Genomic DNA, 70,416 nt, shown 5'->3' with positions numbered 1-70,416 from the left:
CAAGTGCATCATATGAATCAAAATACTGATGGCGCACACCTTAAGCAACCACAAGTGCACACCATGGGGGACAGCATTCTCGTGTGCACCCAGAGCCCGCTACAGGAGATAGCATATGAACATAAACTTAATAAGGGTGACACTCTTGCATCAATAAGGGAGAGGGATATATAAACACAATTTAACAAAGGAAAAAAACAATTGAGTGACAAAGACAAGGACATAACGGCCAAGTGGCCAAATCTGGCTATCAAGCCAGCTGGTGGGACACAGACTCCGATATCCGCGATTGTAACACACGCGGACATACGGGACTGCATAGGTACATGACGTGCTCGTTTACCAAACTATGCCTGCCCTGATTTAAACCTCCCGCTTGCTCCTGTGGTTATCTCTCTCTCTCGTGAATGCACAGACGTGAGTTTGTATACCTGTCTGTAGTTGTGTGTATCTACCTGAGCATGGGAGTTAATTCACTTACCCGCTCCGTAGCTACCGCTTCACGGCCCGGTACGACCCGACGCGACCAGCTTCGGCGAGGCCGTAGCTCAGGGCGTTCCCGTCGCTACACGGCCACAGCAGCTCCACCGCCGGCCAGCTCGCTCGACTCGGCACTTGGTTCTCAGTTCATTTAATGTGTGACTCCGGTGCGGTGTGTGGGTGTGTGTCGCCAGTCTGGTCTCTCCTCGTGGAGACCTCTTCGTCTCCAATCCCCGGAAGTTCCCCCCAACCTCCGCCTCCAGACCAGGTAATATAGGTTTTCCCAGCTCCACCCACTCACGGGGTTAAGTCAGCTACTTCCCATCTCGTCATGTGTTTCTGTGTTGTGTACGTGAATCAGTCTACCTTGACCTCACCTGGCCCTTACGCTTCACCTGCTTCACATCTACCAGGGGAGTTCATAACATCCCTCCCCCCATAAAAGACAAACTAAACCATGTGAAATCATAAAGCACCTAATGTTTTCTATGTGTTTCGTTTTTACCAATTTTTATCTTTTTATAGAAGGAGTTTTATTCAATTTTATATTTTTATAGAGGTTTTCTGATCTTTACACCCCTTCCCCAACATCCATACTATTTACATGAAATCATTAACATCTAACAGGACAAAAGGACAATCAGTGACTCTCCTTCAATGAGGCAACAGAGTCCCACTGAACCAATCCACCTCCTGTTCCTACGAGACATAAGCTCCAAAATCTCTGGACAGACTACGATCACTCGCCGAATACACAGCAAATCACGTTGGATCGATGGGCATGCGAGACAGAGTATCCGCCAGGATGTTGTCTTTTCCTGCCACGTGCCTCACCACTAGACTATAAGGCTGCAAGGCTAAAGCCCACCTGAACACCCTTGGGTTAGCTGTCTGGAAACGGGCAAGAAATACCAGTGGGTTGTGGTCTGTATAGACCTCAACCTCCCGTCCAGAATGGGACACATACACCTCAAAGTGCTTTACCGCAAGGACTAGACCCAATGCCTCCTTCTCTATCGTAGAGTACGCTCTCAGATGTACATTGAGTTTCCTAGAGAAATAGGCCACTGGTCTATCCCATCCTGCCTCATCACACTGCAAAAGTACAGCACCCACACCAATGTCACACGCATCTACAGCCAACTTAAAAGGGATGTCAAAGTTCGGTGCAAGCAAAACCGGTTCACAGGCCAAAATTGTCTTGACCCCCCCAAACGCTTTTTCACACACATCAGTCCACACAAACTTCACTGTCTTCTTCAACAAATCAGTTAAAGGCGCCGCGACAGCCGCAAAGTTCGGCACAAATCTACGGTAAAACCCGCACATTCCCAGTATCCTCAACACCTCCCGCCGGTTCTTGGGCTGAGGAAGACCCAAAATGGCCTCCACCTTGGCTCTGCGTGGCCTAACCTTCCCCTGCCCTACCTGGTGTCCTAGGTAAGTCACCTCCCCTTTACCGAATTCACACTTTGGTAGGTTGACGACTAAGCCTGCCCCTTTCAGCCTCTCAAACAACTGTCGCAAATGGTCAAGGTGCTCCTCCCACGAACTACTAAACACAACCACGTCATCAATGTAGGTGACTACAAAACTCATACCATCAGTCACTCCATTCATGAGCCGCTGAAACGTGGCTGGTGCGTTCTTCATTCCAAATGGAAGCACATTACACAAATACAATCCTTCAGACGTCACAAAAGCCGAGATCTCCTTGGCTCGGGGCGTTAATGGCACCTGCCAATACCCTTTTAGCAGATCTAACTTTGAGACAACAGTCGCTCTACCAATACGGTCTATACAGTCTTCCAACCGTGGGATGGGAAATGCATCTGCTCGAGTCACCTGATTCACTTTACGATAGTCTATACATGGTCTAACAGTCTGGTCAGGCTTAGGAACAAGCACCACCGGGGAGCTCCATTCGCTCTGCCCCCTTTCAATGGCACCTATCTCCAACATATATGACAACTCCTCCTTTAACACTTGCAGCTTAGAGGGTGGCAGCCTGTAGGGGTGCTGCTTTATAGGGGAGGAACCACCAACATCTACGTCATGAACTGCCAAAGTGGTTCGCCCTGGAACATCCTTAAAAAGTGGTAAGAACTCTACTAACAACATCTTGATGGCAGACTGCCACTCAGCAGATATATGAGCTAGATGGGAATCTAATGCCTGGAGGGCCTCAAGGTTTCTCAACCGTAAACCAACTGTCTCACGATCATCCCCACTGCCCTCCTCAGGCACCTGACTCATAACCATACAAACCACTGCCGGAGCTGGAGATCGATTTACATATCCTTTTAACAGATTAACATGACATAGACGGTCTTTTCGCCTCCCATTTGGGGTACTAATGATATAGTTCCGATCACCCACTTTCTTGAGCACCGAGTATGGACCAGAAAAGGATGAACCCAGGCTCGAGGTCCGCTGTGGGATCAAGGCCAGAACCTGGTCACCGACATCAAAGCAGCGGTCCACAGCTCTCTTGTCGGACTGCACTTTCATACGCGCTTGAGCTCCCTTCAGGTGTTCCCTTGCCACACGGCCAGCAACCCACAACCGATCTTGAAATTTTGAAACATATTGCAACATATTCTCATTTGTCTGTGGCTGTGTCAACTGTTCTTTCAACAATTTGAGCGGGCCCCTCACTTCATGGCCAAAAACAAGCTCAAATGGGGAAAACCCGGTTGATTCATTTATAGCATCTCTGTACGCAAACATCACAAAGGGAACTGCCGTATCCCAGTCTGCAGGGAACTGAACACAATATGTCTTTAGCATTGTTTTTAGGGTCTGGTGAGCACGCTCCAGAGCCCCTTGAGACTCTGGATGGTACGCCAAGGACACCGCTTGTGTGATGCCCAAACCAGCCATGACTTCCTGAAAGACTCCGGAGACAAAATTAGTCCCTCTGTCATGCTGTATCTGCTTAGGAAGACCAAACCTCGAAAAGAAACCAACCAAGGCCTCTATGATAGTGCACGCCTTAATGTTTCTCAGGGGAACAGCCTCTGGAAACCGAGTGCTACTATCCATGATGGTAAGCAAAAACTCATTTCCCTTCCGGGTCTTAGGCAACGGGCCGACACAGTCAATAATTACTCTAGCAAAAGGCTCCTCCATAACTGGGATGGGATTCAAAGGAGCTTTTGGCACTTTTTGATTAGGCTTCCCGACAACCTGACACTCATGACAAGGCCGACAAAAATTCACCACGTCCTTACGAAGCTGAGGCCAATAGAAATGACGTCTAATCCTAGCTAGCGTTTTCCTGACACCAACATGACCAGCTAAGGGAGACTCATGGGCCATCCTGAGAACTTCTCCTTGATAACATCGGGGCAACACTATTTGCTCACATACACTCCACTCCTCAGTGGCCGGCCTGTCTGGAAGCCACCATTTCCTCATGAGCACATCTCCCCGAAGAAAAAACCCTTCAGCCATCTCCTGACTTTCCTCTTCGGATGCTGCCGTTTCTCTCAGGAGACCTAAGGTAGGGTCCCGTAACTGCTCCTTCACTAAATTCCCCTGGTTCAACTCTGGCACTTTCTCCAAACCACACCACTTTGCAAAAATGGTATCTGCTAATTCAACCGGTGGGGCGTCCTCCTCAGTTACAGGAGGGTTCACATTTGCTCTTGCTCGAGACCGAGTCACCACACACACCGGGAATGCTGCTGGAAATTCTTGTTCCAAAGCCACGGTTTCCGCTACCTCACAGGGGGTGGGGGACAGATGGGGGGTTACCAAGGGAGCTACGGCTGTTTCATCAGTTGCCAAATCATTAGCCAACAGTAGGTGCACCCCAGCAACCGGCAAATCTGGCGCCACTCCTACCTCAGCGTATCCTGTGTAATGCTTAGTTCTTACAAACACTCGATACAAAGGCACGGCCAGGTAATCGGTGCCACCAAAACCCTTAGCTGGGACATACCTCCCTATCGCAGCTGTGTCTGGTAGATCAATGGTACCGGCTAACAAGATGGAGATGCCACTAGCTGTGTCCCTCAAAACTGTCACCGAAGCCTCAGCTGTTCCTTCTGCCACAGCAACTGCTCCCTCTGACACATATTTCCCAAACTGCTTGAGCCCAACACTTGTCACATCTGACACTGGCTGCATGGCAGGCGTGAGTCCCAAACACACAAGCTCACGGCCTCCTTCCGCCCCTGAAAGTTCTCTCTGTGCCCCCACACAAGATACTTCACGACCATCTACCCCAACTGTTGCCCCTCTCTTTTGCAGCACCGGACAACGCGATTTAAGATGGCCTGGTTTGTTACAATAGTGACATATGATCTCTCTGGGAAAGGGGGAAGATTTATCATATGGCCGGTCATTTCGAAATCTTAAAGGAGGGCGACCGCCATCCCCTCTCCTGTCACCTCCATGCACTGGTGGGTGCCAGTTACCACTTACTTTATCATTTCCAGGCCTTTCAACAAGGGGCCGTGAACTGCCAATGCCATATTTCTCATATGGGCGCTTCTCTGTGCCCCCTGTCCACTTACTCTGCCCTGGCCTCTCACGCCACTCACTTTTATCAGACCTGATGTCCTTATGAATGAGAGCATAACGATCTGCAGCCTCAGCAGCTTTAGTCACTGAAGAAAGATCTAACTCACTCAAATATGTCTGAATGGCCTTTGGTAGACTTAGTTTAAACTGCTCGAGGAGCATGAGTTCTTTCAATCCCTCATAGCTATAGGCTTCACTGGCTTTGAGCCACCTTTCGAACACCAGCGCCTGCTGCCTGGCAAACTCTGCATATGACTGCCCCGTCTGAATTCGGTCAGACCTGAAACACTGCCTATAAGCTTCAGGGACAAGAGCATACTGTTTCAAAACAGCGTCCCGAACACACTCATAATTCTCACTGTCCTCTATGCCAAGCATAATAAAGGCTTCTTGAGCTTTCCCTGTAAGTGAGCTTTGTATCAGAGCAACCCAGTGCTCCTCATCCCAACCCCGTTGCCTAGCAATCTTTTCGAACATTTCAAAGAACGTTTCTACCTTCTCTGGTGAAAATTTTGGCACTAATCGAATATTATCAGCAAAATTGAAGTCTTTCTTCTCCTTGCGACCCTGTTCGTGACATCGGAGGCGCAGCTTTTCAACTTCCAACTTTTCTCGCAACATCCTCTCTTCTCGTTCCTGCTTGTTTCGCACCATCCTCTCTTCACGTTCCTGTTTCTCTTGCTCCTTTTGCTGCTCACGTTCCAACTTTTCTCTCTCCTTTCGCTGTTCGGGGTTAAAGAGCAACAAAATGGCCTCCATCATTTGGACCTTCGTACTATTTTCTGGCAACTCAAGGTCTAGTATATTCACTACTTCCCATACTTGGGCTTTTTTAAGCTTTATCAATGTCTTATGACGCACTGCTTCTGTCTCTTCAACAAACTTGTCTAAGTCAAAGTAATCTGCCATCTTGGTCAGTCTCAACTGTAGGAAAGGACAACAGGGGAAAACTCAACGTGTACACTTATCACTGATTTCCAGAAAACTGGGTTACTTCCTTACCTTATTAATTTACCCCAGTTTACTACTCAACAACAGCATGTAAATATTTTTAGCAACAATTTAAACTTGCCATCATCACAACCTGTGAATGATGCTAAAGCTACTTGCTAACCTGCCAATACTACACCTGTCACAAAACAAACGCCATCACACGGCTAATTATACACAGGGCAAAAATGTTACCATCAACGATGGACACACGCATCACACTCGACCTGACAGCATCGGACCAGAGACCCGCGTCCATTAACCAGACCACACACAGGCGCGACCAATAAAGCTACATTAAACGCTGCCAGCTCGGCTTTGAACGCCGCTACTCCTTCAGTGACTAACTGAAAGCTAACAAAAGCCAGCTAACATAAACACAATTCCTCAATAAGACAACCGTATCACACATTAACCAACCACTGCCTATCGAAATTCTGCCTCCCGGACAAGCCCCAACTGTAACACACGCGGACATACGGGACTGCATAGGTACATGACGTGCTCGTTTACCAAACTATGCCTGCCCTGATTTAAACCTCCCGCTTGCTCCTGTGGTTATCTCTCTCTCTCGTGAATGCACAGACGTGAGTTTGTATACCTGTCTGTAGGTGTGTGTATCTACCTGAGCATGGGAGTTAATTCACTTACCCACTCCGTAGCTACCGCTTCAAGGCCCGGTACAACCCGACGCGACCAGCTTCGGCGAGGCCGTAGCTCAGGGCGTCCCCGTCGCTACACGGCCACAGCAGCTCCACCGCCGGCCAGACTCGGCACTTGGTTCTCAGTTCATTTAATGTGTGACTCCGGTGCGGTGTGTGGGTGTGTGTCGCCAGTCTGGTCTCTCCTCGTGGAGACCTCTTCGTCTCCAATCCCCGGAAGTTCCCCCCAACCTCCGCCTCCAGACCAGGTAATATAGGTTTTCCCAGCTCCACCCACTCACGGGGTTAAGTCAGCTACCTCCCATCTCGTCGTGTGTTTCTGTGTTGTGTACGTGAATCAGTCTACCTTGACCTCACCTGGCCCTTACGCTTCACCTGCTTCACATCTACCAGGGGAGTTCATAACAGCGATGCTGCGGCGAAAACACAACTAGGGCCCGGCTTCCCTTTTCATATGCTTACAATACAACTAAAATTCATATTCAATGCCCCTACATTATGAAAAAGTTTGTTTCTTTAAATAATTATAATAGTAATTAACTCCCTGAGTTAGACTGGGTCATAACGACTGTCATAATCTATTTTAGCGATCATGGGGAATACATAAGAAAACTAAGTGAGAGGGGAGAAATTATCATAGTCCCGCCAGTGGGTCATAAGCAACAGTTATTTTCAGGATCCAACCTGTATCTGTATATTAGAAGCTCCATCGTCGTGGGCACGCCTTCCCCGGTCAGAAGAACTCTGGAAGATGCTTTTTCAGCTCCTTTTTTGCATCCTTGGGCGAGTTGTAGGTGAACTTTTGCCCGTTCATGGTGACAATGAGGGACCCCAGGTAGACGAGGCCAAAGCGCACCCCAGCCTTGTGAAGCCGCTTTTTCACATCATTATATTGGGCACGTCGTCTCGACTCCTCTGCAGAAAAGTCCTGATAGACTGAGAAACGCCAACCGCTCCAGATCTGATGATGTCTTGCTTGTCTCTCCAGCGCAGCAGGCATAGAATGATGGGACGCGGTGGCTGGTCAGGATTTGGCATCGGCCTTAGCGCGCGGTGTGCACGGTCTATCTCCGGGGCCTGCTGGCCGCTCGGTCGGTTCAATATGTAGCACAGGATATTGTCAAGCACCGCGTAGATGTTGTCTACCTCAATCCCTTCTTTGAGCCCCACCAGCCTCAAGTTGTTGCGGCGACTTCTATTCTCCATATCATCCACTTTGCGATGTAGCGTCTGAATCTCCTCGGTGGCTCGGGATAAATCAGTGGTGGAGCTTTCCACTTTGTCCTCCAGCTCACCGATACGGCGTTCTGCATTGCTTAGTCTGTTGAGCACGGCTCTAGTGTCTTTGTTAAGGTTGGCAATGGACTCAGGCATGCTGTCCATTTTTGTGTCGAAATCCTCTCTGAGTTGTTTGAGCAGAGAGGCAATACTTCTGGCCCATTTAGGTGTATCCGTCAGCTCGTCCTCACTGCACACCTGTTGCTGCTCAGGGGCCAGCTGCCATCTCTCCAGTCAAACTGAGCAAATGGATTGTCTTTCTCCTTGTTGCTTCTGGTATTTCATTTGGTTCTATTCATAACCAAGCATTTTTTCAGTACATTACCAAGAACCGGCAGTTATATTTGTTATCACTTGGTAAAACTAAGAGAAATCATGAATTAAGGGGAGGCAATCTGGCGTCTAGCGTGCCATCTTCACCTGTCAGCTCACGTGACTTCAGCCTGAACACACTTTTTCTGACGGCCGTCATCCTGCTCCACTCCCCACCTCCAGCGATCATGGGCTGGATCAGGTGGTTGCTCACGGCCGTAAGAGGAGCTTACTCAGGGCCGGCTCGCCTCCCCTCCGGCTCTCCAATGGCTTTGAGGCTCTGTCACAGCTTGGTGAGGACCCGGGCGATGGTCAACGCTGGAGCTCGGACCAGGCTCCAGTGGCTGCTGCGGCTCCCTCTGTGCCACTGATCTGTGCGGTCCCTGCACCTCCCCGCTCCGGTGACCTGTCTCCCATGGGCTCCATGGCTCCCTCTACACCACCGGACGGCGAGGCGGCTGCGGCTCTCCACTCAGCCACTGCTTCCTGGTGGTGCGCGGAGTCGTTCCGCCGGAGCCCTGGATCAACAGCTGTCGTCCCGGACCACGACTTCTGTCTCGCGTCGGAGGCTTCTGAAGGAGGCAGTGCTGAGGCGCTCCGGGGGTCTCCTCGGCGGCCGGGCTCATGACCCTCCTCTCGGGGACAAGGGCGCTCCTGACTCCGGCGCTCCACACCGCCCGTAGCATTCGGGGTCCCATTCCCTCTCCCCCAGCTCAGCCGTTCCTATGCACCCGCAGGGATCGTCTCCCCTGACGCACACCGTGGAGGGTGTGTGTGTGTGGACTCCCACGGCCCTCGTGAGCCACGGTAGACAGAGACCACTTTTTCCACCCTCCACTGCAATTATAGGAGACTCGTACACCCGAGATATGCACTTCATAAACGCCATCACCCACTGCCTCCCTGGTGCTACTGTCCCAGTCATTCTGGACAAATTCCCCGGACTGCTGCGCTCACTCCCATCCTTCATCACATGGGTGTTGATCAACGTAGGATCAAATGACACGGCCCGTCACCAGTCCGAAATGACTATAAAGGACTTCAACAGCCTTTTTAGTTCAGCCTTTAGGGCCTTCTTCATTAGCGGGCCCTCCCGGCGCGTATCCATGGATCCGAGCGCTTCAGCAGAGTCCTTGCCCTCAGTACCTGGCTTCAGTCCGCATGCAGGATCCACAACTTTGGTTTTATTGACAATTTTTATTTGTTTAGGAAACGCTCGACCCTTTTTAACAGGGATGGAGTCCACCCGAGCTCCTTAGGTAACCAGATGCTTGCAGCTAATATTCAGCACGCCGTCCAAACAACTACACGTGCGTGACTGTTTACCTGCCAAACCCCCTCATCACCTTCCTGTCCCCATCATCCTTCTTCTACGGTTCCCTCCCCCTGTACTCCCTCCCATAACAGCCCCCCCTACAGGCACCAGCAGCACACTTCCCACCACAGACCTCCACACTGCTGCATCTTCTGTTTGCCATCCGCCATGTAACTATTTCCCCATTCCCCCCATCATCTCCAATAGACTCCATCAGTACCGGACTGGGGGTGCGAACAGTAAAAATCTGGTTCATATCAAACCATAGACATCCATCACACCATCATCCAAGGACCCCAAGCCAGCACAGACCATTAACATGGCACTTCTGAATGTGCGCTCTCTTTTAAACAAGAATTTTATTATTAACGACCTAATAATAGACAATAAGATTAACTGTCTATTTTTAACAGAAACTTGGCTGGGCACTGACGCACCGGTTTTTCTCACTGAGGCCTCTCCTCCTAATTTAATTTTTTTATTTTCTACTAGGATGGGCAAAAAAGGTTGTGGTACTGCCTCAATTATTTCAAATCAAATCAAATCAAATTTTATTTGTATAGCCCAAATTCACAAATCACAATTTGCCTCAGAGGGCTTTACAATCTGTACAGAGACGACACCCTCTGTCCTTCGACCCTCGATTCGAGTGAGGAAAAACTTGCCCCAAAGAAAGCCCTTTTAACAGGGAAAAAAATGCGGAAGAAACCTCAGGAAGAGCCACAGAGGAGGGATCCCTCTCCCAGGACGGACAGACGTGCAATAGATGTTGCATGTACAGAGCAGATCAACGAGATCACAATGTATACAATTATAGTAGATGGTTGACAGGAACGAAAGTACATAAAGAGGTATTACAGCAATAATAATGAAATGCACATAATGGAAATGTGACTACTAGTAATAACAGTAGTAGTGGTTAACGGTAAGGATAGTATGTAGTAATGCATTACAATAATAGTAGTGAAACGTATGTAACAGAGATATGACTAATATTAGCAACAGTAGTGGTGGGTGTCAGGCAGGGCCATGGCAGTAGGCGCATCCACGATCCACGACCCAGGCGCGGCAAGGGTCCATGAGAGCCTGTAGGACTAGAAAGCACAAGGACTCCGGGGAAGAAGTGAAGTCAGTGACATGCAGAGATGGGGCATGTATACAGGCATAATGTATACAGATGGAGAGGAGAGGAGGAGAGAGAAGCTCAGTGTATCATTTGTCCCCCGGACTGGGCCTATAGCAGCATAACTAAGAGCTGGTCCAAGACAGGCCTGGGCCAGCCTTAACTATAAGCTATATCAAAAAGGAAGGTCTTAAGTCTACTCTTAAAGGTAGAGAGGGTGTCCGCCTCCCGGACCAAAACAGGAAGATGGTTCCACAGAAGAGGAGCTTGATAACTGAAGGCTCTGGCTCCCATTCTGCTTTTGGAGACTTTGGGAACTACAAGTAATCCTGCGTTCTGGGAGCGTAATGCTCTAGTTGGGTAATAGGGTAGTATGAGCTCCTGGAGATATGATGGTGCCTGACCATTAACAGCTTTGTAGGTGAGGAGAAGGATTTTAAACTCTATTCTTGATTTTACAGGGAGCCAGTGCAGAGAGGCCAATACAGGAGTAACATGATCTCTTTTCTTAGTTCCTGTCAGTACACGTGCTGCAGCATTCTGGACCAGCTGGAGACTCTTTAGAGACTTCTTTAGGGCAGCCTGATAATAGAGAATTACAATAGTCCAGCCTGGAAGTAACAAACGCATGGACTAGTTTTTCTGCATCTTTTTGGGACAGGATGGGCCTGATTTTTGCAATGTTACGTAGATGAAAAAATGCAGACCTTGAAATTTGTTTTATGTGGGAGTTGAAGGACATATCTTGATCAAAGATAACTCCCAGATTCCTGACGGTGGTGCTGGAGGCCAAGTTAATGCCATCCAAACTAGCTATATCATTAGATAATGCATCTCTAAGGTGTTTAGGACCAAGTACTATAACTTCGGTTTTATCTGAATTTAACAGCAGAAAATTGCAGGTCATCCAGGTCTTAATGTCATTGAGACATGCATGGAGTTTAGTTAGCTGATTAGTTTCATCTGGCTTTATTGATAAGTATAACTGGGTATCATCTGCGTAACAATTAAAGTTTATGGAGTGTTTCCGAATCATATTTTCTAGAGGGAGCATATATAAGGTGAATAGTATGCATCACTAAGATATAGCAAGACCAGGACAGAGACAAGTCCTTTGTCAGAAGCGATTAGGAGGTCATTTGTAACTTTCACCAGTGCCGTCTCTGTGCTATGATGTGCTCTAAAACCTGATTGAAAATCCTCATATAAACTATTGTTATGAAGAAAGTCACATAGCTGGTTGGCGACTGCTTTCTCAAGGATCTTGGAGAGGAAAGGGAGGTTGGATATAGGTCTATAGTTGGCTAAAGCTTCTGGATCAAGATTAGACTTTTTAAGAAGCGGTCTAATTACAGCTAGTTTAAAGGACTGTGGTATGTATCCTGCTAATAGAGACAGGTTGATCATTTCTAGTAGAGATGAGCTAATTAAAGGTAAAGTTTCTTTCAGCAACCTAGTTGGGATGGGGTCTAGGAGACAAGTTGTTGGTCTAGATGAAGAAATCATCGAAGTTAGTTGGTGGAGGTCAATGGGAGAGAAGCAGTCTAAATATAAGTCAGAATCTGAGGTTCCTGTGTTTAAAGATACAATAGTGCCAGTTGAGGGCAAGCAATGATGGATTTTGTCTCTAATAGTTAAAATTTTATCATTAAAGAAGCTCATGAAGTCATTACTACTGAGCGTTGTAGGAATACATGGTTCAATAGAGCTGTGACTTTCTGTCAGCCTGGCTACAGTGCTGAAAAGAAACCTGGTGTTGTTTTTATTTTCCTCTATTAATGACGAGTAATAGCTTGCTCTGGCATTGCGGAGGGCCTATATATTTTAAGGCTATCTTTCCAGGCTAAGCGAGATTCTTCCAAATTGGTGGAACGCCATTTCCTTTCAAATTTCCGTGATGTTTGCTTCAATTTGCGGGTATCAGAGTTATACCAAGGTGCTAACCTCCTGTGTTTTATAGGTTTCTTTTTCAGAGGGGCAATAGAGTCCAGTGTTGTTCGCAATGAGCCTGCAGTGCTATCAACAAGATGATCAATTTGTGAGGAACTGAGGTTAGCGGAGGAGTCCTTTATTATATTAAGACATGGCATTGAATTAAGTGCCAGCGGTATAATTTCCTTAAATTTAGCTACAGCACTATCAGATAGACATCTAGTGAAGGAGTTTTTGCCTAATGGTGTGTAGTCCAGTAATAGAACTTCAAAAGTTATTAAGTGATGGTCTGATAAAAGAGGATTCTGTGGAGAAACTGTTAGAAACAATAAAATCCAAGGAAATTTCGCTACACCACTACACCACCTTTGTACCACGCCTGTGTTTTTAGCAGCCCTCCTATTTTATGTCTCACGATTTATAGGCCACCCAAGCATTCCACTGGTTTTATCAGCGAATTATCTGACCTACTATCACTTGTGCACCCTACATACAGCAGAATCATTTTAACTGGTGATTTTAACTTGCATATTGATGACAAGTCGGACTCCATCTCAAATGATTTTTTAAACCTTCTTTACTGCTTGGATTTTAAACAACATGTTTCACAGCCCACTCACAACAGAGGACACACCTTGGACCTGGTCATAACACATGGTCTGTCCACCAATGTGTCCTCTGTTGTTGACTTGGCTGTATCCGACCACTATTGCATCTTTTTTAATATCACCAGTTTTAGCCATGAGGAGGCCCCAGTGAGAACCGTGAGGAAACGCTATCTTACTTCTGAAGTGGCTGCAAATTTTATTGAGATTGTACACAACTCCCTCGCCGTCACTGTACCTGCACCCTGTGATTTTATTGTGGATAATTTTAACAGTGAACTGAAGTCAAGCCTTGACTCAGTAGCTCCACTAGCAATTAAAACAATCAAACATGAACTCATACCCCCGTGGAGAAACGACAAGATAAAACAACTGAAAAGAAATGCAGGAGTGCAGAAAGGAAATGGAGAAGCACTAAGCTGACAATCCATCTTGAAATACTCCGTGAACAACTCAAAATCTACAATAACACTGTCAAACAGGCAAGAATATCCCACTTTTCAAAACTCATTACAGACCACAAAAACAAACCCCAAATTATTTTTTCCACAAGACCTCTTAACCAACCCTGATTTTAAACAGTCCTCTGGTATCCCAACAGTTTCTCAATGTGAGGACTTCGCAGACCACTTCAGAAGTAAGATAGATTTTATCAGATCAAGTGTGTGTGTGTGTGTGACACTTCTGAACCGTTCTTTTTACCTGAGGGAACACTGGAGCGTTTTGTCCTGGTTGATGCAGGGATGCTTGGTAGAGTTTTCTCCCAAGTTAACCCAACAACCTGCTTTTTAGATCCCATTCCCACATCACTTTTTATAACATTTTATGGATTTTTTGAGGATGAGTTGTTAAGCATTGTGAATTGCTCTCTCCAGACTGGTGTCTTCCCTGCTGCCTTTAAAACAGCAGTGGTGAGGCCCTTTCTGAAGAAGAGTAACTTAGATCCCAACACTCTTAACAACTACAGACCTGTATCCAACTTACCTTTTTTAAGCAAAATTTTAGAAAAACTGTTTTTTATTCAACTCAATGAATTTTTAAATAGTAACAATATTTTAGAGAAGTATCAGTCGGGTTTTAGGACGAACCACAGCACCGAGACAGCCCTGTTGAAAATTGTTGACATCAGGTGTAGCATGGACTCTCAGAAACTTTCAGTCCTGGTGCTACTGGATCTTAGCGCTGCCTTCAATACAGTTGATCACCACACCTTGATAAACAGACTTAAAAACCTGGTGGGCCTCTCTGGCACTGTTTTAAACTGGTTCAACTCCTACCTTAATGACCGACATTTTTTTGTAAGTATGGATGCATGTTCCTCAAAAACCTATGAAATAAACTGTGGGGTGCCCCAAGGCTCAATTTTAGGCCCAATACTTTTTAATCTATATATGCTTCTGCTTGGCGACGTCATCAGGAGACACGGCATACATTTTCATAGTTATGCTAATGACACAGCTTTATATTGCCGTGTCTCCTGAAGACACAAGCCCAGTTGATATTCTTCTAAACTGCATTTTAGATATAAAATCATGGATGGCAGAGAATTTCCTGCAGCTCAACCAGGACAAAACAGAAGTTTTAATTATTGGTCCTGAAGCCAAGAGAGAGAAACTTTTACCAAAACTACAAGACTTTAAACCTTCACAATGTGTCAAGAACCTGGGCGTCATTTTTGATTCTGAGCTCGATTTTATCCCTCATATTAAAAATACTACAAAGATAGGGTTTTATCATCTCAAGAACATAGCCAGAATCCGCCTGTTTCTCTCTCGTTCAAACACGGAGGTGCTGATGCATGCTTTTATCTCATGTCGTATAGATTACTGCAACGCCCTGCTTTCTGCTCTTCCCATAAAAAGCACTTCCAAACTCCAGGTACTTCAAAATTCAGCCGCACGTGTGCTGACGAGGACCAGAAGGCAGGAGCACATTACACCTGTTTTAAGTTTACCCTTAGCACTTACATCATAGCACTTTTGTACTTAAGGTATCCTCGATAAATAGCAGCTACTTTGCTCAGATGAGGGCTTGAAAATTGTTTCTATCTTTTCTTTTCTACTTTATCGACGGTGATATGTTGTGGTTTCTTTCTTGTGACAAATGTACTTATTGTAAGTCGCTTTAGACAAAAGCGTCTGCTAAATGCCCTAAATGTAAATGTAAATGTAATCTAGAACACAACATTTTCTGTCACACATTAAAGGAGCATTTTATAATTCCCAGCTACCTGTACTAAATGAATAGGGGGCATTATTTCACCCCTTCTCAATGATTAGTTCAAACTATATATTTCATTTGTATCTAAGCAAATTCATTGTTGCAAGTTGTTAAAATTGTAAAGAGCAAAATAATTACTAAAATGTATGTATTTATTTACCCATATATTGTCCATTCCTCAGTTGCATTGCTGCGTTCTTCTGTTACAAAACAAGTGCTAAATAAAACTTTTGGAGCAATATATTGATACTAAATACTGAGAAGAGCTCATTCTGTTGGTGTAACAAGCACACGTCTGTGTAAGCAGGCATACTGAACAACCATCGTGACCCACATTTGAGTAAAGCTGGCACAAAAGCCTTTCCAGCAGGTTGGAATGTTTCATTTTAGTTACTGTGAACACAAAAAGCCTTTCATGTTTGGCCATTTATTAGAAATGAACAAGAAATCAGTGATAGATACAAATGTTGTGGTGCCAAAACAAAATACCAGGCAATAGTGGACACTAAAATGACTCTCCTTTTTAGAGGAAGGAATTTGCCTTGGTGTCTGGTGCATACAAAATGAGAAAAAATTACTGCAACAGTCAAGACAATAAATATAGAACACAAAAATGACAAAATATATATGGAAATATTATAAGACTATAGCAAGTATTTACTGTATGTTTTAGACTCACAGAGCTGTACAGTTTTGTGCAAACCTCTTCATAATGGGATGTGCAAAAGTTCACAGTTTACAGATGCTGATGTAATGTATAGAGACAGAGACGTTGTGGGGACTTGTTGATGAGACCAGCTGCAGATGAGAATAAAGGGCAGGGTGGTAATTTTTTTTAAATTTTTTTTTAGAAGTTTATTGAGCAGGGACAAATACATTGTACATTGTTTCATATAGAATATAAAATAGATGCCATGCATACATGTTTCTAGTCAAGACTCATTTGCAGCCCCTGTCCCTGGTTAGGCCTTTACTAAAAGTTACACACGAATAAGAATAAGAATACAGAACACATCAAATACAGGAGACATAAGGACAAAAACAAGGACAACAATTAATGTGTGTGTGCGTATGTGCGCGCATGTGTTGGTCAATGTTCACAGAGTTTATTCAGTTTCAACCATTGTTTTACTTGTGTGTTAAAAACCTTGAACTCAGTCAATGTTTTAATTTCTGATGGTAATGTATTCCACAGTTTGGTGCCTATCACTGCAAAGGATGGTATCATAATTCATTCCAAGTTTTTCACCCCTACCGTGGAGGAGGCTGCGCTTTCCGGACTGCAGTTTCAGGACGACAGTTTCAGAACCCTAGTTTAATACTTTTGGTTTAGGTTTATTCCACCCAAATACTACTTTGTGACTCATTGTGTATAGTGTAAAGGTTGATTCCACCTAAAAAATACTTTGACTAATTTTTTATAGTTTTAAGGTTAATTCCACCCAAATAATACTTTGATTCATTATTTATAGTTTTAAAAATTGATTTCACCCAAATAATACTTCCTTCCAAGTACTTATTGTTTTAAAGACTTATTCCACCCAAATTATACTTTGTCTTGCAGTTCATCTTGATTGCCAAGACTTGCAATTTGTATAATTAGAAGAATTAGCTAATTATACTTACTCACTATGATTTGGTGTGATATAAATAAAAAAATAAAATATAAATATAAATAAAATTGACATGACTAGATCTCAACCAGATATTTTAAAGGTTAGAAAAAGGTAAGACACAAGGATGACTCTAGAGGCATCGCACACACATATCTAAAAACAATAAGCAAAAATAAACAACGATAGAAACAATTAACAATACTAAGGAACCAACAGATTTAAGAAAACAATATGAACAGAAGTTATGAGTCTTCTGAATCTAGTCCTCTATTTTCCAGTCCATCAGGCCTCGACGACTCTGAGAGTGAGAGAAAGAGAACCAAATAGAATTGTGGGGTAAACAGGCAGCTGGCACAGTTGAAGATTATTTAGAATATATAAATATGGTAAAACAAAGAGTATTAAACAAGCATTTACACTGACGACTTGAATTTGGCTAGAATTAATTACAGTAGTCATTAAGTGAACAATTGAAATAAGACACACAGTTGGGCTCACCAAATCACGCTATGGTTAAACAAATTACTGCGCTAAAATCACAATTAGACCTTAAATAAAGACAGTCAAATTTGACTTTTTAATAATTGGCACAAGGATGTCTTGTGAAAACACCCTCTTCAGCGTATATCCTGGTAATTCATTGTCGGTGACCACAACCACCTCCAGAGTCTGGCTAACGCAGTTTCAGCAAACTGTCATAAGCTTATTATACTTAACTAACGTTATGCAAATGTATTGCACACTTCATCGAGCCAACGTTAACTTTCCTGTCCAGATCAAGACAGCGGACTTGTTTATAACATCAGACAAATAAAACGTTATTCACTTTCAGTACTTACACTTGTTTGTTGTACTCCCTCTATCTCCAAAGGGGTTGTCCAATTCAATGGGTGGCGCGGTGGCGTAAAACTAGGGTCTTAGAAAAGCGGTCCTGAAAGTGCAGCCTCCCCTACTGCAGCTATACTCTACTCAATTCATCACTGGGGGTGGCTTGACTGGAATTCTAGTCCTAAAATGACAAAGGTGTGGCAGGACAATTAGTTTAGTTCAGACATATTGTTTTTATTAGAACATGTTATGACTGTGTTTATTATACAATGTGAACAGTGACGAACAGGCTAAGACATGCTGTTTTTCCACCAGCACCTTTGGCTGCATCGAGTGAAACCGCGCCTATTTGTTTTTTTCATCAGTTTTACTGCACCGAGTTGAGCCGAGCCAGGATGCGCTCACCCTGCCTTCAAGCGAGCTGCGATGATGTCTGGCGACTATGGCCAACCCATAACAAGCACCCATCTCGCCCTCAAATCGATACTCAACTCATGTCTGTGCAGGAAACCTAAAAGAAAGAGAAAAAGGAGTCATATTTAGTTACTATTGCTGTAAACACAACATTTCCTGTAATGCTGCTTCATAATAAAAGCTTATAAATTACTAAATAACGTGGGGCTTTTATTGTGAAGAAGTTATAGGAAACAAAATGTGTTTTGAACTGAATTAGCGGAGCCATTTTGTTAGTGTTGATTTTTCGATAGTACTGCAGGGATCGAGACAAGCACGTCATTGGTTTAAGACCCTTGTTGTTACTTTCAAAATGCAATATATTACATATTACTAGTTACCTTCATTTTAAAGTAATATATTACGTTACAATATTACTGTCTGCGTACAGTTATAAATTACTTATTACACTACTTTTTAGTTACTTTCAACAAAATGTCCAAATAACCTATATAGAACAATAAAATAGCCAAGATCTTTTGAAATAAATGAATGGCCTTGGACACAGGGACGAGCAGGCAGACAAAGGATCAAAGTCTGATATATTACGAAATAGGAATACATATTTTTAATTGTCGGCTTAGTCTTATGAAACACAATAATCCTATACCTTCTATAATGTAGCTAATAATGACATGACAAGACCAAAATCTCTTTTTCTGTGCCTTTTTATTTGAGTCCCAAGAACAAGGAATGCATGGACATATGTGATTCAAGAATGTGCTCTCGGAGGATTCCTTGCTTCATCATTAGGCCAACGAAATACAGCTCATTTCAGTCACACAGATACTGAACAAAGAACTTATAGACTCGGCTATATTAAACACACGCACAGCCTAATATGGTCATGTTGGTGTGAATGGATTTTAAATAAACAACAATAAACTCTCACTCTCACTTCACTCTCATTACCAACCCGGTAATGCAGATTGTAACGCGTTACGTGTTACGTAAAACAAATATATTACTGTAACGCATTGCCAACACTGTGGCACAAGGACGCCTTGTGAAAACTACAAGCAGGTAGCCCAGTTGTGGTTGAAATGCAAGCACGGTTTACGAAGTACAATAAGTGAGTTCTTTAGCCACTTTAGACTGATGGACTGGTCAGACCAAACGCGAGGGGAATTGCGTGTCTAGATTACATACAAGTCAAAGATAAGATGTGATTAGATGCAAATTCGCTCGGGGTGGCGCAAATGACGTGACGCGAATGAGACATCAGTTGATACAGCAGGATCTTCCAGCTCTGCATGCCTGGTTGTTTCCTTGTGTTGATAGAAGCTGGAGCTGCTCCTTGGTCATACAGTACCCGCACACTGTTTGATATTGTGTACAGTTAGATCCACGTAAAATAATTTGTAATGATCTCAAAAATGTATAGTGAAGTATCCAAGCTTCGAATCTTGCCTCATCTCATAACAGTTCAATTTGGTGAACTGGTTGACATTTTCCAGTAGAATGTGCAAAATTCAGTCGGTCTAAGTAATACTGCTCTATTATGATCTTCACGTGTGGTGTTTGTGTATATGTTTACATTATAGCCTACTTAGATCAGTTTTAGCAACACCACAGTAACAAGACAAAAATGTGTCCATCAGGAAACTCCTGCAGCTGGATATACTTGGTAAAAATGACATAAAGAAGATCAACTTCGGCTGCTTAGATAACTTGCGGATGCTTCTGCAGAGGTGCCTCTTGCGCATGCTGTTGCGGAGCTACATGACACTACAAACAAAAGTCATATTTACATTTAGTATTACTCACCAAAATGCATTGTCTGTATCCTTGAGGTTGAAGGCCTTATTAATCATTTGCAAAGGCGCTTTTTTAAAAGTAATGTTAAGTTTCCAGCAGTCTTCTTCTTTCCTGTCGTTTTTGGCATGGCTGCATATTTTGGCTACCACCACCTGTAGATAGTGAAATAGTGTGAAATCATTGGCAGGATATCCACTCAAATTCAGCTCTGCAACATTACAAAAGGTCTAAAACCCCACAGGGAACCTATTAAAAAGGAATTTTAATGCCAGACTTTTACTTAAAATTGAGGTTTTTAATGTTTTGTTGGTACTTTTACTTAAACTGGCAATAAACTTTTTTTATTTTTGACTTATTGTTTTGAAGTAAAGGTCAATTGAGCAATGTAATGGCTATAAAATATTGACACAACTGCCATTTAGATTGGTCACCTATAAACATCACTTTCAACTGGGTTGCCACTGGGTACAAAATCTCCCAGAATAATGAAGCTGATGGGTGATCCTGTCAGGCTGGCAACCTGGCATTATTTTTATCTGCTTTCACAACTCCCTTATAGACTAAATATATAAATAAACTCACATATATTTCCTGCATTGTTGGTAGTTGTGTGAATGCAGGTATGGCATTGGGGTTAAGTCTTGGGATCAGGTTATTAACTATTCCATACAGCTTGTTGCCCAACTATGTAGGAAGGCAAATGTGTTTATAGACATATAGTCTGTCCTGAAAGGCGTTCACTGTGTTGCACACATTTCTTCACATAAAGAGAAAAATAAAAAGAGAGCGATCGAAAAATGTTGAAACCTTACTTTATCACCTCCACATAACTGACCAATCTTTGTGTGAAGTTAATGTGAATGTTGAATTGTCAGGTTAAAAAAGTTGTCAGCCACAGTGCCCCATCAGGATGGGATCAGGTGAGGGGGTTTCTGAAGCTGTTCCACCATCCAACAAGTGCTTCTGGTGGAGTATGAGTCCAACAACTACCCTGTTTATTTTATTTTCATTCTAAGATAATGAAAACACAATTAGAAGTTCTAGGTAATTATACACTGATGAAAACATAATTATGAATTATAATATTATATTAATTATATTCTATTTTATGCCAATAGATCCAGCTAAATCCCCATAAATTCAACATACTGAATTTTTTAAATGTAACAGAGACAAAAAAGAAAAAGGGAGTAAGCAGAGCCATAGCTGGAACCTTGATGATGTTGGTGGTGGTGAGGAGGAGAGCTGAGTCAGCAAAGACATGTCAGGTTAGGTGTTAAAATTCATCCAGCAGACACAAAGCCAGATTAGCATATCATTTGGAGCTTTGATGTAACTTCCAGCTTTGGTTTGGTCTACAGCCAGAGATTTCTCCTGAGAAAAATATCTGGCTCTTTTGCTGCTAAATGCTCCACAATGTTCACCACCTAGTCTCAAACTGTGTTTGTCTGCTGTTTGGTGCTGAAAAGGAAACAAACGTACAGTAGCTTTTCAGAGCAGTAGAATCTGTAGGCCAAACAACCAAAACAATGAGTTTAAAGAGGCTAAACTGTTCTGAGAACCTGAGAAGGACTGCAAAGACAGCCGATAAGTCACTGTAGGTTTGTCACTACAGTGATCCCTGCCCCATTAATAATTTGATCCATTAGCGACTTGGTTCATCCAAATTCCAAAAAAGCATATTTTTGTACTTACTTACTTTGTACATACTTTTCCAAGTTTTGAGATATCTATTTGCACAAAATGAATATTTCACGGACTGCTTACAGTATTTGGAGCTCAGTAGCTATATTTAACTTTCATGTTGAGAAACCAAATTTATTGAAAAATGTCAGTTCACAAAATTGAGTTAAAGCTGCTGTAAGCGTTATTATTGTTTTAGCTAACTTCCTGTCCAATTTGCAGTTAGCTATCCCCTCCCACCTCTCTATGTCACCACATGAAAGCAGAGCTATAATCACCCGACATAGCAGCAAACAGGAGGATCCTGCTATATGTGCATTCACAAACAGACAGAACTGTCTTTTTATGGAGCTCTCTGTCCTGATTGGATAAAGTGGCCCGGGATAGCAGAACATTTATTTTCCTAGACCAAACGACCCACATGAATGCCGGTTGGGTCAACAACTCGCATGTGACCTTAATGACTCTGTAAGGGTTCACACCCACACATGGTTTAAACCATGTAACTCCCCTCCAATTAGTTAGAACTGAAGAAGCCTTTTGGATAAGAGGTGAAACATCTTCAAGAAATTGAAAGTCCAGTTGCCCATGATAGAGCACTTAGTACAACCAATATGTTTGCAACCATTGATTGTGAGAAGTTCAAAATAAATAGCTGCTCTGGAGCTTTCTATTAATAACTGATTGATATGGTTTTTCTGGGCCAATAAAATACTGATTGCTAGTATGCTAATCAAGAACACAGATAACTGATATTTTGAGCCGATACAAATTTGTAGTAAAAAAAATAAATAAGATAAATTCCATCACTCTTTATTCTAAATTTTGACACAAGTACAATTTTGAGGTACTTTAGTTAAATATGTCCATTTTCTGCTACTTCATGCATCCACTCCACTACATTTATTTGGAGACTCAGATTTGTCAGTGTTGATAGGCTTTTACGTGTTAGGTGTAACTGATCATATTGTGTTATGGGTGGGACCTTGAGTGAGACCAGTGACTACAGAGTAAGGATGGTGCATCATAGCCAAAGTATTCCATTTTTTAATTAATTTTTTTTATCTGCAATCGGACAGAAGAAACATGATTCCGATAAACACAAAATTGCTGAATGTTGGCCCTGATAATCGGCCAGGCCAACAATCGGTCTATCCCTACTTTACATTATATAATGTGGTCTTCATCAGCACATATACGTAGTTTCATCGAAATGTCAGTAGATGTCAAGATTTCTATTCTTTCCTGAATGCTTGCAAACGTACAATATGTAATTTCTGCCGCTAGGGGTTTTCTATCAAAACAAAACATGTTTGATGAGCGTTGTGTGGAGGGCGGAGCAAGAGCAGCTGCTCAGAGACAGCTAGAGAGTCTGGATTAGAGTCAGACCTTCTGGAGAATAAACACCTGGAGTCACTTTAGATTCTGCTCTGATCCCAAAACCATTTACCTGACTGGAGGAGAGTTTAGAGATTACTTAAAAATCTTTGGGATAATGGATTTATCTTTACTCCTGTTTTTAACTTGCCTGCAGCAGCGAACCACTGATGAGCCGCTGATGTGACTAAGGAACAAATGTTCACAGATGATGTCAATTTTTAAAGTTTTATTCACCTTGAATGTAGTTTTGTTTGCCGACTTCACTATCCTGGAAGCAGCGGCAGCAACGCAATGAAACACATCATTACCTTACGTAAACTTGTGGATTTCTCTGAGTTTAAACATTGTTGGAAACACACAACATAACCCATTTGGGAAACTGTGAGTACACAACTTAACGACATATATAACAAAAAGTCTAGTAGTTTTTATACATTTTAATGCAGAATTAAAACACATTATATCTTTAAGCCAACATGGCAGAAAGACATTAAAGTTCTTAAAAAAACAACAACAGTCTAGTCTATAATTTCATGACAATGTCCATCTGCTAATGAGGATTATGTGATGTGATCAACAGACCAGAACATTAATTTTTTTGCTTAGCCAATTCTAAATATTAGCCATTCTAAATATGCATATATGGTTGAAGAGATTATCCCAGTCAATGTTATTGTCAACAATTTTCTCCATTCAAATAGATATAATGGCTATGTTGACATAATGCTCAACAAAAACATAAAAATGTCACAGGCATACAGACATTTAACTGACCTCTCAATCTTATTACGCACTGAAGGCTATTAATATACTTTGTGTGAAACATTGGCAGTGCAAACTGCTGAATGTTACAATGTTGGAAGATGAGGTAACATTGTATGAGCTTCACATCCTCCATTACTGTTAACATGTGCTTGTGTGTGTGTGTGTGTGTGTGTGAGAGAGAGAGAGAGAGAGAGAGAGAGAGAGAGAGAGAGAGGAGACTGTCTATAGTGTGCCAGTCTATATGAGAGAGAAATAGAGAGAAAAAGACAAAGAGAGCCTAATTTACAGTAGGATATCTAGAGGCGAACAAGAAACAATTATTTTCGGGACCAGCAAAAGGCATATCAACCTACATGTAAAGCATTCAAGAGGAAATGGCGTATATCCGCCATTGCTGCTCATTGCTTCTTCTTCCACCTAGTAGCCTACACACACACACACACACACGGGCAACGAATGACGTAAGCTTCATGCTGCGAAAAACAGTCAGGTTCTTAAGGACGTCTCGTAAAATAGAATATATATCCACTTAAGTGAAAGTTGTTTAAAATGTGTTTTTTACGAAAAATGTCCTTCATGGCACTACTTTGGTATTTGACGAGCAATACATATTCATCCGCTTCTACATGAGTGTCAAGAGCACAGCAGTACCCGGATGGACTGTCATGGCCGCCGTCGCTGTGGTTCCATAGAGAGGAGAGGAGGAAGGGAAATGTTTCTGCTGTGTGTGTTTTCTACCTAAACATCCTTTTTTGTGATGTCGGACGTTGACGTGACGCCGCCAGAACTTCCATCGAGTTCATAGTAAGAAATAACTGATTTTCTGTAACTTTGAATATCTTCGCGTGGGTGGGGGCTTTATTTTGGTGTAAAATAACTGGTTATTAAACTCAACAGACACTAACATTGTCGCGAAGTGGCTCATATATTTTCCACGTATCCAGATATACATTGCCACAGTGCAATAAAATATCACAGCGTGTAGTCTGGAGTCCTTTGTTGCTGTCTGTCTACAGCCTTTAATTCTCCCACTAATGCAGCGTTCCCTCGCGTTTCCTAAACTTAAGCGACTATGGAGCAAGTCACTCGAAAAAGTAAAAATAAATTAAATTAAGATGGAGTAGTAATTTTAAGGCTGAGATTCACATTTTTGCAACATGTTGTACTTGTCCCGGTGTTGTGGTACTGAGCCTGAGTGTAATTGCAGTGTGTATGAAACGATGCAACTTTTCCTCTCATCTCCAAGCTTAATTTGTATCCCATTTAGATGGTGTGGGCCTGGGCCAGCCTACCTGTCTACATTGCAGGTGTTCACTAACGTCCTACTCAGCTTTATTACACTATTAGTTTGTTTCATGCAGTTTTATTTGTAATAATAAAAGCCAAGTAGGCTCTCTTGTATAGTTGAATTTGATTCGAGTAGTGTAATTTTCTCCGTGTTTTCAAGTGTGTTTTGGATATTAATGATTGAAATCAGCCTTAATGTTTGTCAAAATAATGTTAGCAGAAATTAAGCTTTTTGTTAGACTGAAGCCGCTAGTGCTCCTGAGAAGTCATAAAATCATGGCAGCCATTTTTCCCCCAACATGGCTTCCTGATCCACAGTGTTGACAGCTGACAGAGAGGTATGGAGTTGTAGGTTGCTACAGGTCTGCCCTTGATCTTACATACTTGAAAATGTAATGTTGGAGTGAGGTATTGTAATACCTGCTATTAACCCTTTGTTGTTATAGAGCAGACCCTGTTGTATTTTGCATTGAATTATGCCTATTTCCCTGCATGGTTGTCAGGTAGGCTACCTATGGAACACAGGTAATGTCAGGGAAATCACCTCCATGTGTTGATTGGTGTTGATTGTTGACGATCTCAATACATCCTCGCTTACTGTGACATTCTCTGTTCAATGGAATTCATGCTCTTTTATTTAGTAACAGACACTCTGTGGGGTTCAAAACTCTGAAAACAATACTATATACTACTTAATTGACTATTTCACAAATATATATATATATATATATATATATATATATATATCCATTTAATTATATTTGCTGAATAATAAATTAAGTAATTTGTTCCCTAAAATGCCAGATAGTAATAATGTTCTAATTTCCTCAAGTCAAGGTGATATCTTCATACTACTTGTTTTGTCTGAGTGACTGTCAAAACACACACAGATATTAAAGTGGATTGCAATGGTTTTCCACAAGTGTTTTTCCAGGTGGGGAGTACTACGGTATATGTGGAAACAGTTGTATAAAACATTTGTTGCTCCAGAAGGAACTTTGTAAAGTCCAAAAAATGTACTTGAGTAATGTCACTAAGCTGCTACTAGCATAACACACCTGAATCTGACTGAACTTTTGGTGATTGGTTGCATTGTGGGTAATGTATGCACCAAGTTTTTGCAAGGAAGTAGAAATAATGGAATAGAAAATATATCATCTTTGGTTCTTCTGCATAAATTATGACTGTTTTTCTTTTTTAATTGCATAGTGTGAGTCCGACAGTGTTAGTGAACTGAAGTTCCCATAATTGAGTTGTCATATTCGATAAAGTACAGCAGCCAACCCTCACACTTAAGAAGCTTCAGCATGGGAATGCTTTGTAGAAAAAAAGGAATTAAATTAGAAATTAATTAGCAAATTTGTTGCTGATTGATTGTATAATAGACTAATTATTTCAGTTCCACATTTTCCACTACATTAATTCTGTCATTTAAAGAATCATAACGCTAAAGGCACTGGTTTCGGTTTTCATATTTAGCAGTATAGCCTCTCTCACTTGTAAAAGTGATCACCTATAGTGGGGTTTCCTGTATATGCTCTGAAGTTACTAATTTGTAAAGCAAATGGCAAGGCTTTAAATCTGAACGATGCAAAGGAGCCTGAACTGATCTGGCTATAGGTGAAAAGCCAATCAATAATTTAACATTATTAGATTTTAGTTAACTTGTGTATGTATCTTTGTGTACACAATACAAGCACACGCAGAATGAAGGCAGAAAAAAATACTTCACTTTTTAAGTGACAAGGACGACAAAGGTGGTTTCCTTAATGGTTTAATTAATCACGTAGGCATGAGAAAATTTTTTAGATATTAAATTTTCACTGCTATGAAAAAGATAAAAGAAGTTGATTTCTCACACTGCAGATGCTGTATTCAGCAGATGTGTTATTTCTAATTGGAATTGACATACTTTTAATCCAGGGTTAGCAACATTTTTTGGAGATTATTCCCCTTTTATATGTTTAAGATTATTATAGTCTCTATTGCCGTTCCACCAGCAGATTGTGCTCAGGTGGTTCTGTTTTAACCTTCTATTGTAGAAGTTATGTTTATTTATTTATTTTTTATGAGATGGATGCATTTCTTTACCCATAAAACAAAGCCAATTAAAGAATTTTAAATCCTGTATTGTTTACATACATGTCTTCTGTGGCTTTTCCACTGGCACTTTTGGCTGCTCCGAGTCACACTGATCCATGCAGTTTTACATTTTCATTACCAGTTTGTGCTGAGCTGAGCTTAGCCATGCCCTCTCTGGAGTGGGACTTAAGTGCACCCGCCCCGCCTCCAAGCGGTCTGCGGTGGCAACTTGTGACTGTGGCCAACCCATGATGACCCCCCTTTGCCCCCTCAAACTCAACTCATGTCTGTGCAGCAGACCTGAAAAAAAGTATCTCTGTAGATAACCCCATTCACACTGCCCTTGAATCATGCACCGATACCTCGCCATCTGTGTGAAAGTTACAGATGCGGAGAGGGCGGGAAGTTTTGCTGCGGCTCTAATTCGCCTCCGTAGGTAGCAGAGGCAAGACAGCGTCTGTGTGAATGGAAAAGCCAGAGGTGCGGATCAGGGGTGTGTCGATCTGATGGTGATAAGTCCGACAACTAAACAGATCCTTCACTCATCAAATAAAAGAGAAATGTCCCACACTTAAACCCAAATAGCAACGTTACAGGACCAAACAACAGTAATGTGGTAACTGGTAGTGTTTTTGGCAACTTATATGAGGGGAAAAAAAGACCGCAGTTATACATGGAGAAGTGTCTGTCATCCTGCCTGTCCTACCGACTCTTTGTCACATTTCTGCCCGAAAAACAGCGTCTGTCCCCAGCAGCAGAGCCAGGCGGCTACTGCAGTTGAATGACTTTCCCCCACAAAACAGCATCCCTCCCCCCGAGTGAGAGAGCCAGACAGGGTCTGCTGTTTACTGATTGTGATTATGTAATTTAGAGCAAAAAACTTAACTTTGTCACTTTCCATGATGCATGGTGGGTCAAGATCTCAATCACAACACATTACAACTGCATCCATATGATTATAGACAGTCGGCTGATACATGTTTAGATCAACAGGTGGACACCAGAGGAAACACGTAAAAAAACACACATGGATGTCAACGTCATTATGTGTACCGACCAGAGAAAAGGCGAGTCTCTGTGTGAAAAGGGCCTGTATCGTCTGCTCTCTGTAATTTTGTAGTTTCTTACTGAATCTCTGGGGTTTGAAGTTACGTTTCCCTCCAGTGTCCCTGTTCGTACTCTCAGATATCTGTTGTATTTTACTGTTATCGTGTCTGCTCTCAGCTGTTTCAGTTACTGCTGGTGAAAACCCAATATTTCCTGACTTTGCTGCCTCATAACAAAAGCTTTTCGGTAACTAAAGGGGACTTTTATTGCAAAGAACTTGTAGAAAATGAAACGTGTTTATCACAGAATTAGTGGAGCTTTGTTAGTGGCTATTCCTCAATAGTTCTAGTGGCGAGGAGGATTTACAGCCATTCCTTTGACCACTTCTACAGGGAAGCACATCATTAGTCAGAGACACACCATCAAGCATGAAGCCCTGTTGTGATAGAGATGCAAATCCCTAATGCACTGGACTGACTTGCAGAGTCAAACCAAGTCCAGTCAAGCCAGCACATGTTTATGGAAAAGCTCCATTCTTCTTGCCTTTGTTGGCACATTGTGACATTTTCTGGTGCATTACAGCCACTTGTAGAAAAATCGTGACACAATTAGCAGGATTTTATATTGCATAGATGTGCACAAGACAAATATAAGAGAGATCTTCCAAAAAAGACAGCTGCATAATGCTACTGAGGTCAAAAACTCTGCAAGGCATTTTATGTCCTGATTGTTAGAGCTGCTTTAATAGCTGGTATCCCACCCTTGCAGTAAAGTTTATGTCAAAGTTTGAGTTTAGAGTCAGAAGGACAGTTTGTTTGCACATGTTTTCTGTAGTAAAATCTGATGACTGCTATTGCTACTGGAGATATATAAATGTGAAATGGGTCACAAAATAGTATTTGATGTCCATCTAGTAAAATGTATGTAAAAAAAAATTGTAACTCAGCAGCACAGCTTGAACTGCAATTCATGTGAGATTATGCTCAGCAGAGCCAGTGTTGTCTGGCTTCCATAAATAGGAAAGTTTATTGTTTTCATGAAATTGAATGATAATATAAGACCACTAATCAGGGTTTCCTCTACATGTAATTTTTTGTGGCGCACCGCCACGGCAAAATAAAAGCCGCCACACCTTCAGAATAATTTAGTTTTATAATTTAAGGGTTTTTTTTTGTTGTTGTTGTTGTTTTTTACCTTGTTTTTATGTTGTTTTATGTTAATGTAAATTATTGTATGAAATGTGAATTGTGGCACAAAACATGGCGTTTTTCATGAAATGTGACGCTACGCTGCAAATACCCTTATTTTGAAAAACCAACACCGGAGTCACCACCACCTGCCTGTCTGGCTGCAGCGCTAGAGACGACAGTCCGACGTGGAGGGAGAGAAAAGGGTGAAAGAAAGGTACCTAAGCTGGCCCGTAGGCAAGGGGGATCGGAGACATCACAAAGCAATCGAGCAGCTGTTTACTAGTTAGCTCCGTTAGCGCCGTCAGCTACGTTAGCTCGGCTACAGTCGAACTAGAGTGGTCCGTTTATAAACCTAATGAGCAGCGTTACAAATAACCTGTGTACGTGTGTCTCTGTTGTTAAAGTTTAGTTAAAGTTTACTTTAGAAACTCATTTTTACAAGTCGTAAACATGACGTACCGCACAATAATAATAATAATAATAATAATAGTAATAATTTTATACACACTTTATAAAAATGAATTACATGGTGAAAAATTGTTGTAATAGGCTGTTTGGAATTTTAAAAATTAATCTAAAAATAATCAAATGTGATGAGTACCAGCTCATCCACTGCCACATTAGAAGAGAAAGTATGCCTATAGTGGCTAAAAATGGCCACATCACAAGAGAGACAATACACTTACATTTAATTCAGTTAATTAATTCATGTTAATGTAAAGTTTGGATGGTAGTACACTTCAGTTTAATTAGTTCATGTTCATTTATGGCAACAGAGGAGAGCAACAGTGACGGATAGTGGAGAACAACAGAGAGACGACTGACGAGAGAAACATGTCATGTAAGAGTGAAGGTATAATGAATAAAAAATATAAATTAAAACGTATCAAGTGTGCTCATGTATTTGAAGGCCACTTTTTGGGAAAACAGATCCCCCCTCCACAAGGCTGGCCACGGGCCTGCTAAGCTAGGTTATATTTGATGCAGTTTTGTTCAAACCCGTGAAAATGACGACCCCCCCCCCCCCAAGGCAGACCTCCCCCACGGTTTAAAAAAATCCTGGAGGAAACCCTGCTAATAGTAACATGTCAGTGATAATTTGGGATTCAATCACCAAATGAGCTGTGGAACAAGGGGATGCACATTGTCCAAAACTACATTTTTCCAAACATTATTTTCCTTATTTAAATCACACACAGTTTATAGTATTTAAACAAAGTTAAATTGTGTTGTGAATTATATGCCTCTGTCTTACAGGCACCGTGGCCACACTACAAGCCGTTTGTCCTCAGACACGACATGCACCGACGTTTGAGTTTTTCCTAAAGAAGCACAGGTAATGATGTATTATAAATTTCACCACGAATTCTTAACCTCAGCAATGAAGCTTGAACTTGACTAAGTGGGTTGTGTTTTGGGTCTTATTTTACTATTTTACTCTTATTTAACACCATTTTCAGCCAATTTTTCTACCCTATTTCTTTTTCAACAACTATCAAAAGATTATTGTTATTTGGGGTCCCAGCAGTGAAGCTGATTCAAACGATTCTCGATTCGAACGATTCTTGATTCAGAAATTGATACAGTGCATAGTGTGTTAAGGCAAATTATGGCATCAAAACAATACAGTTTGTATAAGATAATTTGATTTTTAAACAAACTGATTCCAATGATGTAATCACAAAAAGGCAAACATTAAAAAAAGGTAACATTTATTCATGCTAAACAAATAAAAACGTACCTACTGTACAAGAAATAACTTGCATAAATAAAATTGTCTAAATAAAAGCTCAGGCCAGCTGCCTTTTTCTCCCAGAAGTTACAAAAATAAACTGTACACGAATAACACAAATTGGTGTTTTGTGTGACTTTTCAAAATAGAAAAAAAATAAATAAATAAAAAAAAAAAAATATATATATATATATATATATATATATATATACAGTACAGACCAAAAGTTTGGACACACCTTCTCATTCAATGAGTTTCCTTTCTTTTCATGACTATTGACATTGTAGATTCACACTGAAGGCATCAAAACTATGAATTAACACATGTGGAAATATGTACTTAACAAAAAAGTGTAAAACAACTGAAAATACGCCTTATATTCTAGTTTCTTCAAAGTAGCCACCTTTTGCTCTGATTACTGCTTTGCACACACTCTGCATTCTCTTGATGAGCTTCAAGAGGTAGTCACCTGAAATGGTTTTCACTTCACAGGTGTGCCCTGTCAGGTTTAATAAGTGGGATTTCTTGCCTTATAAATGGGGTTGGGACCATCAGTTGTGTTGTGCAGAAGTCAGGTGGATACACAGCTGATAGTCCTACTGAATAGACTGTTAGAATTTGTATTATGGCAAGAAAAAAGCAGCTAAGTAAAGAAAAACGAGTGGCCATCATTACTTTAAGAAATGAAGGTCAGTCAGTCCGAAAAATTGGGAAAACTTTGAAAGTGTCCCCAAGTGCAGTCGCAAAAACCATCAAGCGCTACAAAGAAACTGGCTCACATGAGGACCGCCCCAGGAAAGGAAGACCAAGAGTCACCTCTGCTGCGGAGGATAAGTTCATCCGAGTCACCAGCCTCAGAAATCGCAGGTTAACAGCAGCTCAGATTAGAGACCAGGTCAATGCCACACAGAGTTCTAGCAGCAGACACATCTCTAGAACAACTGTTAAGAGGAGACTGTGTGAATCAGGCCTTCATGGTAGAATAGCTGCTAGGAAACCACTGCTAAGGACAGGCAACAAGCAGAAGAGACTTGTTTGGGCTAAAGAACACAAGGAATGGACATTAGACCAGTGGAAATCTGTGCTTTGGTCTGATGAGTCCAAATTTGAGATCTTTGGTTCCAACCACCGTGTCTTTGTGCGACGCAGAACAGGTGAACGGATGGACTCTACATGCCTGGTTCCCACCGTGAAGCATGGAGGACGAGGTGTGATGGTGTGGGGGTGCTTTGCTGGTGACACTGTTGGGGGTTTATTCAAAATTGAAGGCATACTGAACCAGCATGGCTACCACAGCATCTTGCAGCGGCATGCTATTCCATCCGGTTTGCGTTTAGTTGGACCATCATTTATTTTTCAACAGGACAATGACCCCAAACACACCTCCAGGCTGTGTAAGGGCTATTTGACCAAGAAGGAGAGTGATGGGGTGCTGCGCCAGATGACCTGGCCTCCACAGTCACCGGACCTGAACCCAATCGAGATGGTTTGGGGTGAGCTGGACCGCAGAGTGAAGGCAAAAGGGCCAACAAGTGCTAAGTATCTCTGGGAACTCCTTCAAGACTGTTGGAAGACCATTTCAGGTGACTACCTCTTGAAGCTCATCAAGAGAATGCCAAGAGTGTGCGAAGCAGTAATCAAAGCAAAAGGTGGCTACTTTGAAGAACCTAGAATATAAGACATATTTTTGTTAAGTATATAATTCCACATGTGTTAATTCATAGTTTTGATGCCTTCAGTGTGAATCTACAATTTTCATAGTCATGAAAATAAAGAAAACTCTTTGAATGAGAAGGTGTGTCCAAACTTTTGGTCTGTACTGTATATATATATATATTTAATCGATTTTTGAAGTTTGTGGATCAATTCAGAATCGTGGATGATTAGAATCGCGATTCTTATGTAAATCGATTTTTTTCTTCCCCAACCCCTAATGTGTAGCTAATATACAGGGTCCGCGCATCCTTAAAAAGTCTGAAAAAGTCTTAAATTCATGTATCTAAAATTAAGGCCTTTAAAAAGTCTTAAATGCGTCCATATTTTGCATATAGGTCTTAAATTACATTTAGCTAGGTCTTAAATATGAACGTTCATTTACTGCTTCCGTCATCGCCTTTTTTGTTTTTTGTTTTTGGGAAATGTGTTGGTGAGATTCACAGTTAACTCTGTGTGTTGTACTTCTTTCTGAAGTATCCAGGAACGTAAGTGGCATTTTGCCAACAGCCCGGTCGGAATTTATCGCCGTACACTTCGCCAGTTCTGGAAAGACTTCGACTGCAGAATCTGCTACACTATGGGAAAGTGTAAATTTAGTGTGTTGGCTTGAACAACCAGAATTCAGTTGTTTAAAAGCCCATAATAATGAATCTGAAGCGCAGAGCATACACTGCGCTCAAATTGGGCACTCAAATTGGGCACATTTGGTGTGAAAGCGCTGGTGTCACACACAAAATCGGATTAACACCAATTAGCTTCTAAAAGTCTCCACAAAGTCACGCTATCACACGCTTTTGTACGCCTTTGTTACCAGTTCCCGGTCCAAGTTGGTCCAGTTCTGCTCGACCAGGGGGCGGTATTCCTAAAGATTCTTAGTGCAAAGAGTTGCTCCTAGTGGCCAAATTCTAAGAAAATTCTTAGAATCACGATGTTTTCTTAGAATTTCCCCTAAAAGTGAAGAGTAGATCCTAGTAAAGATAAAAGCTATTCCTTAAGAATCCTAGCTCTTAAGAGAGCTTCTAAGGTGAGATCTGTTAAGAGCAGGGAAGAGGACTTTTAAGCGGCTTAGGAGTTCCCTAAGCAGAGGACAAAATGGCGGACGGAAGAGACAGGAGAGATATTCTCCAAATACTGGATGACAGTGAATTAATGAAACGCTACAGATTGGATCGTGCAGGAATCATGTTTGTGGTTGATCTCATTAGAGATGCACTTACTTCTCCAACCCAACGCCACAATGCAATACCACCCGAAATGAGAGCCAACCAACACTGCTTCTTATAGGCCAGTCAGCAATCACAGACATCGATGAAACTGAGCCATTTTACCCTCATTAATACCAAATTGAGTTGAAATGTTGAAAGTGCAAAAATTACCAGCATGGCAATTAATATAAGCAAATAAATATAACTATCACTATGTGAATACTGCGCAAGTGGGCCCAAGTTTTCACACATTTTGTAGGATAATTTTAAAGTGTAGCTTACTATTCATTTAACAGATATTTTCTTTTATGTCAAATATTATTTACAATTACACAGTCTTCATAAGATTAGATTCTATGATTAAGTTTATCGATTTGAGGGTCCATCCTTTGCCCATTATCACCAAAAGTATATTTTTTATCAAGCTTTCAGGATCAACCAATCACAGCTTTTGAAATGATGACTCATACCTAGCAACGGGGTCAACCACACCTCCTCACTAAGATAGGAGTTTCTGTCCATTCCTTGCTCAGAGTTCTCTGAGAATGTTCTGGAATCACTCCTAAGCTAAGACTCCTTGCTAGGAATTTTTAGGTTAAGTTAGGAGCTCTCTGAGAGGATTCTCAGAATCTTTAGGAATACGGGCCCTGAACTCTGCGCTGTGTGTGTGTGTGTGTGTGTGTGTGTGTGTGTGTGTGTGTCTGTGTCTGTGTGTGCGCAGTTTTTTAAAAAAGTGTGGGTTATTAGTGTTAACTAAATTAGGTTAAATTCCTAGATAATAACTAAACTAAAACTATTAACCACTTCTTAAATTAATTAAAACTCAACTGAAATAAAAAGCAAACTGAAAAACCAAATTAAAATAAAAACTAATGAAATTAGTAAAACTATAATAACCTTGACACACACTCACTCCATTCTTCATTGTTTGAGTTGCACTGTGAATGGCAATACATTTAGTTATTTTTGAAAGTAATTCTGGGACTTTATTTTTCCTTACTGTTTTGTACTTTGTGTAGGTCTTAAAGGGGAACTACCGTTTTTTACAACCTGGACCTTATTTCTAGCATAAAATACGATCATTTACTCACCCAGATAACTTTGATGTCATTTGAAGTCGTTCAGGCGAAATTAGATCCAGTGGAGCGCCGCGTATATCCATATAATGCGAGTGATCGGGGCACTGAAGCGCAGCCTCTATATAACGCATTATCTGCAGCAAAACTAGTTCATTTCACCAATATTTTGTTATGATACGCTAGTGCTATTCCCCTCCGAGTTGCCTGTTATCAACATCCGGGGTCTGAAAGTTGACCTAGCCGTTTAGCCTAGCCGCAGCCGTTTGTTGTTCTTTGGCCAGCTGTTCCTCTCTCTGCCTCTGCATCCTCCTTTTAACGAGCTCCTCATCTGGCTCAAACGTCCATCATAAACAAAGTCATCGTCCACCACCTCAGAATCGGAAAAATATTCAACCATGTTGCAAAAAACTAGCAGTAGCAAACTACAGGTAAACAAGCCGGCTGTCGCGGGTGTGCGCGGCTTTCAGAGATGACATCATCCAGGTCAGAGGTTAGTAGGTCAACCTACAGACCCCGGATGTTGATAACAGGCAACCCCAGACTCAGAGGGGAATAGCACTAGCGTATCATAACAAAATACTGGTGAAATGAACTAGTTTCGCGGCAGATAATGCGTTATATAGAGGCTGTGCTTCGGTGCCCCAATCACTCGCATTATATGGATATACGCGGCGCTCCACTGGATCTAATTTTGTCCGAACGACTCCAAATGACACCAAAGTTATCTGGGTGAGTAAATGATCGTATTTTATGCTAGAAATAAGGTCCAGGCTGTAAATTTTCCCCTTTAAATTTAGTTCAAAAAGGTCTTAAAATGGTCTTAAAAAGTCTTAAATTTGACTTGTTCAAACCTGCAGAAACCCGAATAAAGTGACATCCCTGTACATACCTACACAGTCCTGAGCAGAGTTCAAATCAAATATAGTGATTAGGCCTGTGTTGGTCCACCTAGGTGTCTGTGTTGGTCCTACTTGATACTCCATCACATACAGTTTTGCAGCATTGTTTACTCTTCGCCAGTTGTCTTTGGCTCTAGTGTGCCATTGCTTAGTACAGTGCAAAATAGGGTTTGGCCAATAGACGATGTCACTGACCACTGAGTCCTCAACCATCGCAACTATGTGATTTAAAATTCCTTCGCTGGCATCGGGAACCAGAGTTTACTTACTACAGAGTGACAGTGGGAAGCGACCTACTTTGCGACCTAGTCCTGCCTTATAGCAACTCTGAGAGTACACACTACCTCAAATACACATGGTAAACACAGCCCAGTCTGTAACATTTCGATTGTGAATACACACCCTTTAGAATGTCTTTATCGTCATTCATTGGGGAATTCACAGAATTGTCAACTATTCTAATATCAAAACTGCAAGTCAACACCATGCATCATTGTAGACTAATCATTCATCTGTGGATGTAGCATGGTGCAGTATTAATCAGTGACAAACAATGACAGCAGCGGCAGCGATGGCAAGAAGCGCTGACTAGAGATGTTCCAAATCCAATTTTGTCCTCCCCAATTCCGATACCTGGGCTTTGGGTATCGCCTGATAACGAGTACAGATCCGATAACATTGTGTTTTAAATTGCAGAAGATCAAGGTAATTTTCATACCCAGGAAGTTGAACTTTATGGCTTCGTGTGCCACTGAGCAGCTTTCACAGGAACGAACAAGGCTTCGCCTCTGACACAGATTTCCCTTATTAGATCCACTGTCAAATTTGAATCAAGAATCTGTAAACTGCATAGCCTATTTCTTGCCTCAAATGTTTTCAGAAACATATTTTAGTCTACTGATTGCACCGGATAGTATGCGTGACTTCTCCATGTCTTTACATAGCAAATAGTGTTTGTTGCTATATTCTGCTAAAATCTAATATTTTTTACTCGTAAATGCATTTAGAATAGTAGGATCCTTTCACCTGTATTAATGATAAACATATTTGATGTCTTATCTTACAGATATCTGCAGGTTTACAACTATGGAAGAAGACCTCACATTACCTCATGATTCTGTCAAAAACTGCAACATTTCAGTAAAAGGGGATGAAAAAGAAAAGGTAAAAGACTTTGTATATAAGCATTTAAGAGAAGTGACAGATGGCTCACTCTTCAATAATGCAGAAGAATCTTCCATTAAGGAACATGGGAGTTCAACCAAGAAAGAGAAACTCTCTTTCAATAAAGCCCATTGTAAAATTCAACAGGGGGCTGTTTTCTCTGGAAAGATTCTGAGTTTTGGATGCTCAGTGTGTAAAGACAATTCCACATATAGCCCCAATGATCTCCTCAAACACTTTCGAGCAGTCCATAAAGGAACCCTTCCTACATACCCTTGTGACCTGTGTGGTTTTGTCACAAATGAGTTTCCTGCTCTTCAACGCCATCGGATTGAGCACAGGAATACTCTAGTTACATGTGAGCTCTGCAACGATGATGTTCAGTACTCCCTGCTTTTGCTTACCAGACACTACATCATGTGTCACAGTCTAAATGGACAGTTTAATTGTGACTGGTGTGAATTTACAACTGTGGATGCAGGTACATTTGTACAGCACATCCATCATCATAATGAGAGTCATTGGAAGTGTTCAAAATGCAAACATATCAGCTTGAACGAAGAGGATCACCAGAAGCATATGAAAGCTCATTTGGGTACATTTCCCTTTACATGTCAGATCTGTGGATATGGTGCAGCAAGACATGAGTACCTTAAAAAACACATGGCAGCTGTTCACAAAGAGGAGGCTGAGAGAAGGAATGTACGGAAGGCCATAGAAGACAGCGGCACTCCAGCAAATTCATCTGCATCTGCAACATTAAAACTTTTGCTAAAAAAGAGTTCTGAAGCACAGGAAGCTCAGAGGATATCAAAATTGAACTGTCTTTCTGGGAGTTTACCAAACCAAAATGGCAGGCTAATCAAACCAGAGATATCCTTTGAGGAGGCCCATCATGTTGTGGATGGGACTGTAGCAAAAAAAGACAAAAATTGGAGCAAAGGCTCTCACAACACAGAGCAGCTGATGCCAGTAATGTTACAGGAGTGTGACAACTCTCCAAGTTCTGATGGTGCAAGTCAGACCAATCCTAATGGACTGACTGTTTTGATGGTTAAGAACAAAATCTCCCTTCCCCCCAACTGTACTACCAAAGTGATGGGATTCAAGATGGTTGATGGCAAAAAACATTTAGTTCTCAAAGTAATACCAACAGCAAAGCAAGACTCGCCTGCTCAGAACCATTACTCTGTTGAAGAGCTGGGCTCCTCAGCTGTTTCACCAAGAAGTGAATCTTGCATACAGATGGATGAAGACGATATTATGGCAGTAAAAGTAAAGACTGAGGAGGAAGAAACCTCTGTCTGTAACCTTGACTCCAGCCCACATAGAGATGATGTTGGGGAAGAAACTAATCCATTAGTTAATAGGACTTCAACTTGTGCAGATACGTTATGTCCCATGGCAAATGAGTTTGATCATGTGGGTGACCAAAGTCACCCAAGTCAAACGACCTGCTCAGAGAGAGGCAAGTTCGATAATAACTCTGTCGCTGCAACATTAAATTCTGATGCAACCAGCCAGAGTGGTCCTAAAATCATTAATACTTCACCAGTGTGTGCTGGTAAGGTGACTGGTTTATCTTCCCCTCCAAAAGTAGCTCAGGAAACATTGCTTTCCATACAAATCTCAAAAAAGACTGTTGAAAATTGTGGGGCTCCAGATGAGTTATCCATGTTTGATAGAGGGGCAGAAAAACTCATTGATGAACACAAACTGAACTGCTCTTCCAACACCCTAGACAATGATGACCAATCTTCTCAGAGTACACTAGAAAAGGACAGCCCTGATAGGGTTAGAACTGAGCTTAAACATGAAAATGGCCACCAAAATTTTCAAATGACAAATCCAGTACCATCATCAGAGTCATGCCCACCCACTTCTGGCTCAAAAATCTGCACGCAAAATTCACCAAATCAAGAAGTATTTACTTTTCACAATTATTCCAAGGAAACATTCAGCACTTCACCTAACACGGCACAAAACTTTGACCACATGTACGAACAGTCAACATACAAAGGAAGTATTGGCGAATCATCACAGTTTAGCTTGACATTAGCAGAGTCTCCAGAACCGTTCACAGAAAGTAACAATGGAGAAGTGTTTACTCAAGAAAAGAATCGAGAGGGCATAACAAAAGTGTCAGATATGTCAGATGATACTGAGGTTAATGAGTGCATAACTGATGATCTTCCCACTGAGGATGAACATCCAGAGTCAGTGCTCAAAGACTTTAATATTATCAAAATTGAGGAAGAGAGTATTCCAGTATCCAAAAAGCAGCCAGAAGCGAAGAGTAGTTCAACTTCATTGGGGAGTTTTGTCGAGGAACATTCAGATGCAATCATTACCCAACAACTTAATAAGGAAAGGGTTGGATCTTCAAGTGCAAACAATGATTCTTTAAAACAGACAAAAACCACTCTGCGAATTCTTCAATTGCCAGAGGGTAAGCAGCCTGTGCTGCTGCGGACCACTGAGAATCGATTTGCCATGCCAGTGCAGGTCAAGGCCACTCCAGGTTTCAAACTGATAACCAACACTTCGAGTCCTCAGATCAATGTTTCTTACATGAAGCCAGGGTTAGAAAGATCAAGCAACCCTAGCAGTGTACCCCTTGCTCCAAAAAGCAGAACAGGTGTCTCAACACCAAAGATGGGAGCTGCTGAAAAAGGGGCAACACTCCTCTCTGCTGTTCAACCCGGTGTTGGCACCAGCTCAAATCACTACCTTATCAACAGCCCAGGTTTTAAGGGTCCTATGCTCCTTTCAAGCACACCAAATAATACACCTACGGACAAAACCGCAAAGACCCAGCCAACTTGTTACTTAGTACAGAGGTCTGTTCCTTTTGTACAGACCCCCAGTACTCCTGGTCTCAGACTGGCAAGTACACAGCTACCACTGAACTCACGGCCAGTTCTGGCCATGCCTGTGAGCTCTGCAGACAAACCCAGCACCCTGCAGACTGGCCGGCAGGCATTCTTGCTACGATACATTTCTCCACCCAAATCAGGCCTACTATTGAACAACCAAGATGCAAAGGCTGGGACTCAGTGTAGCCAAACCAATGAAACTACTGGAAACAAGGTCATATTTAAAATTGTCACTCCTTCCAGTAGCCTTCTTACAAGTGGAGCTCCCACCTCAAGCAGTCAACCTTTGTTTTTGGCAACCAGACCTCAGACCCAGTGTTTTCTGGTGTCATCAAACAAAACTAATGCAAATGCCTCCAATGGAGTAAAGAAATTGATCACCATACAAAATACCACACAGAAAAATGTCAAGGAATCCTGCTTGTCACCGTCTCAGATGAATGTAAAGGTACCACCATGTGAAGCGGAGAAACCTAGGTTAGGATTAGCCCCAAGGCCAATTCGGCCTCCAAGCCAAAGGAAGAGGCGCAGGAAACCATTATTTGACGAGCTTCCGACAACAGTAAATAAAGCTCGAAGACTCACAAATAAAGTACTGACAGAGAAAGAGACTACTGTGTTATGGAAGCCTGTAGCCAAAGAAGTTGAAAGGACATTGAGACTTGCCCCATTCAGTTCTCTACAGCAGGTCAAATGCCCTCGTAGATACCAACCTGTTGTGGTGCTCAATCATCCAGATGCTGACATTCCTGAAGTGGTCAATATCATGAAGGTAGTTAACAGGTACAAAGGTGCTGTTACCAAGGTCTCTCTGTCTGAGAAAACAGTCCAAGCACTCTCTGAGCTTGGTGCTCCAGGGAAGACTTTCTTGACCAAAGGTGCGTCGTCTCATGGCGATGATCCAAGACCTCGGCCAGTTCGGAGTTCTGTCCGAGAGCGATTCCTTCTTAAACTGAAGTTGAGAAAAAAAAGCAAAAAAAAGTACGAAGTAGTGGAAACTACATCTGATTGTAGACAAGAACCTGTATTGTTTGACTGCTGGTTTTGTGGTCGGCTCTTCAGGAACCAAGAAGATTGGATTGGTCACGGCCAAAGGCACCTCATGGAGGCAACTAGAGACTGGAATAAACTGTTCTAAAGTATTCCATCACCTATAAATGGGTTGATTTCTGTCCCTTTGAGGTGGAACAAATGGTTGAAGTTGTATATTTTTTAATGATGTTTCGCTATACATTTGTTCAATTTCTGTTCCTGTAAATACATATTCTAAAGTGAATAATAGTTTATCTTTTCAAAGGTGCATAAATTATGTATTGAAAGTATGATTTATATCATGCACGCACAGGTCACATTGAACTGTGAAAATGGTACACTGAAATTAGGAGTTGTTTTGAGGAGTAGCTTAAAGAAAGGGGACAAAGTCAGCAACAGTTGTATGCAGAGTTGGTTTCAATTACTCAGGTGATTTCATATGAATCTGGTTTGTCATTTTTTGTTAATACATTTCAAAACAGCATAGGCCTAGTTTAAGGGACTTTTGTATATTTTATTATCCTGCACATGAGGACAGGAAACTATTTATATAGCTAAACTAAAAACTTGTAAACAAATTTGAATTGTTTTGTGCTTCCGTGATGAAAATATGTTCTGGTCCAAATTATTCCTTTTTGTATGATGTTTTAATTGAACGGGATATCATTTTACACTATTATATTGTCCGGATTAGTTTACAGTTTCCTTGTGAGGATTTTGTCAACCTGTAGCATGCATTTGTCATAACTAGAGCGGAAATTTTTCACGTCAATCTCTATAGTCTGCCAAGACGGTTTTATAAAAATAATTTTGCAGAAATCCTGTATCAGTTAAACAAGGATGCTGTCATGACTGTTTGTCATTACTTGAGAAATAAAGATCACCCCATTTTACACCCTATGCAGTTTTAATCCAACATTTTATTTTGTTGTTGCTTGTGTTCATGTTGTGAATCATCGTTTGATTCAAAATTTACTGATATATCCTAAAGGTCCCATTAATTTGCATTCAAATTGTAATAATTGTTGGGTTACAATGTTTGGTCATCAAAAAAAATTATGCAGGATGTCAAGAAAGAATTATCTATGAAAATCACAGTTTTGTCACAAGGCTCAACAAGAAGATTTAGTAGTCACTTTCAAACCTTTTTTAATGCTAGAGTGGGGAAATAGCTACATTCTTTTAAATGCTGATAATTGGAATTGTGAAGGTTATGACTAATTATACCCTGTAATTTATAAACAACAATTATTTGCACAAATCAACTTCTTGATTAATACAAAATAATTAATAATTGTCAGATTATAATTAAAAATCCTGTCGCTACACTCCAACACTCTGACACTTTAGTTTATTATTATTATTACATAGTTCAGAGAAAAGCAGCAAATAATCACAATTCAGAAGCTGGAATGAGAAACAGTTTGCCATTTTTGCTTGAAAGATTCTAATGATTCAATTATCTTTTGACTATCAACTAATTGTTCAACTAATCCTTTCAGCTCTAGGTTAAACTTATTACTGTAACTTCTCAAATAGAAGCTAGTATTAAAATAAAATAATGGCCAAGTTGCAAAAAAAAATGTCCAATTTTCTTTTTTAAGCTACCATCAGGGAAACACTTATGCAGATGTTTCATATTAAATGATTATCCCTTTTAAGCCACTGGTAGGCTATTAATATGAAACATTTTTGCAAGAAGTGGAACTTTTTATTGACAGCAGTTTAACAGCAAAGTGGGAGCAATTGATAAAAATGAATGAATGAAAAGAGTATAATGTTCGGGATGATCATCGGTGTGATGAGTGTCACATGAAAGTGCTGTAGAAATGCACATGGTGGTTGACTGGTCCAAATCTAGTCAGCTTATCCAACAAGGCAGGCAATAATGTCAAGCCCTGTGTTACTATATCATGCCAACACATTCTCACTCCCAATTCATCAAATACAGTGGCTTGGTCAATGGCCTTAAGCTTCAAGCTGCCACTTTATCTACCCCTCTTGCATCAGTTTTGCATGTGAAGGGCTCTGCGTCAGGTAAGACTTTCAAAAATAAAGCTTGCTGACAAACAGTTGTAATATTATGACTTTTGGATTGTTATTAACACTGTCAAACAGTTGAAGTTTGGTGAGATTAAGGCACAGAAAAATAATCGGTTAGGTTTAGAAAAAGATAATGCTTTAAAATAAATACGTTCAGTCTTGTAACTTACTTGACCTTACTTATGTAAGTACGACATTTCAGTGTATGACCCATTCAACCACCCCCTGACTCTGACTTTTTATTGTACCTCATTATAGTACTGCGCTAGAAGTGATGCTAGAGAAGTACCTACAGCATCAAACTTAGAAGCCTTGGGCTACTGACTAGGTTAGTGTGTTTGACGTGTTCAGAGAGAAAAATGGGCTGACAACGCTCTACAAAACAACTACATTTAGCCACTTGGACCACTTCCACAGCACTTGGAAATGGAAACAATGTTTTTGCCACTTAAACCTGTGTTACTGCTGCTAGTACGGATTAAAATAAGGACAAGGTAGTTGTTATGATGGCAAGGGGGTTGGCTGGATCACAGATCCCAAATGTTTTAGTGGAAGTAAAAGATCGACAGTGGCAAATCTTTAAACTGTATAGGAATAGATTAAGGTGTATATAAAAATGCACATGATTTTTTTCTACATAATTTAATACAGAACAAAGTGAACCAAGAGACCAAATAAAAACACAGAAAGGCATTTTCATACCTTTTTTAACATGTTGGTTAAATAAAGTTTCTTGTTACTTTGAAGTACTTTCAGAAGTGATTTTATAGTTACTGTGGTGTTTTGTTTTTCATGCTCTGTGAACTTTTCAAATGTAGTAGGAGCCCTGAACCCTCAACATAACCCATGTGCTTGGATCCTGTATTAACTTTCACCTTTTTGTTGCATCAATGTGGTACTAATGTTGTAAACCTGCTCACTGTCATCGAGTCCAGTATGCTGTACACACATTTGTTTTAATGTTACATTTAACATACTCTTTTTTTGGAATGAATGTTTCATTCCCTTCAATATGCAAAAGTAACAATGCAAACCATATCAATGTTTTTAAATTTTTCTTTTTTTATTCAAAATGGGTTTAAACTGCCATCCTCGAATCACTGAAGTTCAGACCTCAGTACAGTCCGCTTTTCACCAGCATTTGCTCAATGTTCATTTTAGTCAACTGCTCTGATCAATAACAGGGCATTTTTTTCCTACGTTGGGTTAATAACCTGAAGTCATTTCCTGTAAGATGTAGCATGAGTAGTAGCTACAGGCCACCCTTTTGTGACTTAGCAATGAATCCAAACACATTTACTTTCATGTTTTCACAAGTTGTTCTTGAATGAATTGTTCAGTATTTTGGGAAATAAGCAGATTGATATGATTTTCGGATATGAGTCGGGCATGTTTAGCCTAATTTAGCATAAAGACTTGAAGTAGAGGGAAACGGCTGGCCTAGCTTTCCAGTAGTCAAAATACACCTACCACCACCTCTAAATCTCACTTATTTACATGCTGTATCTGGTTTATTTAATCTGTACACAAACAGGGATGTAATTAACACTTGGAACTATTTCTTGAACAGTTTTTCTTTCTGCACAGTTCTGTGCAGTGTCCCTGGCTATAGCGGGGGTTGTCAGGTAAACTGAGTTAGCAAAGGGTTTTGGTATAGCTCTCTGTACTGGCAAGTGTATACCAAACCTTTCGATCTCACATAAAGACAGAACACCTGGGGCCTTATTTATAAAACAAACTTCAGATCAGTTTTGATGTTCAGTATGACTCAAGCAGAAAACCACATATAAGCAGTTATTTATTTTTACATAGAAATTATCTGATCACTAAGCAAGTGTATACTTGATGTAAGTGATTTACCGATGTACAGTTCAGGGGTGACACACTCCCAAGCTGCATGCTTGGTTTGTTTGTCAACCTGCCAATTAGTCCACTGAATAATTTGTGTCTTTCAAAAGTTGGATTTTGTCTTTTGTTCCAAGGCTATTCCTAACTAAACCCTCATTTGTGCTTTGATTATATAAAGGGGAAATCACAAGGCAGATGCCTTCAGTTTTAGTTGATTTGAGATCTATAGATCATAGGAGCATAACAAATGGGATTCTTAGAAGCTGCTCAAGAAAAGTTTTTATGCTGAGCATCTTTTATGAATCGAACATAAGCCTGAAATGATCTAAGATCAAGTGTAAATCTAAGAAACTTTTTATAAATGAGGCCCTGGACGCTGCAGGACTGTTGTCAAGAAATAAGTTTAGCACCCAACTCCCCCCTGGTTACAATAAAAAAGAAGGGAGACATAACATGGGACATGAGACAAAGTTTCCCCCTGCTTCCAATCTTCATACTAAGCTAGGCTAACCACAACCGGACTGCAGCTCTTTACATAACTTTACATAAAAAGTTGAACGTATTTCCCAAATTGTTGACCTATATTAATAAGTACAGAGCTGAAGTACATGATTAGCCTAGCTTGGTATAAGACTGCAAGCAATAAAAGTTACAGTTGCAGCTACTTAACAAACATGAGATTGATATCCATCTTTTCATCCCAGAGAACAAATATCTTTCTTGGTCATAGTGTCCTTCATCCAAGTGAACCATCTTGATCCATCCATCCCAACCAAATGTAAAGCTATTTAAGATCTACCATTTTTTCCAATTAATGGTTACTCCGCAAAAAGTCTTCTTGCTGTAGTTTCTGTTTTATTGGTGAAGAAAATAATAATGAATTGACATTCATTCTGCAAAGTGTCCTAACTTTGTTTTAACGATTTTATTGATCTTCTTGCCTAGATAATTCATTTGGTCAGTAGTTCTTCAGACTCTGCTCTATTGAACACATTTCTTTCCATTTCAAATCAAGGGCTACAATTTAAAATAATGCATACATGTACAGTACTTTAAGTTAAAATAATAGGGTATAAAGTATCTAAAGATTCTTTATTTTTATTCTTTGAATTTTACTTTTGTCATTGCAATCCTTAATCTATCAATTTTTCTGATAGTTTTTTTTTTTTAAACTGAAACTTAACTCATGTCTGTGTCATAATATGTAACAACATATTGAGTTTTGGGATCTGATTTATCAAATCATGAGCATAATACAATAATACCACATGAACATTTTGCATTTACTACTTTTCCATCCCACTTTCTCTCAGCCAAATGGATACAAGCACCAAATGAACTCCAGGTCTTATTTCAGTTTTTTTCAGATGGGTTTGTTTGTTTCTGACTGATCACATGATTTAATTTACATGGTGAAAATGTACAGTGTGAAAATAGCTCAGTTTTTGTTTCCTCTTTCTTTTCTGCTTCCCCTCACTGATCTCAGGCCAAAGAACTATTTGGTTTTGTCACCATAATAATTACAAACCACTCATTATATGGGGATACACTACTCAAGCAGCTTTGTCAGTGGTATGAGCCTAAATTCAAAAAGTAAACAATCATTGACAATTTTTACAGTTCAGCCTCCTGCTTCGCCCCTTCAGCTGTTAGAATAGTGGTCCTCCACCACAAACTAGAGTTTATGTTTCAACCCTCAAATGCTCATCATGTACAGTAAACAGTTTGTGTCCAGCAGGCTGTTTGAATCTTTACTGAATCATGCTAAGTGCCTGAAATGTCCTTTGGCAGGTTGACAATGTGTACTGTATTCTTTTGTTCAACGTAGTTGTGCACTCTCCTCTAATAAATGTACATACCTTATGAAAACAGTATGGTGGTGGTGGTGTTTTCTTTTTTGTAAATGACGATGGTGCACTTATTGGTGTCATTAACATTTGTTAATATTTTGTTAATATATTTCTATGTTTGATTTAGCACAGAGGTGAAACAGTGAAGTGACCTGCCCCTCCATTTTTGTTTATGCTGATGATGCAGAAAGGATCCACATGAGGGCAGCACAAGACAAAATGTGGATTTCCTGACTGAATTGTATTCAGTTCAATACATTTCTTTATACACTAGCTTCAGTTTTATGTGGGCCTATATCATAAACTAAAGGTATTATTGATGGCATACTGTAGATAATTCTCAAGTAAGCCACTACAACTGGCCTCCTTGGAGTGAATAAAACCAGTTTCCTACAAATATTTAAGGGATGATTTGTAAGACCACACAGATTGCGATCATGTGCTTAACCTTTTTTTTTTTTTTTTTTTTTAAATTAACTATAATATTGCCTTGGTTATAGGATGCTTTATGAAATTACAGATTACAAATACTCATCACTTTATTAGACACACTTAGCTAAAATGAATGCAGTCTTAAACAACACTGCAAAGAAAATCCTCACTAATGCACACGACACAAAAATACAAAAACAGAACATAAGACCTGATAAAACAGTGTATAAAGAAAAAAAAACAGTATAGGACCAAATAATAACTTTTATAATAATAAAAGTGTAGTAAAAATGGGTAAAATAAGTGATAGAAGAGGGATAGAAAGTAGACCATTTTGCTGTAAAACGGTCTTCCTGTAAAAGTGTGTTTTGAGAAGTGATTTAAAAGAGGATACTGAGTTTGCCAACCTAAGTTCCTTAGGTAGGAAGTTCCACAGCTGTGGGGCTCTAACAGAAAACACCTTGGCCCGTATTCATCAAGCTTCTTAGAATTACTCCTAAGAACCCTGCTAAGAGTTGACTTATGAGTAAAAAAATTCTTTGCTGAAAGCTGCACTTAAAAGTTAGTTATCAAGCGTGTTACTCACACTTTCAGCGAAGTGTAGGACTGAATCTTAAGTGTCACTCTCAGAGTTGAATTACGACAGTACTATGTGCCGTAAACGGAATTTTAGATGATGTCACTTCCTTGTCCATAGAAATGACCAATCACGGAAGGGAATCCCTTGTCTAAGAATAAAGAAATATCTTAGAAATATTTAAATGGACAAAGTGTATATTTTTAAAATAATCTACAAAATAATACAAAACATATTGGCAATGAATAAAAAAAAAATGTTTCTTTATCTTTCCAATTCATTAATTAGGCAACTGACTTGAAACTGGTGTGGGTGGCTCTATATATACTAGCCTACTGCAGCCACATGCATAAATCAACATGGAATCGAAAAGAAAACCCAATTGGCGAGAGGAGGAGACACTGTTATTTGTGGAGCTAGTCGAGGAAAGGAAGCTCATCATTAAAGGCAAGTTCAGCCCAACGCTTACCACCCATGATAAAAAACAGGCATGGCTTCCCATGGAAGCCTTCCCATAGCGAATCAACCATACGCTTCTCAAGCCTTCTGCCATCGGTCACCAGCTGACTGCGAGAAGAAGTGGTATAACGTTCTCTCGAAAAGCAGAACTGAAATCGCAGCTTTCAAGGCCTGCTCCATGCGCACTGGTATGTAGTGCTTCTTTTTCATTTGCTTGCATGCCACCCTATTCGCTCATATCTATCTAATTCATTTTTATATTCTTATGCAGGCGGAGGACCACCTGGCAAAGACTTGAGCGCAGTTGCAGAAGTTGTGCAGTGCATACTTCGAGAAGATAACCCCAGCATCTCTGGGTTGGACAGCGGCCAGGATCCAGCTGTGATGAAGCTTGAGTTGCTTTCAAAAGGGTAAGTTTACAAATTATTCCTGTTACAACTCTATAGGGATATTGCGCTGCAGCCTAGGTGTGTTTTGATGAGAGATACGTGTGTAATTGTTGTTGGATATTTGCCAGGCTATTGTTCAGTAAATGTCTAAAATGTGTGTTTGTTTAAGTCATAACCATAACAACAATAGAACCATTTCTGATATTTCAGCCATATTCTTTATTTTTCAGTTTGGATCGAGATGCATTAGGAGAGTCTCCTGTGTCCCCGGGCATCTCTGACGCGCACTCTCCCTGTGCTTTTGACGTGGTGGAGCCAGGCCCAAGCACTTCGTGTGAGGCAACGGGCATCAATCAAGTGGTGGGTGAAAAAGAAAAAATCAACTAAAGTTTATCACATCTTGAGCATGCCGTCTCTTTTGTTTTTCAGACCGAGGTGAGCGATTGCGGCCCAGCAGAGGAGACAGATGATCTGCAGGCACTGCGGAGACAAAAAATTAAGCTGCAAATTAAAGTGTTGCGGCTCCAAGAGGAGTACTACAGCTTGGCTTTAAAAAAAAGAAAAGATACCGAGTGACTAATACAACAAATTGATAAAAAGCCACTGTGTATCGATGATTTATTGTTATTCTTACCCACAGTGGAGGTTGGCGAAGTGTTGTCTGAAGGCTGCCCCATCACATTGATGGATGTTGCCAGGGACGCTCATGTCTCCATCTCCTCCCTCATCTCCCTCATCGTCATCATCGTCTGCTGGTGGGAGTGGGACATTGCGCTCCTTACAAATGTTGTGCAGTATTGCACATGCCATAATGATATGGCACACTCTGTCTGGAGGGTGCCGTATTTCTGAATGCAGCACATGAAATCTGTGTTTCCACTGGCCAATCCCTCTCTCCACCACACTTCTTGTGCTTTTGTGTGCCCTGTGACAAGAATAAACCCTCCTATTAAACTATATATAATATTAATTAATTTTTGAAAATTTAAAACAATTAGGCATTTTGTTGGGCTTACCTATTATAGTTCATTTGGGCTTGTGTCTGTAGCATCTGAAAAGGGGTAAGAAGCCAGCGGCGTAAAGGATCCTTTATCCCCAATTAGGTGACACCCAGGTGGCACAATGTGCCTCTCAAAAAGCTGCTTCAGGCCACTTTCATTTAGTATCCGTGCGTCATGAGTGGACCCAGGCCACTTGGGTGCCACATCCACGATGTTATAGTCTGCGTCAAACACTACTTGTGTGTTGATACTGTGGTACCTCCTCCTGTTAACATACACACTCTCGTCCACACTTGGAGCGATGATCCTTACATGTGTACCGTCGATTGCACCGACCACTCCAGGGAGGCCAGCTACCTGCATGAATGCAGTTTGCTTCTGCTGAATTATCTGGGGTGTAGTTGAAAAGTCAGTGAAACACATGACAAGGTGAGGAGCAGTAAGGGCCATTATTGTTTCCATAACAATTCTGCTAATTGATGGTTGTGATGGCTCCAAATCATCAGCGTTACACTGTTTCATTTTCCCAGTGGCGAGATATCAAAGCATTGTGATGACCTTTAGTTCTGCCATGAAAGCTCTGCTGCATGATGTTGCTGATGAGATGAGGCCCCTTATTAAATCTGTGACAAAAATAATACCTGCTCTGTCTAAACGATACCGTTTGATCAGCTGCTCGTCATCAAACAAAGCCAGGACATCCTTCCGCTCCCGCAACGTTCGCTCACGTCTCTCTCGCCTCAGTGCCATCCCCTGCTGGCAACTCCTAACCACTAAGGACACCTCTGGAGGTCTCTTAAATATCTGAGAGAGTAGGAGTGATTCTTAGACTTAAGAAAGTTGATAAATAGCTTTTATTCTTAAGTTTGAGAGTAGGACTAAATTTCACAAATTCTCAGGACTTAAGAGTAAAATGGCACTCTAAGACGCTTGATAAATACGGCCCCTGGTTTCCTTTTGTAACTAGATGGGCTGTAGGAGCAATTAAGAGGGTCCTACCTAAGGAGCGCAGGCCCAGGTAGCGAGTGTGTTGCAACGATGGGAGTGATATGATCATGTCTCAAAATGAGTTAAAAGTCTGGCAGCTGAGTTCTGAACAGGCTGGAGACGGGCGATGGCCTTTTGGCTGAGCTGCGTATACAGGCAGTTACAGTAATCCTGGCGTGACGAGATGAACACATGGATGACTTTTTCAAGGTCTGCTCGAGATAGGACGTTTTTAACTTTTGCAATGTTCATTAGTTGGAGAAATCTTGGTGATATGTACGTCAAAACAAAGCTCAGAGTCAAAGACCACACCCAAAGTGTGGGCAGAATGCTTGACGTTGGAGGACAGGTTCCCAAGATTCCTTTTCAAGTCACAGGCAAGAGTTGGGGGGCCGAGTAAAAGGATCTCAGATTTGGACTCATTGAGCCGGAGGAAGTTGTGAGACATCCAGCATTTAATATCAGACAGACAAACCATAACATGAGAAAATTTGTCATTGCCAGTCAGCTGAACATAAAGTTGCATGTCTTCCACATAACAGTAGAAATTAATATTATGTTTACAGATTATCTGACCCAAAGGAGGCATATACATATAAAACGGTACAGGGCCAAGAATTGACCCCTGGGGAAAACCACATGAGAGGGGGGCTGGGGATGAGGAGAATTTTCCCATTACAATGGAGAAAGGTCTGTCAGAGACCCAGAATCCGTGGTGAGCAGTATATCGTTGGTAATCTTAATAAGAGGTGTTTCTGTGCTGTGCTGAGTACAGAATCCAGATTGATATAGCTTAAAAATATTACAGTTATTCACATGTGATATTACCTGAGAGCGAACAGATTTTTCAAAAATTTTAGATAAAAAAGGCAAGTTTGAGATTGGTCCAAAATTGTTTAAAACAAGACGGTCAAGCATAGGTTTCTTTAAGAGAGGACAAACTATTGCATCTTAAAAACTAGTGGGGAGGAATTTAAGATGGAAATAAACTCCTCTACTTCTATCATTGAAATTCGCTTAAAACAAGAAATACTTGGGGGGTTTAGTACAGAGAAGGAGATTTCCAGTCACAGGTGTGATATGGAGCCTGATGTCATTTATTTTATTTAAGAAGTGGTGGAGAAACTGCTCACATATGTCAGTGGATGCTTCCATATGCTGGCTAGGAACAAGGTTAACCACAAAGTTTATTGTTTGAAAAAGAACCCTGGGGTTGTAGAAGCTACTAGCAAGCAAATTTGAGAAGTAGGAATACCTTGCTTCTTGAACTGCACGCTGATAGGCCAGCATTAAGTTTTATAAGATATCAAGAGACACATTTAGTTTGTCTTTCTTCCATTTTGGCTCAGCTCTTCTTCATTGCCTTTTTTAATCCCTTGGTATGTTCAGTTAGCCAGGGGCGGGCATTATGTTTTGCCCTTTTCTTCTTAATAGTTACGATGTCATTGAGGATAGTCTGACATATTAAATTAAAATGATCTCGTAAGTTCTTGACAGATGGACTGTTCTGATAAAGGGTATTATGGGCAGAGGAAGCTATAACTTTTTGAAGAACCTGCTAGCTGACTTATGCGTATGACAAGCGTATGTTCCTTATCATGAGTTGGATCTTTAACAGACTATTCAAGATTGAAAGACTCACGCTAGTGGAAGATCATTTCAGGTATGACGCGTGACCCTAAACATTTATTTAAACTTAACTATGCTGATATGATCCTGAAGCTAAAATGCAACATAGAGAAATGGAGAACTCTGCCACTGTCCATGGTGGGGTGTATTAATGCAATCAAGATGGTGACCCTCCCTAGGTTTTTATACTTATTTCAGAATCTGCCAATCTTTCTCACCTCAGCATTTTTTAAGAAACTAGACTCAATTGTCTTTCCTTTTATTTGGGGGTACAAGGCGCATCGCATATCTAAAGCACACCTGCAAAAGCCTCCGGGGGGGGGGGGGGGGGGGGCTTTGGTCTCCCCATATTCAGGAATTATTATTGGGCAGCTAATGCTAGGGCCTTGATGTACTGGCGGCAGGGTCAGTCCGGTGAGGCTCCTAACAGCTCTCCCCTGGTGTTAAACATTGAAGCCACAGCGGTACAAGGCTCCTCCCTTTGCATTTTACTTTTTTCCAAGACAGAGTCTCCTTGTAAACTTATTGGTAACAACTTTATTTTGAGAAACTCCCTTAGGATCTTGAATCAGATAGGAAGCGTTTGCAAGCTGCCGAATACTTCTGTACACACTCCTATATGCCATAACCATTCATTTTTACCATCCCAGGCAGATAGGGTGTTTGCAGACTGGAGAGAGAGTGGACTTGTGGCCCTCGAAGACCTATATGTACACAAACATTTTGCTTCATTTGGTCAGCTGACAACAAAGTTTAATTTGTCAAATTCTCATCACTTTTGATATCTCCAAATCAGGCACTATGTTAAAGGTGTATTTCCAAACTTTGAAACCATGCCAACAAGTTGCCCATTCTATGATCTCATGCTGCTTCCTCCTGACTCCAGGCACCTAATATCTCACTTTGTGTCCTTGTTCTCCACCTCTGCATCCACTCATCACCTTAGAGAAGCCTGGTTTAATGAGCTGGAGCTTGAGGTGTCTGACGATACCTGGAACGAAGCTTTGACTAGAATTCATACTTGTTCTATCAATGTTAGATACAAATTGATTCAATTTAAAGCTGTTCATCGATTGTACTATTCTAAGCTTAAACTGCATAGAATCTATCCATCCATCACTTTCTTCACTGTGTGACCGATGCGGAGGTGCAGAGGGTTCGTTATCACATCTTTTTTGGTTATGTCCTCAACTGCATAAATTCTGGTGTGATGTATTTCAGTGGCTTAATCTGGTCTATAACTTGGACATTGCCCCTGACCCAGAGCTGGCACTCTTTGGGTGCTCAGAGAATGTTCTCAGGTACTTGCCTGAGATACAACAAGCACTAATGCTAGGCATGGTTGCTGCAAAGAAAATGATTCTCCTGGACTGGAAATCCCCCACTCCCCCTTGCTTTCGAAAATGGCTCAGCGAAATGACCTGGATTATCCAGATGGAAAGGATACACTTCCACAACTCTAAAACACAAAACCGCTTTCTGAGCATTTGGGGTCCATTCATTGACTATCTTAAAGACATGTAATCCTTTTCTGCAGAGATGTGCTATTGACTGTACTGCAACTTGTATTTCTGTAACACCTGGCCATGTAGATAACAGCAATATTACATTCATCCAAGACACACTTTTAATTTTGTCTGGCAGCTATGTTGTTTTGTGTTATTTTGTTGTTGTTCTTTTTTTTTCTTCTCTGTTGTTGTGCTTTGTTTACACAAAACCTGAAAAATTTGAAAATAAAATATTCAAAAGAAAAAAGATTGAAAGGCTCAAAGAGGTTAATAAAGTCAGCAGTAAAACCAGACATGGAGGGGCAACAAACGTCTATATTAAAATCACCATGGATATGGTCTGTCATATCTGGTCATAATAAATAAAAGAAGGTCAAAAAATTCTTGAATGAAACCAGTATTGGCTTTAGGTGGCCTATAGATAAAAACACATACTGGACGTTGAGGGGTGTAATTGATGTTGAATTGATAATGTTTCTGACCTTGTTGGAGTGATTGGAATCCAAACTAAGTTTGCTCTTACTGTAGGATTAGCAGAGCAACTGGCTTGGCATGCTGAGGTGGCATGGTTTAATGTGACCCTAATAGGTATAGTGCTTGTGGAAGAGTGTTCAGCAGGACCCAGGGAGAAATGCTCAACATGAAGGACAGGAATGGTTTCTTACATGCTAATAATCATAGTATATTTCATGTGCTTTTTTTATGTTTCACCGCTTGATGGAAAAAATCAGGCATATCTGTGAATACAAAAGGGGACTAATGCGCCATGATGGAGGTAAGCACTCTACTTAATGCCATTCTATTTATTAGGGCTCGAGCAGGGAACCTGCAAGGACCCTATGTTTTTCGAATGATTACTAGGGCCCGAGCAGGGAACCTGCAAGGACCCTATTGTAATTGTAATGATTATTAGGGCCCGAGTAGGGAACCTGCAAGGTCCCTATTGTAATTGTAATGATTATTATTATTAGGGCCCGAGCAGGGAACCTGCAAGGACCCTATTGTTTTTGTACTGATTATTATTATTATTATTAGGGCCCGAGCAGGGAACCTGCAAGGACCCTATTGTTTTTCGAATGTTTATTTTATTAGGGCCCGAGCAGGGAACCTGCGAGGTCCCTATTGTTTTTGTAGTGATTATTATTATTAGGGCCCGAGCACGAATCTCGTGCGAGGACCTATTGTATCTGTGAGGATTATTTATTATTAGGGCCCGAGCACGAATCTCGTGCGAGGACTTATTGTATCTGCTAGGATTATTAGGGCCCGAGCACGAATCTCGTGCGAGGACCTATTGTATCTGTAAGGATTATTTATTATTATTAGGGCCCGAGCACGAATCTCGTGCGAGGACCTATTGTAAGGATTATTAGGGCCCGAGCAGGGAACCTGCAAGGACCCTATTGTTTTTGTAGTGATTATTAGGGCCCGAGCACGAATCTCGTGCGAGGACCTATTGGATTCGCTCGGATATTATTATTAGGGCCCTAGCAGGGAACCTGCGAGGTCCCTATTGTAATTGTAATGATTATTATTATTATTATTATTATTATTAGGGCCCGAGCAGGGAACCTGCAAGGACCCTATTGTAATTGTAATGATTATTATTAGGGCCCGAGCACGAATCTCGTGCGAGGACCTATTGTATCTGCTAGGATTATTTATTATTAGGGCCCGAGCAGGAAACCTGCGAGGTCCCTATTGTTTTTGTAATGATTATTATTAGGGCCCGAGCACGAATCTTGTGCGAGGACCTATTGTATCTGCTAGGATTATTTATTAGGGCCCGAGCACGAATCTCGTGCGAGGACCTATTGTATCTATAAGGATTATTAGGGCCCGAGCACGAATCTCGTGCGAGGACCTATTGTATCTGCTAGGATTATTAGGGCCCGAGCACGAATCTCGTGCGAGGACCTATTGTATCTGTAAGGATTATTTATTTGGGCCCGAGCACGAATCTCGTGCGAGGACCTATTGTATCTGTAAGGATTATTTATTATTAGGGCCCGAGCACGAATCTCGTGCGAGGACCTATTGTATCTGTAAGGTTTATTTATTAGGGCCCGAGCACGAATCTCGTGCGAGGACCTATTGTATCTGTAAGGATTATTAGGGCCCGAGCACGAATCTCGTGCGAGGACCTAATGTATCTGCTAGGATTATTTATTATTATTATTAGGGCCCGAGCACGAATCTCGTGCGAGGACCTATTGTATCTGTAAGGATTATTAGGGCCCGAGCACGAATCTCCTGCGAGGACCTATTGTATCTGCTAGGATTATTTATTATTATTAGGGCCCGAGCACGAATCTCGTGCGAGGACCTATTGTATCTGTAAGGATTATTTATTATTATTATTATTATTATTAGGGCCCGAGCACGAATCTCGTGCGAGGACCTATTGTATCTGCTAGGATTATTAGGGCCCGAGCACGAATCTCGTGCGAGGACCTATTGTATCTGCTAGGATTATTTATTAGGGCCCGAGCACGAATCTCGTGCGAGGACCTATTGTATCTGCTAGGATTATTTATTATTATTAGGGCCCGAGCACGAATCTCGTGCGAGGACCTATTGTATCTGCTAGGATTATTTATTATTAGGGCCCGAGCACGAATCTCGTGCGAGGACCTATTGTATCTGTAAGGATTATTTATTATTAGGGCCCGAGCACGAATCTCGTGCGAGGACCTATTGTATCTGCTAGGATTATTAGGGCCCGAGCAGGAAACCTGCGAGGTCCCTATTGTTTTTGTAGTGATTATTAGGGCCCGAGCACGAATCTCGTGCAAGGACCTATTGGATTCGCTCGGATTATTAGGGCCTGAGCAGGGAACCTGCAAGGACCCTATTGTAATTGTAATGATTATTAGGGCCCGAGCACGAATCTCGTGCGAGGACCTATTGGATTCGCTCGGATTATTAGGGCCCGAGCACGAATCTCGTGCGAGGACCTATTGTATCTGCTAGGATTATTAGGGCCCGAGCACGAATCTCGTGCGAGGACCTATTGTATCTGTAAGGATTATTTATTAGGGCCCGAGCACGAATCTCGTGCGAGGACCTATTGTATCTGTAAGGATTATTTATTATTAGGGCCCGAGCACGAATCTCGTGCGAGGACCTATTGTATCTGTAAGGTTTATTTATTAGGGCCCGAGCACGAATCTCGTGCGAGGACCTATTGTATCTGTAAGGATTATTAGGGCCCGAGCACGAATCTCGTGCGAGGACCTAATGTATCTGCTAGGATTATTTATTATTATTATTAGGGCCCGAGCACGAATCTCGTGCGAGGACCTATTGTATCTGTAAGGATTATTAGGGCCCGAGCACGAATCTCCTGCGAGGACCTATTGTATCTGCTAGGATTATTTATTATTATTAGGGCCCGAGCACGAATCTCGTGCGAGGACCTATTGTATCTGTAAGGATTATTTATTATTATTATTATTATTATTAGGGCCCGAGCACGAATCTCGTGCGAGGACCTATTGTATCTGCTAGGATTTTTAGGGCCCGAGCACGAATCTCGTGCGAGGACCTATTGTATCTGCTAGGATTATTTATTAGGGCCCGAGCACGAATCTCGTGCGAGGACCTATTGTATCTGCTAGGATTATTTATTATTATTAGGGCCCGAGCACGAATCTCGTGCGAGGACCTATTGTATCTGCTAGGATTATTTATTATTAGGGCCCGAGCACGAATCTCGTGCGAGGACCTATTGTATCTGTAAGGATTATTTATTATTAGGGCCCGAGCACGAATCTCGTGCGAGGACCTATTGTATCTGCTAGGATTATTAGGGCCCGAGCAGGAAACCTGCGAGGTCCCTATTGTTTTTGTAGTGATTATTAGGGCCCGAGCACGAATCTCGTGCGAGGACCTATTGGATTCGCTCGGATTATTAGGGCCTGAGCAGGGAACCTGCAAGGACCCTATTGTAATTGTAATGATTATTAGGGCCCGAGCACGAATCTCGTGCGAGGACCTATTGGATTCGCTCGGATTATTAGGGCCCGAGCACGAATCTCGTGCGAGGACCTATTGTATCTGCTAGGATTATTAGGGCCCGAGCACGAATCTCGTGCGAGGACCTATTGTATCTGTAAGGATTATTTATTAGGGCCCGAGCACGAATCTCGTGCGAGGACCTATTGTATCTGTAAGGATTATTTATTATTAGGGCCCGAGCAGGAAACCTGCGAGGTCCCTATTGTTTTTGTAATGATTATTATTAGGGCCCGAGCACGAATCTCGTGCGAGGACCTATTGTATCTGCTAGGATTATTTATTAGGGCCCGAGCACGAATCTCGTGCGAGGACCTATTGTATCTGTAAGGATTATTAGGGCCCGAGCACGAATCTCGTGCGAGGACCTATTGTATCTGTAAGGATTATTTATTAGGGCCCGAGCACGAATCTCGTGCGTGGACCTATTGTATCTGTAAGGATTATTAGGGCCCGAGCACGAATCTCGTGCGAGGACCTATTGTATCTGTAAGGATTATTTATTAGGGCCCGAGCACGAATCTCGTGCGAGGACCTATTGTATCTATAAGGATTATTAGGGCCCGAGCACGAATCTCGTGCGAGGACCTATTGTATCTGTAAGGATTATTAGGGCCCGAGCACGAATCTCGTGCGTGGACCTATTGTATCTGCTAGGATTATTAGGGCCCGAGCACGAATCTCGTGCGAGGACCTATTGTATCTGTAAGGATTATTTATTAGGGCCCGAGCACGAATCTCGTGCGAGGACCTATTGTATCTGTAAGGATTATTTATTATTAGGGCCCGAGCACGAATCTCGTGCGAGGACCTATTGTATCTGTAAGGATTATTTATTAGGGCCCGAGCACGAATCTCGTGCGAGGACCTATTGTATCTGTAAGGATTATTAGGGCCCGAGCACGAATCTCGTGCGAGGACCTATTGGATTCGCTCGGATTATTAGGGCCCGAGCACGAATCTCGTGCGAGGACCTATTGTATCTGCTAGGATTATTAGGGCCCGAGCACGAATCTCGTGCGAGGACCTATTGTATCTGTAAGGATTATTTATTAGGGCCCGAGCACGAATCTCGTGCGAGGACCTATTGTATCTGTAAGGATTATTTATTATTAGGGCCCGAGCAGGAAACCTGCAAGGTCCCTATTGTTTTTGTAATGATTATTATTAGGGCCCGAGCACGAATCTCGTGCGAGACCTATTGTATCTGCTAGGATTATTTATTAGGGCCCGAGCACGAATCTCGTGCGAGGACCTATTGTATCTGTAAGGATTATTAGGGCCCGAGCACGAATCTCGTGCGTGGACCTATTGTATCTGCTAGGATTATTAGGGCCCGAGCACGAATCTCGTGCGAGGACCTATTGTATCTGTAAGGATTATTTATTAGGGCCCGAGCACGAATCTCGTGCGAGGACCTATTGTATCTGTAAGGATTATTTATTATTAGGGCCCGAGCACGAATCTCGTGCGAGGACCTATTGTATCTGTAAGGATTATTTATTAGGGCCCGAGCACGAATCTCGTGCGAGGACCTATTGTATCTGTAAGGATTATTAGGGCCCGAGCACGAATCTCGTGCGAGGACCTATTGTATCTGCTAGGATTATTTATTATTATTATTAGGGCCCGAGCACGAATCTCGTGCGAGGACCTATTGTATCTGTAAGGATTATTAGGGCCCGAGCACGAATCTCCTGCGAGGACCTATTGTATCTGCTAGGATTATTTATTATTATTAGGGCCCGAGCACGAATCTCGTGCGAGGACCTATTGTATCTGTAAGGATTATTTATTATTATTATTATTATTAGGGCCCGAGCACGAATCTCGTGCGAGGACCTATTGTATCTGCTAGGATTATTAGGGCCCGAGCACGAATCTCGTGCGAGGACCTATTGTATCTGTAAGGATTATTTATTATTAGGGCCCGAGCACGAATCTCGTGCGAGGACCTATTGTATCTGTAAGGATTATTTATTATTATTATTATTATTAGGGCCCGAGCACGAATCTCGTGCGAGGACCTATTGTATCTGCTAGGATTATTTATTATTATTAGGGCCCAAGCACGAATCTCGTGCGAGGACCTATTGTATCTGCTAGGATTATTAGGGCCCGAGCACGAATCTCGTGCGAGGACCTATTGTATCTGCTAGGATTATTTATTATTAGGGCCCAAGCACGAATCTCGTGCGAGGACCTATTGTATCTGCTAGGATTATTAGGGCCCGAGCACGAATCTCGTGCGAGGACCTATTGTATCTGCTAGGATTATTACGGCCTGAGCGGAGCAATGAATGGCAATGAATGTACCAAGTTTTGTGTAGATCAGAGTAACCGATGTGGAGATATAAAAATCTTCAATTTAAAGAGCGCCACCTAGTGGTCATCCGCAAAGATTTTGCACAGGGCCTGAGGGGTAGTATCCTGAGTTTCATGTCATTCGGTCAAAGCAATGTAGAGATATGTAAGACTTCCTGTTTGTAACGAAATGTGCAGGGAGTTGTTATTTAATAAGTTGAGTATTCTTTGTGTTACGCTCGACCTAGGGAGCCGAGCCTAACATAAATAACCGACACCCAACACGGTGTAAGTTGAGTAACAAAAAAACAATTTATTTACAACACAAATGACAAGTGCAATTATATATAGTGAAATGGGTGCTCTATATACAAGTGTGAAGCGTGGCTTCAGGGTGAGCTCAGGCCTAAAACAATAAACAAAACACAGGTCTAAACTCCGGGGTCCGAATCTATCTAAGCCCTATCCAAACGAAAAGAAACAAAAGACAAGTGCTAAACCTAACTCCCTAACCTACTCAAAAACAGGAGAAAACTGGCGTAACAAAAAAGGCAGCTCACCCCTACTGCTTCCCTAACCTCAAACACTCTTGCTCTGGTTTTACCCAGAGCACACGCACACTCACAGACACTCTCGCACTCGGGCTCACAGACACACTCTAACGAATTTCTACTTGTCAATAACGAGGCTCTCAGAATTTGGGTGGATGCTGGCGCGTTAGCGATCCACGATGTAGGAGATACACTGTATAAAGGCAATGTATTAATCACTGAAGATTAATAAAACACTCGTTAATGGGGCACCACCTCCGATGTTTTGTCTATTTGAATAATCCGGAGGTAATTAATCAAATCCGACTAAACAAGGTTAACTTGTATCAATTTAAATCAATTTAGTTAGTCTCATAGCTGAATTAGTGACTTCTTTATACAGTTTCCTCGGTTCTCCACATCAAAGCAAGTAAGCACAGACAATGACGTACGGTTAAATATGTTTATTTACTAAATAAATCAAGGTGAATAAATGAAATGATGATTCAGACAACAATAAAACAAACAGAAATGTGAAGACTATATGGTTAAAGTGACAGGATTATTTAAGGTGGATGTGAGCGATGGTAAAGTCGTGAGTCTGGGCAGCATTCAAATGTTACGAGAGTAATTTTGAGGTAGCACTACATAATACGGCCCGCGACTTACAGCGTACCTACCGCTCTCTTGCCGCGTAGGTTGCCGCTTATTTCACACAAGTACTGAGTAACTGCAGCTCACTTTCCCCCCTGTTTCCCCCGTGCATTTACAGTGTAACTAGGCTGCGTCTTAGCGCGTAATTTACATCCTGCTTCACACCAACTTCCACAGAAGTACAGGGTAACTCTCGCTGTTTTACAGTTTAACTAGGCTGCTTCTTGGCACGTAACTCCTGTCCTACTTTACAACAAATTACACAGTAACTCTCGCTCACTCCGCCACTAATTACCCCGCATTTTACAGTATAACTAGGCTGTGTCTTAGAGCGTAACTCCCGTACAATTACGTCCTACTTTCCCCGGACTTACAGTGTAACTCCTGCCAGGTACATTAGAAATTAAATAGTCTACTGTACAATATGAGCACAGTTGCAATCCATGTTTTCCAAAAGTGTCAGCAGCGACATTTCACCTCTATTTCAGAGATTTATTATTCATTATTTAATTGTATGGTTTGGAATAGGTGAGAAATGGGTATAGAGTGTGGACATTTTCCAATACAGTAACAGGCTGGCTGGTAGTAAACTTACCTCTCTAAAATGCACATCTATGAAAGTCTAGTTCTGTCATCCAAGGGCAAAACACAAACTATACAGTAATACATCCACAATAATGAGTCATTCGGAGAGTTAGAAAATGTTTTTATAATTTATTAACCAGAAAACACATGACACATCCACATCCATGATCATTCATAAACTTTAAGTACAGTAAGTAGCCTACTGTAAGTGAGCACTGTTACCCCTCCTTACGCTGCACCTATACAGTAGCTGTCATGCACCTACACAGTACTTGTCTTAGAGTTACCCAGTAAGTAGAGGGTAACGGGCTGTATTATAAAGTAATGGCTGTTACTCCCTCCTTACGCTGCACCTACACAGTAGCTGTCATGCACCTACACAGTACTTGTCTTACAGTTACCCAGTAAGTAGAGGGTAACGGGCTGTATTATAAAGTAATGGCTGTTACTCCCTCCTTACGCTGCACCTACACAGTAGCTGTCATGCACCTACACAGTACTTGTCTTACAGTTACCCAGTAAGTAGAGGGTAACGGGCTGTATTATAAAGTAATGGCTGTTACTCCCTCCTTACGCTGCACCTACACAGTAGCTGTCATGCACCTACACAGTACTTGTCTTACAGTTACCCAGTAAGTAGAGGGTAACGGGCTGTATTATAAAGTAATGGCTGTTACTCCCTCCTTACGCTGCACCTACACAGTAGCTGTCATGCACCTACACAGTACTTGTCTTACAGTTACCCAGTAAGTAGAGGGTAACGGGCTGTATTATAAAGTAATGGCTGTTACTCCCTCCTTACGCTGCACCTACACAGTAGCTGTCATGCACCTACACAGTACTTGTCTTACAGTTACCCAGTAAGTAGAGGGTAACGGGCTGTATTATAAAGTAATGGCTGTTACTCCCTCCTTACGCTGCACCTACACAGTAGCTGTCATGCACCTACACAGTACTTGTCTTACAGTTACCCAGTAAGTAGAGGGTAACGGGCTGTATTATAAAGTAATGGCTGTTACTCCCTCCTTACGCTGCACCTACACAGTAGCTGTCATGCACCTACACAGTACTTGTCTTACAGTTACCCAGTAAGTAGAGGGTAACGGGCTGTATTATAAAGTAATGGCTGTTACTCCCTCCTTACGCTGCACCTACACAGTAGCTGTCATGCACCTACACAGTACTTGTCTTACAGTTACCCAGTAAGTAGAGGGTAACGGGCTGTATTATAAAGTAATGGCTGTTACTCCCTCCTTACGCTGCACCTACACAGTAGCTGTCATGCACCTACACAGTACTTGTCTTACAGTTACCCAGTAAGTAGAGGGTAACGGGCTGTATTATAAAGTAATGGCTGTTACTCCCTCCTTACGCTGCACCTACACAGTAGCTGTCATGCACCTACACAGTACTTGTCTTACAGTTACCCAGTAAGTAGAGGGTAACGGGCTGTATTATAAAGTAATGGCTGTTACTCCCTCCTTACGCTGCACCTACACAGTAGCTGTCATGCACCTACACAGTACTTGTCTTACAGTTACCCAGTAAGTAGAGGGTAACGGGCTGTATTATAAAGTAATGGCTGTTACTCCCTCCTTACGCTGCACCTACACAGTAGCTGTCATGCACCTACACAGTACTTGTCTTAGAGTTACCCAGTAAGTAGAGGGTAACGGGCTGTATTATAAAGTAATGGCTGTTACTCCCTCCTTACGCTGCACCTACACAGTAGCTGTCATGCACCTACACAGTACTTGTCTTAGAGTTACCCAGTAAGTAGAGGGTAACGGGCTGTATTATAAAGTAATGGCTGTTACTCCCTCCTTACGCTGCACCTACACAGTAGCTGTCATGCACCTACACAGTACTTGTCTTACAGTTACCCAGTAAGTAGAGGGTAACGGGCTGTATTATAAAGTAATGGCTGTTACTCCCTCCTTACGCTGCACCTACAGTCTAATACCACTGTAATTACTGTCCAAGTAGAGCCAGTGAGTTAGAAGACAGTCAGCCTACTTAAATGTGTCACGAGATAACATCATCTGAAAGTACAGTAATATAAAGACAAAACTAACTTCAGTGTCCCTGAAAACATTAAATAACAGATTTCTAATGGCTGTTGTTATTAACATTTATGTTCAGTGTTGAACCTTTATTGAGATCCGTTTGGTCCTTCTAAGTCTAAAATAATCAGTGAAGTCAGTTTCATTTGACAAATGTGCTTTCTAAGTTAGAAGTCAAGTGGAAAAGATCATTGTGATACTACTATCACACTAGATTGTGACACCCAGTGATGGAGATGGAAGAATGTATGGGCTCCTCCGGTTAAAAGGTTATCTTGATCCAAGTCCTTGGGTCAAGGCTGAGATGAGGGTCATGGGTGGCTCGCCATCTCCCTCGTCAGGTAGAAACTCAAGTCGTAATTTTCCACAGGATCTCCAAAAGAAAATCATCACCTGTGCATAAAGAGAGGTATTATTATGTAGCATCATCAACTGCATTTTCTTTGTGTGGTCATTATCATTATCATTATCACGTGAATACATCGCAGTAACAAAAAGTGAGATTCAAGCCCTAACAAGTGAATTGTATTGATACTACCGGTAGGCTATTTAATTTTAAACTACAAAGTTATTGTTTTTAAACATTCTTAACTTTTTGACTATGGATAACAAAACATATTTCGAAAATGTAGGCTACACAGTGTTACACTTGGCTATTCATTGTCAAATAACAGTCATGACCCAACTATAATGATGCTATGTAATACAGTACACTCACACAAATACAAAATACAAGGGGCCTCGAGACGAAACAAATGCAGCACGTAGGTTACGGGTAGGTGGTGAACCGAACAGTAACCAATGCCAAGTGTAGCCTATGGGAAACACACACACACGACTGGCGTCTTCTGGAGCACAAGCTAACATCGCTAGCAGCGTTAGCATCAACTCACCACGACGTTGATAAACGAACTCAGGTCCTCGGTCCCTCCCTCGCGTCCCCTGCGAGTTTAAATGGGAGTGTTATCTTTGTGTTTACAGCTTTAGTCCTCAACGTAGACATTGTGTAACGTTAATTTCACTTGTTTCCCTCCGTAGTCTAAGCGGCGGCTGCGCCTCAGCTGCTCTATGATCCACGGCCTCGCCAAGGGGTGGTACTTCCTGGCTTAACCAATGTGAAATGTGCACCCACTGTTTGACCAATGACTGCTGGTCTAAGCAGAGCGGCAGTGACTGACACCTTGTTTGATCAATGACACTATCCAGAGCGATCTAGTGCTTGACAGTTAAACACGTAAAGACAAACAAATAAACATTCAAGCAACCTTAAAACAACTGAGGGGATTATAAAGGAATTTTGTAATAAATTAACTCAGGGCTACCTAACAATGTCAAACATTACATGAACTATGTCCCTCTGATGGCACAGCAAGGGATCCGGGATTATGTGGTCTGTTCAATTCACTTCTGTGTCACAAAATAACACTGTGCAACATGTCATCATCACACAGTCTTAGCATAAAATAAGAAAAATATAACATATTTATATTCAACATTTTATTTTGAAACACACAGAACTGTCCAGCAAAACAATGACATAACTTTTATAATTAAACAATTTAAAAAACAATAAGAACAAGAACAAGAACAAGAAAACAATTATTTATAGTTTTGTTATTATAGCACAGACTGATACATTCATACAGTCATTATCATCCATATTATTTCTTTGCCTTCTTTTTGGGTTTTTTCTTATTGCTCTTTTTGCTCTTCTTCCTTCTCTTTTCCTTCTTTCTTTTCTTTTTTTTATCCTCCTCTGACAAAGAGGTCAGTGAAGAGGAAGATGGAGAAGCTGCCGTCCTCTTATTTGGTACTATTTCAGAAAGAGACAAAGAACACAAAATAAATTTATTTTTCAGAAGTAGGGAGGTGGGTGGGGTGGGGGGCTATCAAGCTTAGTGGCAAGAACTGCCATTTTTAAGATACAGTGCAGTAAACCTTGGGTAATTGTGAAATACATCTGCAATTTAGCCCAAGTACCGAGCCAAGTTTTAATAAGTTTGCTAGCAGTAGATAATGGTTGAACATACACAGTGATTTCCAGGACTGGAGTGAGTACCAGTTCTAACAGTTAGCCTGTTACTTAAATTTTTTTGAATTATGAGTTATCTGGCTTTAGCAAATTCATATTTCATTATGATCACTTATGTACTTTGTTTTACTGTAAGAGGAAAAATAAATTTCAGACAAATGGGTTCTTTTTTTCTTTTTGATCTGTCAATATAACACATTTCATCATAGAAAATTACCATTTATCTTCTGTCTAGTCACAAACAATAACAGAATGTAACATCAAACAATCATGGAAAAACCTAAAATGAATTAATTTAAGACCTGTCAGCTGTAGTTGTAAACATACTTTGGAAAAGCTACACAAAGTAGGCTTTTATTTATTAGTGATGGTATGAAGAAACTGTTAAGTCTATGATTACTGTATGAATGTGACATAAAATGTAAAGTATGATCAGAGCATATAAATATGGACAACATACACAAAGTGGAATTAATGTACCAGTATCTTATTTTCAGGAGCTACCATCTAGCTTGTGTGACAACATTACAGGGCAGAGTAAGCAGAGGATGATGGCCAGTTAGCCATCTCACAGCTTGACTGAGATTTGAGAGAGGCTGTCACAGATGTCATTCTTGTCTCATTTCCTTGTTATTTTATTTTTTTCTAAAAAAATAACACAAACAGAAAATGTGCACAGGAAAAAAACCTGTGTTCACTTTGTTAGTTTTTAACTTAGCTCATGTCACATCTACTTAGATGGATCTATGACCAATACTGCAGCAATTGGGAAATTCATAGTTTATACAGGCATGATACACAAGATACACATCATACACATACAAACCGGAGGGACCAGGAACTGCAGGAACAACTGCAGCAGGTTGAGCAGACTTAAATTTATCCACTTGCTCCTGTAGAAATCTGCACTCATCTTTAAGATGCATCAGGTCTGCCTCTAATTTTGCCACCTCAGTTGTAGCTGAAAAACAAACAAAACAGTATGTCATTTCTGCCTTGCAGTAAATCATCTTTATGTTTCATTGAGTCAAGGACACAATGATAACAACCTTGTTACACTTACTCTTAAAAATTCTCTGATTTTAAAAATTTTCATCATTTTTGGCATGGAATTTCATCTAACAAACAGCTTAAGAAACAATTTTGACAACATCTAGAAATATTAAGATGAACCTGCTAACAATGGTAAAACATTTTTGTAATTTCACAATCATTTCTGTTGCCTGCTGAGAATGATTTTTCATGGGTATTTCACATTTATTTATAGGCTTTTTGTCTTATTGCTACTTTATTTGTACCCGAACTGAAATATTATTGCGTGGTAATATTTGTCTTCATACTGAAGTCAACCCTAATGCTAGATATGTAGCCTAACATTCATTAGCTGAAATCTCAACATGCAGCTGTTACCGTTCATAGTTGGCCTACTTGGCAGGCGTTTCCCTTGGTCCATGGTTGCTGTGGTGTCATCATTACCAGCATATTTTTTAGGTGGACAAACTTTTCTTTTTACCCGGCTCGTCATCTTAGGACAGATAGCAGAATTTCTTTATTTCAATTTATTATTGATTAAATGACAACAGTTGCATAGCATTCCACTTAGCATTCACATTACAAATGTGTGCCTGTGGTAACATTACACTGAACGGGATAATATCTAAATGTAAGGTTTAAATTGGTTCTTAAAAAATAGCGCCCAGAAAACTCCTTCACTCCAATGTATGTGTGTTGCCCACTTGCTTGTAAATTTATGAAAACGGCCGTGTTTTTGTTTTTAGGTGTCTTGGTCATATCAAATTATACTTATAATTTGTTTATTACAAAATGTAGATTGAAACATTAATGTAGACAACTGTTTTTTGTTTGTTTGTTTTTTTACTCGCCTATGTGTTAATGTTTATCTGTAAAGGGTCCTCAATGATGCTATTAATGTGGGTGATCTATAAATGTCCTTAAATTATTGAAAATACCACACTTGCTCATTCACCAACAATGGCCGCGTTTCCCAGATTCGTTAAGAAGCTCTTAAGTGCTAAGATCTTCTTAGGAGCGCTCTTAAGAGCGCTGTGAAAGAAGGATGCGTTTCCCAGAGTCGCTCTTAGCTTAAGAAGATCTTTCACTAAGAAGGAAGTGTAAGATCGAGCTGACCCGCTCTTAACAGCCTTCTTAGCGACCAAATGCTCAGTGATCAAGCCGCGTCAGGGAAATTTATATCCTCCACTTTGCGAAATAATAAAACAATGCTCAGTGTTGAAATGCGCTCATAGCTGCGGACCACTGGCGCATTAAAAAAATAAGAAAATGGTAGATGAAAAAAAACTTTATATTGAATTACACATTTAAGTTTATAGTACGGTAAGTTTATAGTACTACACATGAAAAAACAACAACCCTGTGGCATTTCACAGATATCAAGGGAACGGATGTATTAAACTCAGCTGAAGCTCATCCAGAGAGGCTTCACCTGCTACTCTACAGTATATAAATGCGTTGTCAAAGTCCGCGCGTGTGAGAAACGCACAGCACATTCTCGCTGCAAACCATCAGCGTCGCCGTGCGCGAAGCCAGACGGTTTACATTAATGCTGACGTGCGTCAGCACTTCTCTCCACTGGACGTGCTGTCAGACTGGGCTGCCCAGGCAAAGTACCAGCTGCTCCGTGCGGAGATGCGACGGCCGTTGGATCTCTTTGCCTGGACAGCCCGGTCTGACAGCACACACACTTACGCGCTGATAAAGAGGTGGGTGATCGATTTGCCTGGCATCGATTGATTCAGCACAGCAGCAGCGCGGTGGACAGCTCCCACTAAGAGCTTCTTAAGAAGCTTCTTTGGCTTGATCTTAAGGTTCTCCTAAGAAGGCAGTTAAGAACGCATCTGGGAAACACCCGTATCTTAGCGCTCCTTCTTAGCCGAACCCTTCTTAAAAGCCTTCTTAAGTCCTTAAGAACGATCGAATCTGGGAAACGCGGCCAATGCAGAGTTGTCAGTTCTTGGGCACTTTTGCAAAACCCACATTCCTCCACCAGGAGGCGCTTCCATTGGACCAATGCTGTCGTTACTCTCTTTTCCAGTGCTCTAGTCTCAATCGTATTCCCCCAGCGGAGGCGGAGACGCTCAAAATAAATAGCAGCGGATCAGCGCGATCTCTCCCTCCCTATAAATGCTCGATTCTGATCAGCTTTATGGACTTTCAAAGTGGTGACGCCAGCTGAAATGATCGAGTTATAGTCAAACAGCTGCACTTTTATGGACGATTTTAGGATGAAACTCTGAACATAACCTGTCCCAGACCAGGTCATGAGCTAAGCACAAGTTAACCATGGTGATCTAGCCAGGATAAAAGAGAGCCACCTTCGTAGTACAGGGGAGCCTGGCTTAAACAGCTCTCTCGCCCATGAACTCGCTTGGAAGAATGCGCGCACCTACTCCTGTTTGTACACAAGAAACCCATCTATTGACTGGAGAGAAAACACAACACACATTGTCCTCCCAGAAGCGTCCACACAACACCAGTAGCAGTCCATATAACTACAAATATCGAAAATGTGACGTTGACAGGCTAACCTTTTTCGATCATATAGCTTTTCCCATGCTTTTCCCCTCTTCGTGTCCTTTCCTGGTTGTTGTCTTCTTCTTCGTCATTGCCTTTCTCGGTCAGTGTAAACACCGCCACGTACTGGACTGGAGGAGGCCTAGCATTAAGGTTATTTTTTTTTTATTTATTTTTTTTTATTGAAGGATCTTCAAAATACAAACATTAAGGCACATTGGTAATAGATAAATGCACAGTGCTGAATCAGCTATCTTGATCAATCAAGAACAAAAAGAAAAAGAAAAGAGAACGTGAGGGTCTCAGTCAACAATAGTAAATAAGTCCAGCAAAGAAAATAACTTTAGGGCATTTTTGCTTTAATGCAAAGATTTTTTATAGCCTACATTCTGAGTTCGTTTATCCATCCATTGAAGTGGGGTTTCACTTTGAGGTATTTACATCTATTGATGAAATGTTTTCCAAGGGAAATTAAAATGTTCACCAAAAAGTCCAAGTTCTTTTCCTTTAACTGTAGTCCAACCTTGATCCACATCCAATTTAATGGGGGCAAAATAATGTGTTTAGATAACAGCCAGTCAGCATTAAGGTTAGTAGCCTACGGTGATATGGTTATTTTATGGTTATAAATTATAAACGTTTTTCTTAGGGCTGAAGGAAGAAGCATGGAAGAAGTTCTCACAAAATCAACAAAAAACTACGTAACATTTTTAAAAT

The 70,416-nt window shown here is 41.3% G+C and overlaps 1 protein-coding gene across 1 annotated transcript; it reads left to right on the top strand.

The window, feature by feature from the left end:
• Positions 1 to 24,398: 24,398 nt before the first annotated feature.
• LOC311250909 (zinc finger protein 518A) lies at positions 24,399 to 42,139 on the top strand. The gene is made up of 3 exons (XM_084343055.1): positions 24,399 to 24,734; positions 30,794 to 30,872; positions 37,234 to 42,139. The coding sequence occupies exon 3, from the start codon at positions 37,254 to 37,256 to the stop codon at positions 41,343 to 41,345; it is 4,092 nt and encodes a 1,363-aa protein (XP_084199181.1). The 5' UTR covers positions 24,399 to 24,734; positions 30,794 to 30,872; positions 37,234 to 37,253; the 3' UTR covers positions 41,346 to 42,139.
• Positions 42,140 to 70,416: the final 28,277 nt, after the last annotated feature.

This window comes from Pagrus pagrus (assembly GCF_965226575.1).
Source record: "Pagrus pagrus genome assembly, chromosome: 21".
Taxonomy (NCBI): Eukaryota; Metazoa; Chordata; class Actinopteri; order Spariformes; family Sparidae; genus Pagrus; species Pagrus pagrus.
The sequence above is the reverse complement of the archived record's forward strand: the minus strand, read 5'-3'. Positions and strand labels throughout refer to the sequence as shown.

Bases quoted from the DNA above. Each gene is read 5' to 3' on its own strand.
- LOC311250909 (XM_084343055.1), top strand. From the start codon at position 37,254: ATGGAAGAAGACCTCACATTACCTCATGATTCTGTCAAAAACTGCAAC.